We start from the raw sequence: 64,593 nt of genomic DNA on the forward strand, positions 1-64,593 counted from the left end.
TCGATGATGGGAGGCAATCATAACATGCTAGATAATTTTACTTGAGGGTTCTTTTTTTTTTAGTCTCATCATTAGTTATTCCTTTTCTTTTTCTAGTATGCATATTATAATAACTATCATATAGTTTTTCCTTTTAAACGGCTTGTTTAAACATGCATACTAGTCGATGAATGATCGCGTTTACTATAAGCATGCATACTAGTCGCAAATTCAAACAATTCAAATTTTAAAATTCAAATTTCAAATTTCAAATTTTAATTTCCAAAATAAACGGAATTCACAATTCCGAATAACAACTTTAAACCTTTGAAACTTAAAATTTAAATTTTAAGTTATTTTGAAAATTCGAATTTCTATAATATTCACACATGCATGCATAATTTGAAAAATCATAAATTTGAAATTTAAACGCAAGTGGATGATCATGGTGTCTTTCCGTTTTTCAATCCAAAGTATCTTCAATCCTCGGATTATCTTCTTTGGTCGAAACATCTTTGTGCTCCATGGAGTTACATCTTCATCGATTTAAAATTTACATCCAAAAATTATATAAAATTTAAAAAATGCAGAATTTTAAATCGGGACAGAACAATCCCTTTTAACCAAAAGAATTAAAAATATATAAACAAACATTCAAAGCACCATGACCATCAAATTATCAAAGTACCTACAAGAAGGTTAGAGGCATACAAAATATTATACAATTGCAAAGCATTGTCGAATTCATCTTCAAAACACGATCAAGATTCATAAAAGCAAAATTGTGATGCGGCTGCCCACCATGTAGGCCGCGACTATGATGGTGTCATCACCATCATGGTTTTTGACAATTCTAGACCAACTAGATTTAAAACCCATCCTTAGCCCCAAGACTCTCTTGGCCGCCACTTTGTCTCCACAAAATGATGTCTCTTTCACATAATCACAAAAATTAGTACTTTCATAAAGAATAAATTTTTAAGAATCTTGTTCGAAAATTGAAGATTTCAAAAACAGTTTTTGAAAATCCGATATCAGATTTCTAACCCCATTCGTTTACAGCAACGAACTTGGCTCTGATACCACTTGCAGGTTCGAAAAACTGCACCATAATCATACATGGTGCGCATACATGGGTGGAAAAACAAAAAAAATTCGCAGCGGAAGCATAGACCATCTATACACCCCATGTATGAATGTTTTACGTTGAAACGATATAGGGTTTCAGAATTACCTTTTCACTTGTAGGCGCAAAAAGATGACGCCCTCCAACGGTGATCCACACAGTTATCTCCTTCTTGCTAGCGATAACTCTCTCTCCTTGATCCCTCCTTATCCTCGGTGGCTGGCTAGGCGCTTGCAAGGAAGAGGCTACCAAGTGTTTGGATTATTTTATCAAGACTGTAATGGTGTCTTGAGGTTAGGTGATGGTGCAACAAGAAAAGAGAAGAGGAAAGATTTGAGCTTGTTCCTTTTAGAATCACACTCCTAGGAGAGATGATCATCAGGTTTTTATTAAATCTGATCAACCACATGAGCCCCCCTTAGATTAGGCGCACAAATTAAAGTGATGAGAGAGACTTTCCTTGATTCTCTCATTCTCATCATGTTCCCTTTAATTAGGCGCACACATTAAAAAGATGAGAGAGACTTTCCTTGATTCTCTCCCTTTGATTAGGCGCCCCTCATCAGCCTCCTTTAATTAGGCGCACACATTGAATGATGAGAGGGACATTCCTTGATTCTCTCCCTTTAATTATGCGCCCATTTAATTCCTTTCCTTTCCTCAGAAATTTTGTTGCAACGGTATTCATTTAAATTCTGAATTCAAATGAAAGAGTAGTTGAGAGAATCTTCATCCAATCTCTATTGGATTATTCCTTTAAATAATTTTAAATTATTCTCAACAACCTAAGCTCATAGAATTTCAAATTCAAATTCAAATTTCAAATTCCAATTTGAAATTTAAACTCAAATATAAATTCAATCTTATCCCAGTTCGTAATTCGAATTCGAAATTCAAATTCAAATTTCAAATTTGCCCAAACCTTATTTTGGTCAAGTCAACTCTTTGACTTACTAGGATTCATGCCCCGAGGCCTCTTTGGCCTACCATCATATTTGGGCCCATTAGTGGAGAAAACTCTCTCACCACTAATGCCCAAAAAGGGCGCATGGATCAAGTGGGCTTAGAGTCCCTACTCCAACCCAACTTGACTCATAGTCTTGACAAAGCCCAATAACTCACTATTGGTCCAAACTTGCTATAACTTGCAATAGAGAATAACCTTTGTGTGTGACCCATTAGGCCCAATTAGTTACTGACATAAATAAACTTGAATCAGTTAAACTTCCTTTAAAAGGCCCAATCCATTTAATGACTACATGATACACTAGCAATGCTCTGTAGCCCCAGAACTAATTGAGTTGATCAAGTGATCTACCTTTCTGATTTGGATACCGTGCCAGCATTATCCCTCATATCGTCATTCACATTTAGTCGAGAGCAAGGATAGAGTATCATCTCTCTTTATTGACTAAATATAGTATTTCACATGAACTAAGAATCTTCTTCTATTGACTCTAAGACAGATCATGACTCTTCATGATCTCTTACTATGCATAGATTCCCGAGTCAACTAGAAGTCATCTCAGCCCTACCGGTCTTTGTGAACGACTAATCCCTTATAGGGGATTGTGAGTCCTTTCGGCATGTTCATCTATACTTATGTATTCGAGTTATACCCAAGAGTACACTGTTCTCCCCATTTTTCAGGCGGATAGAGTTGTACAGTCAAAGTATAACTCTAGGATATAGTATTCGATGACATCCTTAAGTCTAGGACGATCCGCACTACCAAATGTTCAGAGACTTTACAAATCCAATGATCTCCATAATGAATCCTTGTGGAGTCGCTAAGCGGGTCAGTTCAGTGCTATCTGTTCTCCAACAGATCCACCCACGACATCAGCTAAGGCATCACCATGTCTGCATTCCATGAGGTCCCTACCTTGTATCTCCATACAAGTAGATGATGTTGTACTAGTCTTATTGAGATCACCAATACCCTTTCTTGGTGATTCTAGACCAGGAACAGATTTTAGGTAATAGACATTCAGTGTCCTCGAGTCCTGATGATCATGATCCCTATCATAGATCCCCGAGTGAACACCTGTTCTATTCCTAGGGTCTTTATCTTTAAACACATATTAACAATAAAATATTGGTGAGACATAAATATGATAAAGATAAAGTTTGCTCATATTTATTAATCATGAAATACTAAATAGAAAAAGGTGTTCATCTGATAAAACAGATTGTTTCTAGGACACCTATATACTAACATGTTCTATATTATGCTGTTTAGATATACATTGAATTTATGAATATTTATGGAATTACTAGTGTTGTTGATTGTTTTTTCTGTTTGGATAAATTTTTGTTGTCTTATTTTTTGCTAACAGGCCTAAATCAGGCTTTTTTTTGTAAATAAGGCAGGTCACAGGCCAATAATTATATTCGTAACAGGTAACAGGCTTGGTAAGGCCGATACATTTAAATACAGGCTTAGCCTTTTAAGACCAAAGCTCGGCTCGGCTCGGCCCGTTAACACCCCTAGTTGTGTGGTGGTTGGAAAGTGGAAGAATCAATGAGAAAAATGCAGATACCGATTTCGCTTCACAGTATAAATGTGTACCGGTTAAGTATCCCGAAAAATTATAATAAAAATATAAATAATCCTAGAAAAATATCTAGGTGTAAGATATCAAGTTTGGAGTAATGATAATGAGAGGAGATGTCCGAACTAATACCGGCTATGTATAAAACACGTATCGGTAAAGTGTTGCAAAAATTTATAAGAAAATATGATAATTCCTAGAAAAATGGCTAGGTTCAGAATATTAAGTTTGGCAGAAAAACAATTAATGTAGCTATTAGAACTAATACTGTTGATTAATGGGCACACCAATATAAATAGAGTGGCACACTAATCTATGTCAGAATTTTACACATCCCACGTAGCTTGGCTGCTGCCACCTTCTTCTCCTTTTGAAAGTTTGAGTCTTTCTCCACTTACACACCTAAGACTCCACCTTTTCTTCTTGAATGTCTTCCTCCATCATCGTGTAGACTTGTTAGCAAGCATTGGGGGAGTGAGGAGAGTGTTCTTATGAGTTTGGGATTCTGTTTTGGGGGCATTGAAGGGCTGCCTCCATTGTTGTGGAAGTGGAAGCTTGTCTCACCTCCATTGAAACTTCAAGGACCAAGCTTTGGGAGGAAAGAACCTACCATGGTGTGGGGATTTTCGTGCACCACCAAGTCAGTGGCTTGGAGCACCTCCTTGGTCCTCAAAGCTTCCCTATTTTCTGAGTTCAAAGGTCCATAGGTAACCTCAAGTCTTTTTCTTTGTAAATTCTTGAAAATGAGCTATTTTATGAAGTAAAATGTGGAAATATTAATGATCCATGTAAAATATGTTAGAATGATGTTTAAGCATATCAGTTGGACTTCTGTTTTGATAAAAATCAGACCTTGGACCCTTGGAAGCCATTGAAACCACGGATTATGCAGAAAATTCTGCAGATTTCGTGTTTTGTCCGCATGGTAATCGATTACCCTGTGCATGGTAATCGGTTACGTAATCAGTTACTATATTGAGTAATCGGTTACCCTGTTTTTGGTAGTCAGTTACCATGTTGAGTAATCGGTTACCCTGTTTTTGGTAATCGATTACCATGTGGAGTAATTGATTACCCCCTGTTTGGTAATTTATTACCCCCTGTCAGAAAGACCAGAAACCTGTTCTAATGCGTGGAAAAGTCCCAATTTGGGTATGATACCCTAGGGAGTTAGTGTTACTGCTGAGAAATATTAATATCAATAATAGTGGAGGTTAATATGCGATAATTACGAATTAGAAGGATGTAAACGAAAAGAAAACATTGCCCAATAGATATGAAATTTGGAATTTCTGAATATTAATTTGTGTTCATCCAAAACAGATTTCAATTGTCGGATTGTGTGACTGTTGGCGTGCCTGTGTATATCGAGCCTTTGGATAAGGATTTTAACACTACAGGTAAGCTTCTGGTCCTCGGATTGATCTGTTGTTTATTCCACCAACCTCCATGGGAGGGTGGTTTATGTGCATGGTATACTTTATGAAAATAATATACGCATTGATATATGCCTGAGATATGTGGATATGCCTGTTGATGTAATGTATGGATGTTATGTTGAGTACTTACACGATCAGGCTGCGACCATGGTGTGTAAGGCATAATGTTGCGACCTATATGTTTAGATAGGTCGCAGATGTGTGTAAATCCTATCTTGTTTCCTGGCCAGTTGAACCACACTTGCATACATCACATGAGATATGAACTGTGGTACATGACTTTTGGAGTATTTGGATATATTGTCATCATTATACTGCTTCAACATGATCATGCATTGTACTTAGCTTTTTGAACTTATTATATACTTGTAAGTGAGCTTGAGGCGGAAGAGTCCTTGAGGACCCCTTGTCTTACTGAAATTTCTTTTTAGAAATCTCACTCGTGTGGGGCACATTTTCAGGTATAGGTATTTCTGAGGTTGAGACCTCTGGCGGCAGGAGGCCGGAGTTGAGCTAATGATATGTTGCATGCTTTGACTGTTATGTTAGGATATGATATGCGCTGTTATTATATGGCTATTGTAATTGAGACATGATGATTATGTTGTTTTATTTGGTGAGCATGAGTTCTCCATGCCACATTGGTATAAGCTATGTGTATTCAGACTTGAGTTGTATTATTGTATCATGACATGTCTGGTCTACGTGTTGTAGCTCTGTGACTTGATACATTATTTATGATATGAGGTTATTCAGTGTAGTTATTTATTGCAATTTGCATATAGGCGACTTTTGAAAAAGAATTAAGTAAATTCACTTGGTTAAATTGGTAATGTTCATAATTGAAAAAATTTAGCTTTCGCATTTATTTAGTTGCGCTTATTACCATTAGATGTTTAATACACCGGGTGCACACGGAGTGTTACACCTTGTATTTTAAAAAGCAAGCCAAACTAATATTTTAGCTTGTATCAAGTTAAGAGGCTGGACCAGAAAATATTTTACATATGCCTAGTTTTATTAGGCTAAAACTTGACTTGGGTTGTTCCATTTACTTGTGGATATTGTTATAAAAAGTGAAGGGGACACATAAATAATTATTTTAAGTGAAGGAGAATATTAAATTAAGATTATGCTTTTCCCTAACTAAATTTTTATTTTATTTTTTAATTTATAAGTAAAGAAAGTTGTGATTTACTTTTTTAAATATTTCATTTAATGCATGAATATTTTAAATTCAAATAAAATTTGAAATTTGAAATTTGAAATTTGAAATTTAAACGAACAAATATTTAAAAGAATCAGAATTATAAAACTATGCACGATTAATTCGAGTAGAATCTAAAAACTATAAATTAAAAGAAACAATATTTAAGATCATAAATAATAAATGAGTAATTAATAAGGAATGGAACGACAAAAGGAGCGGCCGTGAAACTGAGTGATTGAAGAAAAATTATACATTAAAATATTATCCCACTCATTCTATCTTAGCATTAAAATTTATCATGTTTTATGAAAATAATATTTTTACCTACATATACAACAAAAAAGTGAGTCCCATTGTAAAAAAAGAATTTTTTTTAAGAACATCCACATATTTGTTGTGTGTATAGAAGAATAAATTTTTCTCATATAATATGAGAAGTCTTTAACCCTTCTATTTTATTATATAAAAATAGATAACTCACCCATTATATTTTAAGGGATATGTTATTTTGTCTACTTTTAATATCGTTTGATAACAATCTCATCCAACGACAGATATTTGCGGAATAAAATAAACCCTTTCTTCTCCTTTCTCTCCTCACTTCCTCCCACACCCTTTCTCTATCCTCTCCTTTCTCTCTTCCTCAGCGACCAAGACCGAAAATACCGGTAACAAAAATCACTTCCTCCAAAACGAAAAACGCATTCTCGATCAAAAAAGAACGAAGGAACAAAAAGCACATACCATCGACAACCATCAATTAAAAAACCTCACTTCCTCCAAAACTTAATTTCACATCTAATTAAGTACTGTTATTCGCAGCCTTCCATCGGAGTTACCACCTCTGCATCCGTCTACATTTTTATCTACATATTTATGGTAAAAAAAAAATCGCAACAAGTAATTACTTGTTTTCGGAATCAATGGGACATCACAACAGGTAATACTTTTATTATATTGTTAATATCATTTTTTTCTTTGCAATTGCTTTATTTAAATTGTTCATAGAGTATAGCGCAACTAACAAGATGTTCATAGAATTCTATGAACATTTAAAATAAAGCAATTGCAAAGAAAATTGATATTAACAATATAATAAAAGTATTACCTGTTGTGATGTCCTATAGATTCTAAAAATGTAACGCCCCAATTTGATAATCAGATTGTTAACTTACATATTGGTTACAAAACTCGACATAAATAATTTCTTTAGCGAAAGACTTACTTAAAATATCATCGTTACATCGTGCAACAGAGTGAGTTAATTTCTTTTATAGCCTAATCTATACAGTCTCATACCTGCATAGAAGCCTTACCTAATAAACCTGTGACCATATCTAATGATCAAATCACTATCTGAATATGATAACAGATACCATTTCGAATAGAGTCTTTACGGACAGCATAACAGTTGTAAATTGGACTAATCCTGGGATCAAATTCCACCATCTTACATAACACTTGATAAACAGAAAAGTTCAATCCATATATATATATATATATATATATATATATATATATATATATACATACATACCAGAATATGGCTCTGTGCCATTACTGATTTCAACCTAATTAATAATAACATACACGCTTATACATAATTCTGTCATAGGTATACAATTATTCATAGGCTACATACATTTCTCAAAATGGAAATCCATACTATACATATGCATGAACACAACATGTCATGCTCAAAAAAATATTCATATATAGTGATGCTTCAAAATGCTACACTAGTTATCTGCTCCATCTAATATTTCTAGCCATCCTGAACTAGTTTTTTGCCTTGTAAGGGCTGCTCAGCTGCTACCAAGTACCTGAAATGTAAGTCCCCAAACGGGGTGAGATTAACCATCTCAGTAAACTCAGGGTTTATGGAGTAATCTCCACTCATGAGTTCACTTCCTGCAAAAAGGTCAGATAACATAGCATAGAAGAACTCATATAGTGCAACATAAACATATAAATTCTAGGGCTATACTCTAGGGGCTGTGTCCCACAAAGAGAGCCAACATATCCGCGACTATACTCCAGGGGCTATATCCCGCAAAGAGATTTAACGTATACAGGACTATACTCCAGGGCCTATATCCCGCAAAGAGAGTCACTGTCCATCTATTACATCATATCATACCACTACCTATCATATAATCATATATCATATATCATATCATAATTATCACATCCCAACACATCAGATCATATTATAGCTACATGAATGCAACTATACTACATATTTACATTCATCACAGCATATACCGTGTGAGCCAGGATCCTATTGGACCATGGTGGAACAACATACCGGAGAAAACTCCGAAACCAAGAGATTACATGGAACTAGCTTTCCTGCAAACCCTGCTTGTACGTCACTAAAGCTATCCGTACATTCGTAACTGTTAAGATCACCTATTCAAACATGACCTTTATGTAAATACATAATTTACTAACACTTGAAAAAATCCTCTTATGTACATACATATTTCAAAATTCTTCTTCAAGTTAATTTACATAATCCTTAATATATTCTTAAAACCTTACACATTGACACTTTCAACATATTAAACATACACTTGAATTTACTTGACTTAAATAACCAAACATCTCTTTGAATTCAATTTCATTCCTAGTTCAACTATCCACTTGGTGGCCGAATTATACCTCTTAGGCACACTAGGAATTTAACATGATTTCTTATCTAATTAACTTTATCAATTTATTGTTAGGTTATTAAAAAACTTATATGTACTTATTACATAACTTTATATCATCAATCCTAATTTGAACCTAACTTACACATATAATACCATTTGAACTTCATACTTTTCCTTTTGCTTCTAACAACATTATTTCATCATAATTAATACTAGAATACTATAATTCATCTAAAACAAATCAAGACCAACACCTAGTTCATTTAACTAATGATGTCCGATTCATACTTCTAGGTTCATAGATTTCCTTTCAAAGTTCAACTCTTGATTCCTTACACAACTACCTTTAATTAATGTTCTAATTAGGGTTGGCAAAACGGGGCAACCCGACTCAACTCGACCCAACCTGCGTTTAACTCGAAAAAAACGAGCCGAGTTAGGGTTGGCTCAAAAAATAAACGAGTCAGAAAACTCAACCGAACCCGACCCGAGCCGGGTTAGAGTTGGCTCGCGGGTTGGCTCAAAAAATGGGAAAAAAAAATTTCATTGATGCTGTAACTTCTAAATTCTTTTCTTAAATTATTAATTCATTCAATACAAAGACATTATACATATAAACCATAAAAAATTTCTTTTGTATTTGGACTTGGACTTATTGGCGGTTGGCACCACATTCACACTGTCACACATACTATAAAAAAGGTCCTTAATGCACGGTTTGGACTTATTAGCAGCTGCAGGGTATTTTCGTTTGGGTCTTTGGAATTGAGATTTTACGTTTTAGCTTTCCACTTTACCTTCATTAATTTTTATACTTTTATATTAAAAAAAAATCATAACCCGCGAGCCAACCCGTTTGACCCGTGAGTTGGCTCAATTTTTTTCGAGATGAAACAAGTCGAGCTGACTCGAGTTACTAACTCATTTTCCCTAACCCAACCCGGCTTATTTTAGCCGGGTTACGAGCCAACCTGACGGGTTGGCTCATTTTTGCCCAACCTAGTTCTAATCATATTTTTAGATACAAGCATAATTAAAGATATCATATCACCATACTTTGTTAACATAACCGATTTGTACCTACATATTTTAAATAACCACTTTAAATAACCTTATAATCATAGTTTCATAGGTACATATATTTAAATATATCATGTTCATATTTTACCCCCTATAGCCGAGACATACTAAACACCTATACACTAGGTTTTCATGTTTTTATCTCACGAATTACTAGTTCATTCATTTTCAAATCAATAAGCAAATCAACCAACAATATATATACTTAATAAACCCATGAACACCCCATTAAGTTCAGGCTTGAAACAGAAAAAAAAAACATAAAGAAACCTTAGGAAATAACCATAGTAATCCAAACTTCTTACCTCTAAAAGCCTTTCCAACAGATAGAAGTTAAACCCCAAAGATCAAACCACCAAAACAAACCTTCCAAGCTCCTTAACCAACATACAAGCCGCTGAACAAGAGGAGGAAAATCACACTCAAGATAGTCTCTCACAATGACCTAAAACCATAGTTACACTCACAAGGACAAAAACTTCAAGTTCTATGCAGAAAACTAAGTGAAACAATGGCTAGATTACAAACTCTCAAGCTCACTCTTACTCCAAGGAAGCCACAACTATACACTTGAAAAAAAAGAAAGAAGAGAAGAGGTCATATATATAAAGGAAGGAAGATGGAAAACTAACCGACTCATGTAAGACATTTTACTAAGTTTCCTAACTTTTTAATTGTTTAACCTTTCTTATCCAAAACCAATCCCATTGGTTCAAAAAAAAACAATAGCAGCGAGAATTGAAAGAAATGACAGACAAACACATACACGAAACCGACTTTGGGTGTGGAAAGATCACAAATTAATTAAGTTATTAGCTTTCCTCCTTTCTTGACTTTGTCCGTTACATCTTGATTTCTATTGGTTGATAATTGTACCTATTATGACTCCTTTTTCCATCATCAGTGCGCTGGCCAAGAGACTAATTTGGATAAGATAGACCAACTTAGGCTTAAAAATATCAAGGAGGAGTTACTTAATAACTAAATAACCAACCAATTACATTTCCTTGATCTATAACCATTCTAATTGGTTGTCAATTAACATAACTTTGACTTAATTAATTAGATTATTCTAATCATAATTAGAACAAACTAAGATCATTTTAAACCTATGAAATTCTTTAAAGAATTTAATTAAACCTTCTAAATCAAGTTTAGACCTAATTTTGTTTATTAGCAAAATAGACCCTAAACTTTCATGTATTTATACTTTGACCCCTATACTTTTCTAATATTATTATAAGGTCCTAATTGATTTCCTGGCATGAATTGTATCTCTATAATTTATTTCATGTCAATCAGATGATTAATATATCAATTCTAGCTTTCGTAATATATTTATCGTAAAATTATATAACTTAACTATATAATTCCATAATTTCCTATACTTATGTAATTATATCCATAATAACTATACATAATCAATTCTTAAAAATTTGAGTTGTTATAGAAAACAAGTAATTACTTATGCGAATTTTTTTTTTTACCACAAATGTGTAGACAAAAATGTGGACGGATGCAGAGGTGGTAACTCCAATGGAAGATAATATTAATAGGTATAGGCTATGAAGCACCAACATTTCAAAAACTCTGACATGTCATGTCCAACACTCTCCGACACTCCAACACTCTAACACGTGTTGTAGAGACTTAAAAAGAGGTTCAAATGGTGCATTGCATTGCGTTTTTAATTCCAACTATTAGATTCGTTGGATTACAATTATCATTTTATTGAGTTTAATATAAATATTTAGGATATCTTATATTTCTTTGCAAAATTGATGGCTATTATAAGTTTAGCTTCATTTTTTTGTTAAATTATTGAATATTACATATAATATACGCTACATAAATTAAAATATTATTTAATATCATAACGTGTTCTTGTAACAGCCCGTTGTACACCGGTATTGTTAACATTAATTATGATATTAAGCGCAGTTACAATCACAACAATTCATTTATAAAAATGCGAATAAACTTTTTCCGATTATTACGCGAGCATTTAAAACAATAAAAAGCGTAATAATTAAAAGTTGTGATCATAACTGTAAACTCTTGCGGAATACTTATTTTAACTATTTTTACATATTACTTTACTTATTATAAGTCACTAAGGGGTCCCCATAAACCCACTTAGTCAATTTCTCGATCTTACTTTTTTACCTATTCGGACATGGTTCACAAATTATTTTTCTGCGAACACACCGTATCAAAACAGACCTTTCTCTCTAGTTATCTTTTTTTCTTACTTAATTACCTTTCCAGGAAGCTATCACACGCTCAATTCCGAGCTCATTTGCTCCGGTTATCACCATTTGAAATTGGACAAGCAAAACTGCCAACTAACTCCAAAACAGCTCTAAACATCCCTCACACCATTAATTTCTGCAGAAATTACACTCATCCAATTGCTCTCAAATTTTTACACCACAAACAAGACACCTTAAACTTTAATTTGATATATCATAAGCTTAATTTGACTGAGAAACGAAGCGGGAATAAAATTGCCAGAAACAGCCCCTGCATAAGAGGGTTCTGGACAGTCAGTGTTCACTGGCTCCTACAGGGCTGCGTGCAAACCAGAATATTGTAATATTTTGACACATTGTAGGGGACATCTCAAGCTTCAAAATGGCGTATGTCACGTCCCTATCGTACCTCTGTGGAGGGAGATATGCTCTCCCAAAATTTGTCTAAAATCTGCCAATTCTACAAAAAATTCGCCAGAGTTTCCTTTGTTTTTCCTAAAATCTCCAAATTTGCATAAGCTCACTAGTACCTCAAATGTACCTAATAATCCAATGGGTGGCACACACAAGGACCAACAATGCCTTGGGGCACTTACAACCCAACTCAGTTTATATTTATTACATAATATAGCTCACTTTATAATCTTTACCTTGTTTCAATCACCAAGTTCATTTTCATGCAAATTCTCAACATACAAGTAATCATAAACATAAAATAGGCCTAAGGCCCTTCCATCATAATACATCATGCATCCAAGGTACAATTACATTATTTAACTTACATGTTACAACTTACAACTTCAACTTTACATTACAACTTACAAATATTACAACTTTAATTACAAATCGAAACATAAGCTTAAATGACATAGCTACTAGACTTAGGCAAAACAACATGAACAAATATGCCAATGAAACTCATCCTACATACATATGAGATGTTCATGCCCTAAGTCTAGCCTAGGCCACATGGCCAACAAAATGCAAAATAAAGAGAGTGCTCCAACTAATCACCCTACGGGCTTCTTGCCCGCCGCTCCAACGCCACTGCTACCTCCTGAAATAAAGGCCCCAAGACGGGGTGAGATATACGAATATATCTCAGTAACCCAGAGGTTCTGGAGAAAACTCTGCCCGATGGTTCACTTCGATGCATATAAATAATATAAAACAACCACTTTCAAAACGAGATATAGCAAGGAATTTAGAGAAACTGGGGAATATAGGGATATGAAATACGACAAAGCTGGAATGGTAGCTACCAATACCAAGCAACGTCCTCGGCATATAAGCCTACGGGTCTCATCCAAGGCGTGTTCCAAGAACCACAACCAAGGTACCCCTTCCATCCATATACACCCGAGACTTCCTAGTGTGCTCCTATACGGATCACACACCACGACCCTAGGTCAACTGGAACTCCCTCTCAGAGACCTATCTAGTGGAAGTCCGAAACTGCCCGAAGGCTACACTGTCTACTGGCCAGAGACTCGGTACCTAAGTACCCTTATACATACTACATGCATGCTCATGCTGTTCTACACTACTCATATACATTTTCGACCAATACCATCAACTGGCATGGTGGAACACACAAGGGGAACAAGCCCCAGTACCAAGAGGTTACCTCAATATGTTTCTCCACTTAGCTCCGTAGCAGCTTATTTTACATACTCGTTATTCAACAGAATGCCTACACAGAGGACATTCCCAATTACTCAAAAACTCATACAACACATGCCAATTTACAATTATACATGCATTGATCTAACCACTTACCTCAATCCACTTGGTCCAGGACCAAAGGCAATCCACTGACTCACGGTTCGGGGTTCAAGTCGACGTACGACAACCTACAATATCCATGTATGAACCGTCAGTACACGGCAAATCCATCAAAACGCGAAAACGTCAAATTTTCACTTCTACACTAGGTAGGTTCGGCCTTCTTAGGCATTTTTCTAAATTTATTTTTCTGAATTTTCTTTCTAATTTTATTATACACCCTTAGGTTGTCCGAAGGCTATACCAAGTGTCGTTTTTCCATTTTACGTCTTTTAAACGTTGTTTTGCTCAATAATTCACTCTAGGACCCTTTGTGACCCTTAACACTATTTATTATTTTTCATTGATTCTTCCACTTTCCAACCACCACACAACCCATCTAAATATCGTTAAACACTTGAAACATCATCCAAGCAAGACTAACAACATCAAATCCCTACACTTCCCTAAAGGGCCAAATTGGTACTTATGGAATTCCAAGAGATTTCATTCAATTTTCAACCTTTCCACACTTCACACAATACCATTATATCAACATATAATCATCCAACAACTCACCAATAACATTTTAACACATTTTCCAAAATCCAAGTCATGACACCTCAAAAATATTCCAAGTTAAAAATTCATATTTTTCACCTAAAATTTTCATGGCATTTATATATAGCTAATACACATTATTCTAAGACACTTTCTTGTAAAAACTTTTCCCAATTGAGCTCTCTAACATCACACATCAAAATTTCAAGGTTTAGGGTCCATAAATATAAATCATCAAATCAAACCATGAGAGGTGTTGGAACTTACCCACAATTACGTCACAAGACTCCTCCTAGAACTCCACAAGCAATGGCTTAAGAAATCAACCCCAAAATCACAAATTCTCCAAGAAATTCGTGGCTGTATATGGCTCTTTTCTCACCATAGAGAGGGTTTCAAGGGAAACTAATCAGTGGAACGGGTTCGGATGGTGATTTCCATCGAATTTCAAGACAAAAATCGTCTGATTTGGTTAAGAATTGATGAAGTTATGAAGAAATCAAACAAAACTGATGAATCCTTAGTTCATCATGGTTTTTAGCAGGAATTAGGATCAAATTGTGTGATTAAATGATGAAAAACAAGGTTAATGTCCTAAGATGTCCTCAATTACAAGTTCAAGAGCTTTATTGGAAATTTGTATGATTCTTGTAGGAAAAGCAAGCTTGAAAGACAACTGGAGAAGGAAGAAGATTCTGGAGCTCAAGAGGAGAAAAATTGCCTAAGTGTTGAGCGCTAAAACGTCCACACTGAGCGTTTTAGCGCCCTGTTACAGGAAGAGGCCAAAACTTGCTGGTGATGAGCGCTAAAACGTCCACACAGAGCGTTTTAGCGCGCTGCTACACTAAGAAGATGGAAAATTGCTGGTCTTGGACGCTAAAACGGCCTGCAATATGCGTTTTAGCGCCCTAAAGTGGAAAAAGATTCTGGTCTTCACCGCTAAAACGTCCAAATCAAACGTTTTAGCGTTGGAGTCAGTTAAAGTTAGTTGAGCATTCACCAAGTTTGGACGCTAAAACGGTCATTCCTTAACGTTTTAGCGTTGAAATCAGTTAAAAGCAGTTGAGCATACGTAAAGCATGGACGCTAAAACGGCCACTTATGGACGTTTTAGCGCCCACATCAGTTTTCTGTTTTTAATTGTAACACTATATAAGGCAAAGCCTTGACACTTAGAGGAGAATCTTGGGGGATCTGAACTCTCTCTCTCTCTCTTAAACTTAGTCTGACTTCTCTCTAAATTCTTTTAGTTTTTGTATTAGGATTTCCTTGTAATAGTTTGGAGATTGAAGACTTTCAACATGGAAATGAAGTTTGCTTCTTCTTCTCTTATTTATTCCTTAGTCATGTCTGAGTAGAGTCTTTGTAGTCTGAATGCAATGGAACTCCATGATAATATTATGTTGATTTGATTAATATGATGAAGTATTTTTCATGTGCTGATTTGAGATTTTCTGAGTTAATTATTTCTATCAATGAAGTAGTATAGAACAGGGATGTTTATATGACTTCTGTATTTGATAATCTCAACATCAGAATTCTAGTACTCAAGGGATTGATGCTAGAGTTCTGATGTAATCTTAAAACCTTAGTATTTCATGCATGTATTAAGAAAGAAATCACCAAGGGATTGGGGTTTCTGATTAATGTTTCTATCAGGGTAGTAAGGGATTACATCTTGATGATAAGTAAAAGGTTGATTAACACCACATGGAAAGGAATTCATCATATGATCAATTCTTATATGGTTTATCATGGAGGAAAGTTGTTTTCTGACTACTTGTTGTTTTTATTAATTCCTAATCCATATTTACTTGTGTCAATTTACTCAAAATCAATTTTCTGGTGACAAATTATTCATGATTTTTACAAACTCTTATTTGATTCAAATTAGTTTTCTATGGTATATTGGTGTTTGAACACAATTCCTCGTGGGAACGATCTTTACTCATCATTTTATTACTTGTACGACTAGTGCACTTGCTAGATCCGCAACAAGTTTTTGGCGCCGTTGCCGGGGAATTTGTTTTTCAACACTAACTGATACTATAGAATTCTGAGATTGAATCCTTTTATTTTCAGTATTTTAGTTTATGTTAAATTTCTGGTCAATTTTGATTCTGGTACATGCGAGGTACACTTGATCCAAATTTGTTGTTATATGATCCAGAATTAGAAAGGACATTGAGGAAGCACAAAAGGGCAGCCAGGCAAAGGAGACAGTTGCAAGAAATTGGTGAATCAAGTACGGTTAATCAGGAAGATATAATGGCAGAGAATCACAGACCACCACCACCACAGAGGACACTGGGAGAGTACATGACTCCTGCAGTGGTTCCTCCAATTGGGAGTGTTGTGCGCCCAACAGTGGAGCCCAACAACTTTGAATTGAAGCCTGCTTTGATACATTTGGTGCAGAAGGATCAGTTTGCTGGAACCAGTGCGGAGGACCCTTACTTGCACATAGAGAACTTCCTATTGTTGAGTGATACTGTGAAGATAAACGGTGTCACAAGAGATGCAATTCTGTTGAGACTATTCACTCATTCACTGACGGATGATGCAAGGAGATGGCTGCAATCATTGCCACAAGGAAGTATAACAACTTGGGATGATTTGCAAACCAAGTTCTTGCAAAGGTTTTTCTCAGCATCCAAGAGGGCCAAGTTGAAGGATGAAATTACAAGCTTTAAGCAGAAAGAGTCAGAATCTATTTATGAGGCTTGGGAGAGATTCAAGACTTTGTTGAGGAAATGTCCACAGCATGGAATTGAGGCATGGCAACAAGCAGCAATCTTCCTGCAAGGAATGACCACTAACACTAGAACCTTGGTGCATGCCACTGCTGGTGGATCATTGACTACCAAGACCCCTCAAGAAGCCTTAGATATCTTTGAGTCATTAGCATCTCAAGAATTTGATAATGCTCCAGTGGCTGACAGAAGGACAGGAATTATCAGGTTGGATGGGTATGATGCTTTGTTGGCAAGGAATGATCAACTGATGCAGACACAGAGACAACAGCAGCAACAATTAGATACCCTTATTAAGCAACTCTCTTCACAAAAGGTAGCTTCTGTGGAAACAAAGAGTGTATGTGCTATCTGTGGTAAGGGCCATGTGACAGAGGAGTGTGATTATGGGGGATCATCAGAACAAGCAGAGGTGAATGGAGTGTGGTATGATCAGAATAATCAAAGGAACTACAACAATCAGGGAAAGAATGTTTATATGCCACCATGGAAAAACAAGAATCAACACCCAGGATTCAGCTATAGTTCCAACCACCAATTGAATCCACCATTACATCCTCCACCACCACATATGAAGGAGCAGTCAAGTGATCCTGCTGCATGGGAGAAAGCGTTTGCTCAGTTATCTAAGACAACTCAGGATTATATTCAGGGTTCTACTTCATTCAGGGAAGAGACAACTGCATTCATGCAGGAGACCAGAACTTCTTTCAGAAATCAGGAAGCATCAATCAGAAATTTGGAGACCCAGATTGGTCAATTATCAAGACAGATATCAGAGAGACCACAAGGGAAATTTCCAAGTGATACACTGGTGAATCCTAAGGAGCACTGTAAAGCAATTATGACAAGAAGTGGGTTGGTACTTCAACCAGGGAAAAAGAAGGTGGAAAATAAAAAGAATGAAGAAGAGGTTGTGGTTGAAGATGTAGTCTCTGATGATGAAGGAGAGAAAATGAGAAATGAGAAAAGTGAGAAGGAGTTGTTAGAGATGTTATAGTTGGAGTTGACAAAGAAGAGGAAGGGAAGGACAATAAGAATGAAGGAGAGGTAGAAGTTGGTAAAAATGCTTCCCCACAAAAGATGATGAAGTGGGAAAAGAAGAAGATGGCTGACAAGAAAGAACAGCCAGTTAGTTTATCTCCCTATGCTAAAGTTCCCTACCCTCAGAGGTTGAAGAAAGAGATTCAGAAGCAGCACTATGCAAGATTTCTGGATATCTTCAAAAATTTACAAATTAACATACCATTTTCTGAAGCACTGGAAAATATGCCTCACTATGCAAAATTCATGAAGGATCTTCTTACTAAGAAGAGGAAATTAACTGATGGTGAGACAGTGGCCCTAACAGCAGAGTGTAGTGCCCTAATCCAGAAGAAGCTTCCTACAAAAATGAAAGATCCAGGAAGCTTCAGTATCTCTATTGCTATAGGAGATGTGGAGGTGGGAAAGGCATTGTGTGATTTGGGAGCCAGTATAAACTTGATGCCGTTGACAGTATGTAGAGCTTTGGGAATTAACACTTTAAAGGAGACCAATCTTATTCTGCATCTTGCAGATAGATCTATCAAGAGGCCTGAAGGTGTGGTTGAAGATGTCTTGGTCAAGGTAGACAAGTTTATTTTTCCAGTGGATTTTGTGATTCTTGACATGGAGGAAGAGGATACAGAAAGTCCTTTATTGTTAGGAAGACCCTTTTTAGCAACTGCAAGATCTTTGATAGATGTTGAACAAGGAAAGTTGTTGCTAAGGGTGGATGAGGAAACAGTTACAATTGATGTATTCGAAACCATCAAGCATCCTGTTGATGTGGAGGATTGTTTTAGATTGGATGTGATACAGGAGGTTGTGGAAGAAGTGAATAAAAAAGAAGAATTCCCAGTTGAGGAACAAAGATCAGAAGAAGAGATAGGTACAGAGGATTACCAAGAAGAGCCAGAAGTGGAAGAGCTTGAGAAGAAGATTGATGACATTCCAAAAGGAGCACCTAAGGTAGAACTTAAGGAATTACCTTCACATTTGAAGTATGTGTTCCTTGGGGATGATCAAACATATCCAGCAATCATTAATGCAATGTTGTCTGATGAGGAAGAAGGGAAGTTGATTAATGTACTCAAGAAGAATAAAATGGCTATTGGATGGCAGTTTTCAGATCTCAAGGGTATTAATCCTTCCTTTTGCACTCACAAAATATTGATGGAAGAAGAGGTCAAACCAGTAAGGCAACCACAGAGGAGACTCAACCCCACTATGAAGGAAGTAGTGAGGAAGGAGGTGGTGAAGTTGCTTGATGCTGGGATGATTTACCCAATTTCAGACAGTGCTTGGGTGAGTCCTGTGCAGACCGTGCCCAAGAAAGGGGGGATGACTGTGGTGAAAAATGAGAACAATGAGTTGATTCCCACAAGGACAATCACTGGCTGGAGAATGTGCATTGATTACCGGAGGCTGAATAAGGCAACCAGGAAGGATCATTTTTCCACTTCCTTTCTTGGATCAGATGCTAGAGAGGTTGGCAGGACATGCTTTCTATTGCTTCTTGGACGGTTATTCAGGGTACAATCAGATAGCTGTGGCACCAGAGGATCAGGAGAAGACTGCTTTTACATGTCCATATGGAATATTTGCATACCGGAGGATGCCTTTCGGTTTATGCAATGCTCCTGCCACATTTCAAAGGTGCATGCTTTCCATTTTTTCAGATATGATAGAAGAATGCATTGAAATTTTTATGGATGATTTTTCTGTATTTGGTTCTGATTTTGATGTATGTCTAGGGAATTTAGATTCTGTGTTGAAAAGATGTCAAGACTGTAATTTGGTTTTGAACTGGGAGAAGTGCCACTTTATGGTGACAGAAGGTATAGTTCTTGGACACAAGGTGTCTAGGAATGGAATTGAGGTGGACAGGGCAAAAATTTCTGTGATAGAGAAACTTCCTCCACCTGTAAATGTTAAGGGTGTGAGGAGTTTTCTTGGTCATGCAGGATTTTACAGGCGGTTTATAAAAGATTTTTCAAAAATTGCTAAGCCCTTATGCAAGTTATTAGTTAAGGATCAAGAATTTCTGTTTGATGATGAATGTTTGCATGCATTTCATGTTTTAAAAGAAAAGTTGACCACTGCACCTATCATGATGGCACCTGATTTTTCATTACCATTTGAATTAATGTGTGATGCCAGTGACTATGCCGTAGGAGTGGTATTGGGCCAAAGAGTGAATAAATTGTTGCATGTCATTTACTATGCCAGTAAGATCTTAAATGATGCACAAAAGAATTATGCTACTACAGAAAAAGAATTACTGGCTATTGTGTATGCATTTGACAAATTCAGGCCATATCTGTTAGGATCAAAAGTTATTGTTTACACTGACCATGCAGCTTTAAAGTATTTGTTGAGTAAGCAGGATGCTAAACCCAGATTGCTCCGCTGGTTGTTACTATTGCAAGAGTTTGAGGTAGAAATCAAGGACAAAAGGGGAGTTGAAAATTTGGTGGCTGATCACTTATCCAGGATTACAGAAAAAGAGCTTCAAGAAGGGCCGGAAGTAGTGATCAGAGAAGAGTTTCCTGATGAACATGTTTTGGCAATATGTGCTGTAACAGAGATGGTTGGGGATAAAGTCTTATCTATCAGTACACCACCATGGTTTGCTGATTTTGCCAACAATAAAGCTGCTGGATTGATGCCTAAGGATTTAACATGGCAACAGAGGAAGAAATTTCTGCATGATGTTAAGAGGTATATTTGGGATGAGCCATATCTTTTCTATAGATGTTCAGATAGTGTGATCCGACGGTGTATTCCAGAGGAAGAACAGAAGGATGTGTTGTGGCATTGTCATGGTTCTGCGTATGGTGGACATTTTGCAGGTGAGAGAACTGCAGCAAAAGTTTTGATGAGTGGCTTCTACTGGCCCACTTTGTACAAGGATGCAAAGAAGTTTGTGGAGGCATGTGACAACTGTCAGAGAACTGGGAATATTTCTAGGCGACATGAAATGCCGTTGAACAATATCCAGGAAGTGGAGATCTTTGATGTTTGGGGTATGGATTTTATGGGACCTTTCCCTTCTTCCTACTCTAACAAGTATATATTGGTGGCAGTTGATTATGTTTCCAAATGGGTTGAGGCTATAGCTACACCAACCAATGATTCCAGGGTGGTGATTGCTTTTCTGAGAAAGAATATATTTTCAAGATTTGGAGTCCCTAGAGCTATCATTAGTGATGGGGGCACTCATTTTGATAATAGGATGGTGGAGTATGCTTTGGCTAAGTATGGAGTGAGGCACAAAATAAGCACTCCATATCACCCACAGACTTGTGGTCAGGTTGAGATTTCCAACAGGGAATTGAAGAGAATATTGGAGAAGACTGATGGGAATGCTAGGACCCAGTGGTCCAAGAAACTTGATGACACCTTATGGGCATACAGGACCGCTTTCAAAACTCCTATTGGGATGTCTCCATTTCAGTTGCTGTTTGGAAAAGCATGCCATTTGCCAGTTGGATTGGAGCACAAGGCTTTGTGGGCTGTGAGATATCTGAATTTTGATTCCAAAGCAGCGGGACAGAAAAGATTATTACAACTGGATGAATTGGATGAGTTTCGTTTGTCTGCTTATGAAAGTGCCAGTTTGTATAAGGAGAAGACAAAGCTATGGCATGATAGGAAGATCACACCTAGAGACTTCAAGGTGGGGGATCAAGTACTTCTGTTCAATTCCAGGTTGAAGCTGTTCCCAGGGAAGTTAAAGTCTAGATGGTCTGGACCGTTTGTGGTAAAGGATATGAAACCATATGGGGCTGTAGAAATCAGTTCTTTGGATTCGGACAGAAGTTTTACAGTCAATGGTCAACGATTGAAGTTATATGTTGGAAGTGCTGCTGTTGATAGGCAACTACTGACAGTTGCTCTATTAGAGGTAAAATAGATCATAACCGTCAGGCTCGTGACGTTAAACAAGCGCTGAGTGGGAGGCAACCCACTGTACTAGGTATGTAATTCCATGTTCATACCATATCCATAAGAGGAAGAAGAAAAGGAAATTTTTTTTTGAAAAATCAAAGAGAAATTTTTTGCTATGTGCTGGGCGCTAAAACGTCAACCATGACCGTTTTAGCGTCCCCAGAGTTCCATCATTATGAAACTCTCTGGTTGTGCGCGCTAAGACGTTCATTATGAGCGTTTTAGCGTTCACTGACAACACCAATCCATGCACTCTGGCCAACAGCGCTAAAACGCTAAGTCTTACCGTTTTAGCGCTGTGCTGCACAAAGTGTGTATTTTTCTCTGGACAAGGACGCTAAAACGCTGGTAAGCCAACGTTTTAGCGCCCTGTCACTAATTCGATATAACAGAGTTCCTCTTCTCTTTTCCTCTTCCATTCTTATACTCTGCCTCTGTTTTCCATAACGCATCCCTTATCTCCCATTGTGTATCATCCATCTTCGTAGCTTCTTCCATATCTTCTCATCAACATCAAGGTATGTAACTCATCTCAATTCCCTCCATCACTTATCATATCTGAAGCATGCAATTTTTGGGCATTTTCTAGGGCATTCACATGTTGATGCCTATATCATTCGTAGGATTGCATGTTGATTTAGTTTTATTGGTATTATTCTCCTGAACTTTTGCTTTTGACTGGTATTTTGGGAATGAGACAACAAATCCAGTGAGTGTTGGTTCTCAGTTGTTTTCAAACAACAACCCAGCATACACACACACAAGGTGTTCGTGGAAATGCCTGACCCAAAAATTGGCCTGGCGCTAAAACGCTCAGTGTGACCGTTTTAGCGCCCGTCCATTTTTACACACATTAAGGTCTAGCGCTAAAACGCTCAGTGTGACCGTTTTAGCGCCCGTCCAGTTTTTACACACGTTTAAGGCCAGGACGCTAAAACGCTCAGTGCGACCGTTTTAGCGCCCAGGCCCTGTTTCATACAAAATTGAGGGTCTACATTATGGCATTGTGGGGTTGTAATTCATACATGTTTTGATCAAAATTCCCCACTACAAGAGTTCTAAATCTGGAATTGTGGAATTGGATTCATGATATGTAATTGTTTGACATTTGGACTGATTTTCTCTTGTTGTGTAGGCACAATGTCTTCTCCTTCTCAACCAGCTCCTGCTACAAAAGGAAAAAGAGATATAAGAAGCGAGCACGAGTGAATCAAGGAGGAGATACTGAAGCTGAGTTTACCCCACAGTTTGATGCTCACTTTTGGAAAAGTGAGGAACATGAGAAAAGGTATACTGACAAGACTTCCAAGAGGCCATTTGTTAGAGAAAGAAAATTTGTTCTAGAACAGGATGAATATCCCCAGTTTCAGTCTCAGCTGAAGACCAGGGATTGGGCAACTTTTGGAAGAATACTGGGTGCTAGCAGTCCTAACATAGCAAGGGAATTCTTTGCTAATGCATTTAATGGAGATCAAGGAGGCCAGAGGACCTTCACTAGCTGGGTGAGGGGAAAGAAAGTGAAGTATGATGCTCACACTATCCAAAAGCTGCTGAAGATAAGGTTCTGTGACTATATCCACAATGCCAGTTGTGAGTTCAGGAGAAACTGGCAGAATATTGAAATTCCACCAAGGAGGAGTGACCCAAACTTTGACACCTGGACCAAGATGGGGGCAGCTGAGCCTATTTTGCAGACTATAGCCAAACCTGGTGAAACTTGGGAGTTAACCAAGGATAAGGTTGCTCCTAAGTTGATTTGGTTGAGGCATTTAAATGGTGAGGCTAGAGTCTGGTTTCACTTTGTAATCTCAAATGTCATGCCCTCTTCCAACCAGGCAGAGGTTATCCTGAAGAGAGCTGTCCTGATTCACACTATCATGACAAGGGCGAAGGTGGAACTTCCTATTCTCCTTCAGGACAGCATTTATGATATGGCTCACTCTGACAGTGACTCTGCTGCTTTGGGTCACTGTTCCTTGATTCAGTTGCTTTGTCAGAAAGCTGGTGTAGATGTTACTGATAATGGGGCACCAACTAAATTGCACCCTACAATTGATGCCGCCATGATTACAAAGCAATTGAAGATAGGAGGAGGGGAGGTCACAGGATTGACTCCTGGTAGGAAATCTACAACTCAGAGTGATGATGAATTTGAAGAGAGGCTAAGGACAGGGGAGCAATGGACGGTGAACACTGACTTCCGAATGAGACATTTGCGCAGGCGTCTCCGGTTTATGCAGTCCAGCCAGCACTCATTTCAGATATACATGGTGACGATGTTGAAATCTATATGTGAGGCTCAGGGCTTAGATGTTATTGATTATCAGCCTGCTGTATACCCTCATTCTGATGAGGAGGAAGCCTTTGAGGCAATGGCCCGGACTCACTATGCTGATCATGTGGATGGAGCTGCGCCTACTGATGGTGCTACATCTTCTCATGCTGCACCCACTCCAGAGAGACAGCCTGGTGTTGATGCTACTACCACAGAGACCACTGCTGCTGCTGCTGCTGCTGATACTGGTGCTATGGATGAGGACAGGGGTGTTGATCCTGAGTACAACCCCTTGCCTACTGCTGATCCAGGCTCATATTTGGTGTTTAGTGATGATGACGAGTCTACTGATTAGACTTCTTATTTTGTTTTTATACATTTTCTGTTTTATGGTTTTATTTTGGATATTTTTAGTTGATTGTGGTATTATTTTCATTTTGTATATTTGTTAGTACATTGAGATTCTCTGTTTGAATGATGCACTTTTAAATAGTACTGATGCTATTTGTTGATATGTGAATGTGTTTCAGAAATTGTCAACTGCTTTTTAGATTTAAATTAGTTGCTGGGGACAGCAACGTTTAAATCTGGGAATGGGGTGTGAATGAATGACATGATTATGGTGGAATCACACAGTTGATGATGACACACAGTTGATGAGCCACAAACAGGGAAACATCTCAATCCTTTCTTTTAAAATTCTTGTGAATATAGTTTTAGGTAGTTTAGGAAGTGTTTTATATGTACAAAGGTTGGATTTAGAGTTGAGATGATGTGAATTTTATGAGGATAGGATGATCAAAGTTTTACATGATGGATTAAACATTTGTTGATGCAATTTGAAATCCCTGCATATGTGCTAAATGATATGTTTGCATGACTCATGTTATGTGAGGAGTAGAGAGATCAGGTTGATGTATATAGAGGAATTCAAGCATGCACTCTGAACTGTGAGACATTGAGCCTATACAGAAATTTTTTTGTTCAGAGAGCACTTCACTGTATGAGTAACTCTAGAACTTGCCCTGTTTCTAACTTGAAATAGTTCATGGTTTGTAAAGTAGAGCTCATTGAGGCATTTTTCTTTTGAACCAAATTTTCTTATTGCATGGAAGCCTTAAGCCAGAATTTTTGTGATAATAAGAGCCCTGCACTTATTCCAGATCCTAAATTTTCAGATTATGTGTTCAGATAAGGGGTAAGGAGGAAGGCTCTGTAGGAAAGGTGTTTCTGCAATGAACAAAAATATTAAGTGTTAAGTGTTGGAAATTTGGAGAAAAAGAAGAATGCAATAAAAAAAAAAGGGAAATGAGGAAGTAAAGGCACAAAGTGCTTGGTTTGGAAAAGGAAAAGAAAAAGGAAATGAGGAAAAAGGGAAATCAAAACAACACAAAGTGTTGAAAGTTGGAAGAAAAGGAGGAAGGAAGTTCAAGAAAAAGAAAAGTTGTAGAAAAGGTGGTGAAAAGAGCAAATGAAAAGGAAGAAGAGAATGAGAAGGATTAAGGAGTACATAGATAAATTCACTAGTGATCCTCCTCTTATCTGAATCTGATCCATTTATCTAACCTTCTGCAACATCAAATCCTACCTTTAGCCAACTACATGTCAAGCCATTTTTCCTTCTTCTATACAGAATCCTATTCTTAGTCAAGTCATACTACCAAAGCCTCTTTTGCTCTGCTTATGAATCACTGTAACTATGGGAAGTGAGAAGATGGGCAAGCTTATAGTAGTTTGAGTGCAGTGGAGATTGAGTGATGAGTACACCCTTAGACACTAGAGTGCAAGAGAGTTTATTCTCACAATTTTTGAGAAGTTCCAAGTGAGGGGGTGTTTTGTGTTGAAGGTCTCTGCATTTCATCTTACTGATCTGTTGAAAGTCATTGTAATGAGGTTAAGCAAGTCATAGTAAAAGATAGATTGCTGGGTTGTTAGATTGTATCTTGGAAAGTTGATCTGTCATATTTCAATCCAACCTCATAAATTTCATGTGTAAAGAATCTCAAGTCTTTCTCTGTCTTTAAAGTTATTGCTGAGGACAGCAATATTCAAATCTGGGAATTGTGATGAACCCTTAGTTCATCATGGTTTTTAGCAGGAATTAGGATCAAATTGTGTGATTAAATGATGAAAAACAAGGTTAATGTCCTAAGATGTCCTCAATTACAAGTTCAAGAGCTTTATTGGAAATTTGTATGATTCTTGTAGGAAAAGCAAGCTTGAAAGACAACTGGAGAAGGAAGAAGATTCTGGAGCTCAAGAGGAGAAAAATTGCCTAAGTGTTGAGCGCTAAAACGTCCACACTGAGCGTTTTAGCGCCCTGTTACAGGAAGAGGCCAAAACTTGCTGGTGATGAGCGCTAAAACGTCCACACAGAGCGTTTTAGCGCGCTGCTACACTAAGAAGATGGAAAATTGCTGGTCTTGGACGCTAAAACGGCCTGCAATATGCGTTTTAGCGCCCTAAAGTGGAAAAAGATTCTGGTCTTCACCGCTAAAACGTCCAAATCAAACGTTTTAGCGTTGGAGTCAGTTAAAGTTAGTTGAGCATTCACCAAGTTTGGACGCTAAAACGGTCATTCCTTAACGTTTTAGCGTTGAAATCAGTTAAAAGCAGTTGAGCATACGTAAAGCATGGACGCTAAAACGGCCACTTATGGACGTTTTAGCGCCCACATCAGTTTTCTGTTTTTAATTGTAACACTATATAAGGCAAAGCCTTGACACTTAGAGGAGAATCTTGGGGGATCTGACTCTCTCTCTCTCTCTCTCTTAAACTTAGTCTGACTTCTCTCTAAATTCTTTTAGTTTTTGTATTAGGATTTCCTTGTAATAGTTTGGAGATTGAAGACTTTCAACATGGAAATGAAGTTTGCTTCTTCTTCTCTTATTTATTCCTTAGTCATGTCTGAGTAGAGTCTTTGTAGTCTGAATGCAATGGAACTCCATGATAATATTATGTTGATTTGATTAATATGATGAAGTATTTTTCATGTGCTGATTTGAGATTTTCTGAGTTAATTATTTCTATCAATGAAGTAGTATAGAACAGGGATGTTTATATGACTTCTGTATTTGATAATCTCAACATCAGAATTCTAGTACTCAAGGGATTGATGCTAGAGTTCTGATGTAATCTTAAAACCTTAGTATTTCATGCATGTATTAAGAAAGAAATCACCAAGGGATTGGGGTTTCTGATTAATGTTTCTATCAGGGTAGTAAGGGATTACATCTTGATGATAAGTAAAAGGTTGATTAACACCACATGGAAAGGAATTCATCATATGATCAATTCTTATATGGTTTATCATGGAGGAAAGTTGTTTTCTGACTACTTGTTGTTTTTATTAATTCCTAATCCATATTTACTTGTGTCAATTTACTCAAAATCAATTTTCTGGTGACAAATTATTCATGATTTTTACAAACTCTTATTTGATTCAAATTAGTTTTCTATGGTATATTGGTGTTTGAACACAACACAATTCCTCGACTAGTGCACTTGAACGTGGATGCTAACAACTTCGAGCTCAAACCCGCATTGGTACAGTTGGTTCAGAAAGAACGATTTTCTAGAGGGAGCACAGAAGATCCTTATTTGCATCTGGAGAACTTCGTGCTTTTATGCGATACTCTTAAGATGAACGGAGTTACTCGGGATGCTATCTTGCTCAGACTTTTTACACACTCTCTGAAGGATGATGCTAGAAGATGACTACAGTCACTACCCCAAGGAAGCATCACCAACATGGATGATCTGCAAGTAAAATTCTTAGCCCGGTTCTTTTCATCTTCAAAATGGGCTAAATTTAAGGAAGACATATCGACATTCAAACAAAAAGAGATAGAATCTCTTTATAAGGCTTTGGAGAGATTCAAGGGATTGCTCAGAAAGTGCCCACAACATGGTTTCTTCCAAGGGATGACGCCTAACAATAGAACTCTAGTCAATGTTGTAGCTGAAGGTTCTTTGAAGACGAAAACTCCTGAGGAGGCATTGAAATTACTTGAATCTCTTGCTTCTCAGGAGTTTTACAATGCTCCAGTGCAAGATAGAATAGTTGGAATAATGAAGCTGGAAGGTTATGATGCATTATTGGCACAGAATGAGTAGATATTGAAAATGATCAAGATGCAACAACAACAATTGGATGCCCTCACAAAGCAGTTCACAAACTTCCAAGTCTCTTTTGTCAATACTCCTCTAGTTAGTTATGGAATTTGTGCAAGTGCTCATGCTACAGAAGAATTTTAAATTACATTCAAGGTGCAAATGCCTTCAAGGAGGACACCTCTCCCTTTATGAACGAGACAAGGACTTCATTCCAGAATCAAGAATCTGCTATCCGAAATCAAGAAGCTTCCATCAAAAATCAAGAAACTCAGATTGGCCAATTGCCAAGACAGATTGCTGAGAGAGCTCAGGTTACTTTCTGAAGTGACACTGTCACTAACCCCAGAGAACATTGCAAGGCCATTTCAACAAGAAGCAGAATTGTTACTCAGCCTATAGAGAAGCCTTCTGTTGAAAAAAAAAAGATGGAGAGTTTGGGGTTGAAAAAGAAAAGCTAGAGGAAAAGAAGAGTGTTGTTAAAGCTGAGATGAGCACTCCAGAAAAGAAGCAGTTCAAATGGGAGAAGAAAGCTCTTGAAAGGCAAGAAAAGCCTTGGGCTTTTTTTTAATCATTATCACAAGCTCAAAATACCTTCCTTTTAACAAATATGTCAGTAGATATTACACAATCAATCACATCAAAGCAATTTTTTTCTTGATTTAGTTAAATAAACTGTTTTGCCAATAGAAAAACACTTTTAACTTCTGTAAAATAAAAATTAAATGTTGTTCTATTTGATTAATAAGGTTGATCACTTAGAAATTAAAAAAGAAAATACATTCTAATTTATTAAAGATGAGGGCCAAATCTGAAAATTTAAAATTTCACTCTTAGAATAATGATGGTGTGCTGCCACTACACAAACCCAATACCCCGTCTTAATTTTTGGTGACGAGTGTAGTCACATTTTGTGATGAGATTGGCATGTGGCGTCACCTAATTTGATGCAAGTAGTGCCGTTAACTTAGGTGACAAGACTCAAGCAACTCATGCACACTTTGCTGACGTGGACAACAGTCGCGTCAATATTGTTGTCGAGACTCAACTCGTCATGTCAGGTGATGCGTTTGGCTACTCTAGTATGGAAAAACTTCCTAAATGTGCTTTGAACTAGACAAATTTTTGCATAATCTTCGTAGTACGGTGCTTTTGCCGGTTCATTGAGATCATTTCGTTTCTTATTACTATCATATGCTCTTTTTTTCCTTCTCTTTGCATGTTTGTATGTGTGAGTTCATGATTTTTCGAGTTTGAGACCGGGATATGATGCATCTGGTGCAGAAAATATAATAACACCGGAAATATCATCGGCGGGGTACTTGTCGTTGGTGGGCAACCTTGACATACGAGTTGATTTGGACAAGAGCATTAAACCGGAGGATTCCAGGTACAAAAGGTTGCTGTCTATGATGTGTTCCAAATTATCTTAAGGGGGCGTTTGGTTAAGGAGAAATATTATGAATAATAGGGAAATGTTATGTATAGGGAAATGGGTGGAAAATGAGATGGGTAGGAAAATGTAAGAAAAAGTTGTTTGGTTAGAAAAAATTTTACAGGGAAAATTAGATAATTTTTGTAAAGTCTATGTTTGGCTGTAGGTAACATATAGATGGGAAAATGCAGTGGGTATTACAAAAATAACCCTGACTTTACAGATGGAAAAACGGTTCAACAATAGAGGGAAAAACCGTTCAAGAAGGCCTGTGGAAGTTTTGAAACCAACAACAATAGCAACAAACACACAAACATGTAATGGATGAGCATGCTTTCTTCACAGAGCCTTCTGCTATTATGAAAAGCTTCTCTGCTTCATCTCTGCATGAGAGCCTTCATGGCAACTCACATCACTGACTATGAAGGTACGCTGGTAAGAGGAGGGTACTCTGGTCATCTGCCTCTTGTCCACTCTGATATTTACATAGATAACATGCAATACCACATTGCAAATGGGAAAATTTTGCTGGGTATTTGGATCAGATACACATGCAAATTGTTAAGATGGGGTAATGATTTAGGTGGGCATTTCTTCAAAAAGCTTCAACCAAACATGGGCACTCACTAATCCTAGCTCTCAAATGTCTATGCATCTTCTTAAAATCCTCCAACCAAACACCCCCTAAGAAAATGAACAATTCATTAGTAACGCAGGTAGAAATCATTGGGATGTAAGTTCGGTACATAATTTTTATATATGCATTGGTTGGTTTGTGATTTTAAACTACAGAAGTTGTCCTTTTAATTTTTAACACTATGTATTAATGGGTAATACATAATTATAATATGAAAATTCATTTTATTTTTCTCTTTCTTCATTCACTTCAGCTGACTTGAAGAGAGAAAAAAATAAACTTTTCATATTATAACTATATACAATTCGTAATATATAATGTAAAAAATTAAAAAAAATAACTTATGTCCTCTAAAAGATACACACTTAACTCATATTTTAATAAGAGACAATAGCAACTTCTCTTATTTTGGTTAATTATTTGGATAACCAATTCGGTTTTACAGTTTTTTTTCTCCCTGTTATAATAGGACTGCAGATGGATTTCTTAGGGCTAATACGACACCTTCTTGAATGGTAAGCAATGCGTGCTTTTTATATCTTTATTAGAAGACACAAAATATATAGATCGGTAAATCATCTATTAGTCTAACACTAGAAATAATTTTTGCTAAAGTGCATCAATCATATGAAGAACAGGAAGCAAATGCATGTGTCGCAGAAATTACTATATATTGGCATATTGATTTCTCTTATAAAGTGAAACTATATATGATCCTTTATAGTGAAATTAAGAACCTATATAGTGGACTAAGATTCGCTGCAATTTTTTTCTTAAACTGTATAACATCTGATCCCTTAAAATAGTTTATTTTTATACTAAAATATTAAGTAAATTAGTTGAGAAATTTTTATGTATACAAAAATAGTGTAATCATATAAAAACTCTAGAGAATTTGTTATCCTACATGGTGTAATTACATTAGAAGTGAACAAATATAAAATTGCCAAAGTTTAAATTCTGATCAATTGTTTATACTATTATCTAATTATGTGTTCCCATAACATTTAAAATTTTGATTATCGGACAACGCATATTTAATGATACAGTAAAAAGTTGTATTAACAATTAAGTGCCTGTTTTGATGTGATGTACAAAGTCTGATAGTGCAAGTTTATACTATATGTTACGATATTTTTAGTTGTTTGGTGTGACCATCGTATAATATAAGTTTATACAGCAGGATTCCTTTATATATTAAAATGATGTATAACTTATAATCAGGCCTAAGAGAGGAGGATTAGACATGATAAGAGGTTGATGTATTAACCAATGCAATTATCAAGAATTAGTATATTATTTTAATATTAGTATATTAAAATAAAAAAAATTATTAATATATAATTTTTTAAAATTGGAGATTTTTATTTTATAAAATTAATATTTTTTTTGGACACACTGATCAACATATTTCTATAAAAAATAATATCATCTGATATATTTGGAAGAATTATGTAAATTCATTATTAAAAGGTATTTTTGACAAAAATATTTATTTTTAACCTATATAGTATTATACAATGTATTACTAAATATTTGATGATATTATCTTATACAATATATTTAATATCTTATACAATATATTATCTTATACAATATCATGCCAAACGTTAAATAATATTAAAATTTAATCAAGTCTTATATAATTATACCTGATACTATCACTTCTTATACTATTAAGCTTTATCATATATATATATATATATATATATATATATATATATATATATATATACCAAATATGCCTTAAGATTTTTTTTTTGGCATGAAAGATAAAATTAAATAATAAAAAGATAAAGCAGAAAGAGAAAATTGATTAACATTGCTTTGTTAAATCCGCCCTCATCGATTGGTCACATTTTGATTCCCTCATCCTTTGATTTGACACAGCAGCCTCTTAAACTTACACGTGTTTCTTTTTTCTTCCATATTTTGTCTATCACTGCTTAAAGTTAAAACTTCTTCTCTCATCCATGCAAATAAGAGAAACCGTTTGGCTAGGAAATTTATTTCAAAGTCATATTTATGAATTATGATCAACATGACTCCAGCATGAAAATGTTTGACTTCAATTAATTTCCCTGATTGATACTTAGCAAAGAATTCCATTTGCTAATAATTTAATAAAAGAAAAGGGAGTGAGAAAGAAATTGAAGAGCGAAATAATTTGGAAGGTTCCCCAAGTTAATTTTGTGATAACTTATTACAAATTTATTTTGTATATTTTGTCATCCGAATCTAAAATGTGGGAACAACTTGCTCTTTTAAAAATTAAAATTAGACTGGTTCGGTAAAATAATTTTCACACAGATACTCCTAAGTAATGAAAATAAAACAAGGAAAAACATTTGAATTAGGGTTTTTATGCTCCTTTAAATTAAAAAATAGTCCTTTCATTCATTCAATTTTTATTTGTATAATTCATTCATTTATTTCTTTATATTTTTAAAGTTAATATTTTTATAAGTTTTCTTCTATACTTTTTATTTTATGTATGCGCGTGTGCGTGTGCGTGCGCGTGCGAATTGTGACTCCCTTTCCCATGGTAAAATAACTCCATTTTAAAGGGAATATGAACAATGGCATGAGAATGGAAAATGAGTGTAGGTTGTTGGTGTGAGGGTGAAAGAGACCAATCCACATCCAACGACAGATACAGAGGTTGATGATGATAGAACAACGATAGTGTACAAGGTGGAAATGTTGCGTTATCTGCCAAGATGAAGAGGTGTGTTTCTCTTTCCCATAATGCAGCAAGGTGGATGGGAACGTTCCTATCTAATTAAATTGGCTTTGTCACCTACAATATACGGTGGGGCCAAAGTTGTTGGCAATCAGAGCAAGTATACATGTGATGTGATTAGAATTTGGAGTCATGAGGATCCCATATTCATACGTACATATTTTGTTGTCGCTTATTCTTTTTTCCCTTTTAATTTTAGTTTTATAAAAAACAAGCTCTTTATTTATCTATAGGTAACCGACAGTTACAAACATCAAACTTAGCGTTAGCATACAACTTATAATTAGACGTAGTTCTGCAAGTATGGGCAGTCTGAAATTTGAATTTTATCCATTTATTAAAATAAAGCCACAAGAAGTTGTATATTATCCCCTGACCTCTGGCTCAGGGGCACAACTTTTGTGCAGAATATTTTATTTATGAATTAAACTTCATCGGCAATGCAAACAAGTGATAACATTGGAGAGGAAATAAACAATTAGATAAGCAACTCCCTATTTCTCATAAAAATGATTAAAGATATATGTATACATGAATGCCTTATATAAAAAATTGCAAAAAAATAAAATAAAATAAAATAAAAATAAAGTAAAAAAGATGAAATGCTCAACCCAAACCCAGTCTCTTATTTTTCCTTTTTTTTTTAAAGAGTGTGCAACCATCAAATCAAGGAGTGCCATAATTAATAACTAGGCATCTAGTTTATGAGTGACAACCGAAACCAAATGTTGCCGGGATTTTAGAATGCTAAAAAGTATGCACAACACGAACATTCTCACCCCTTTATGTCACATGTAGATAAGAGGTTTTTATTGGGGAAACATAATTAATGGGAAAAAAAAGTAGAAAAAAAAGTTTGATGAAAAAGTTTAAAAAATGATGTTTGGTTCACCGAAATATTATCGGAGAAATTTATGTAAATTTACAAAGTCTATGTTTGATTGAATATAAAATAGTGATGAAAAAATTGGTTGAATTGAACAATTATCAATATTTTTTAAACAAACCACTACCTAAAAATGAGAGTCCAACATCAATAACTTGATTTTCTTAAATATCACTTCCCCACCTATCCTAAAATACCACATCCAAAGTGGTATTTGTGAATAGTTAGTTTGAGCAAAAACAACAACACAAATCTAATTGCCTAGGCTTCCTGTTTAGCTAGTCTTTTTTTTTTTCAAAACTTGAATCAAACATGGTCTTTTTCAATACCACCCATATTTTCCCATTAAACTCAAATGAAAACCTATACCAAACACACCCAAGGGTTGTTTGGTATGAAGATTTTGATAGAATCCTTGTAAAAGTGGGGTGGGGAAAAAATGTTTATCATGTTTGATATGAGATAAGATAAAAAATATGACATAGGCCGACCTGTAGGCTTATAAGCCATATATGTACAAAAAAAGCCTATGACCTATTTTTTAAATAGGTATTTTTTAAAGCCTAGGCCTATTCTATTTTACTATTTATAATAGGCCAAGTCTGGCCTAATATAGGCTAGGCCGTAGGCCCCTGTAGGCAGTCTAGCCCATTTATACCCCTAATTGCAGTACTTCGATGTACGAAAATTGCAAAACCATTACAGTATCAAAACCATTTCAGTATGTTGATGATTGCAGCAGAGGATAGAAACGGAAGGAGAGAAAAAGGGTGAGGGGAGTGGGAGAGAAAATGGTGTAAAAGGGTTGATTTTATACCATTAATCATTACTATTGGATGATATTATAATCTAACGGTGTTGAGAGAGGTAGACGAAATGAGAGTGGGCAGAGTAACCTATCCCTGTAAAATAATAAAAAAAAATCTGGCTCTTCGATCAGCTATAACACAATTCGCTAGAGTTAGTGGAATAAAACCTAAAAAAATACTCTATTGTAAAGAGGACTCAGGGAATTAAGGCCTTTAAAGTTGGCCCATAAATTATAACTCATTTTGACACTTCGATGAGCGAGATGATCAAATAATGAACGTTATGAATACCATAAATCTGAACTCCAGTCCCTTTTGTTGCAATATAAGGTTCTGTGTGACACAATAATTCAAACAAATAATCTTCTTGCTTATTCCCTTTGCAAAGCCATATCGTGAAGCTATGGTTTCCGAACAACCATTCGGTTGGAATTACATGTTGCTGAAGCCAGAAGAGGCGAGTCTTGTGGATCTAGGGCGCCTTTTGTTTACGTCTAACTTAAACAGCATAAGATTCATTGAGTGCCCAGAAGGACTCGAGGTAAAAGAATTTTGGCAAAGAGAGCTCTTCTTCATCTCTGTTGTTCTGCAGAAGGTTCTCCTTACCTCAGGAAACTCAATGAAAAGGGTAGGGGACATGTTGGAGTTGTGGCTCAATCGTCTATCATGTAATGGAGGGTTAATTGGGCTCTTTCTGAACATTCTAAGAGGTTCATTTAGATCATTTCTTTTCTCATTATTATCATTTGCTCTCTTTTTTCCTTCTCTTTTTTTTTTTATTTTTATTTTATAATATCATAACTAACATTTGATAAAGTCTTTGCATGTTTGTATGTGTGAATTCATGATTTTTCGAGTTTGAGACCGGGATGTGATGCATCTGGTGCAGAAAATATGATAACACCGGAAAGATCATCGGCGGCGTACTTGTCGTTGGTGGGCAACCTTGATATACGAGTTGATTTGGACAGGAGCATTAAACCGGAGGATGCCAGGTACAAAGGGATGCTGTCTATGATGTGTTCCAAATTATCGTACGAGAATGAACAATTCATTAGTAACGCAGTCAGAAGTCATTGGGATGTAAGTTCTGTACGTAGTTTTTGTATATGCATTGGTTGCCTCCATTAATGTACTTGCTAAATAGAAGAACTAATATTTTAAGAGACACAGGTTTGTGCTTTTTGGAGCGTTTTGATATAAGATATATTTTTTTATCGGAAAAAAAAGATTTTTGGAAATAAAACGAGAAACATTTTTGTCCGGCCAAAAAAATTGGATTGACTTTACTGATATTATATTTAGTTGGTATTAAAATATTGATGGAATTATGAAATAAAATGACAAAATTATCCTTTCTTTTTGTGAACTTTTGCCTTAAATTTATTACACCCAAAATAATGAACAACATTGTTATCAAAAAATAATAATAATAAGAGTAAACACCCTTTTTAGTCCCTGGCAATATCTACGAAGTCCTCTTCAGTCCCTGGCAATAAAAAAGGACCAAATTGGTCCCTGAAAGTACAAGAAAAGGGCCATTCTACATATTTGGGAGTTGACATAAGGACTAACATGACCCTTTTTTTGTAATTTCAGGGACCAATTTGGTCCTTTTTTATTGCCAGGGACTAAAAAGGACTTCGTAGATATTGACAGGGACTAAAAAGGATGTTTACTCTAATAATAATGAACAACATTGAGGTATTGTACTATTATAATTATTTCTTTTTATTTTATTCATTAATATCACAAAATTTTTAGTCTCATACATTAGTAATTAAACAACTAACTTCGCAAAACATAAAATAAAAATATGACTCAACTGGTTACAATATATTATTGTGATTGTACTATTCCTTAATATGCATTGAATCTGAGTACATGGAAAAAAAAACCATGAGTGGGATTGTATTGTATTGAGTTTAAGGAATGTGTAGTTAAAAAAAAAAAAAAGATGGAGAAAAATGTTTGCTGGGATTATTTCCCTTTTACCCGTACCAAACATGGGAAAAACATTTTCCCCCACCCAGTTTCCCAGCATTTCAATCAAATAAATACCAAACACTTCCTAATAAATCACCATCGTGTCATTTTTATTTTTAATATTACGTAGTGTGGGTAGTAAATAGTTATAATATGAAAAGTTGATTTTTTCTTTCTTTCTTTAGTCACTTCAGCTAATGTGGAGAGAGAAAAAAAGCAACTTAATTTTCACAATATAATTACATATTACATGTAGTATATAATTTAAAAAATTTTAAAAACACAACTTATATCCTTTAGAAGGACACACACTTAACCCATATTTTAATAAGAGACAATAGAAACTTCTCTTATTTTGGTTAATTATTTGTATGACAAATTCAGTTTTACAGTGTTTTTTGTTTCCTTCTTTCTTTTTTCCTGTTATAATATGATTGCAGATGGATTTCTTAGGGCGATACGACACCTTCTGGAACGGTAAGCAATGCATCCTTTTTATATCTTTCTTAGAAGACACAAAATATATAGATCGCTAACACTAGAAATATTTTTTTGCTAAGTTGATTTTTCTGAAATTAAACTAGCATTGTGAAAGTGCATCAATCATATGAAGAACAGGAAGCAAATGCATGTGTAGCATAAATTACTGTATATTGGCGTATTGATTTCTCTATTATAAAGTGAAACTATGATCCTTTATATTGAAATTAAGAACCTATATAGTGGACTAAGATTCGCTCCAATTTCTGTATAGAATCTGATCTCTTAAAATAGTTTATTTTTGAGAAAAGTGTTTGTCATTTTAAATGACATAAAGTTATGTCACTTTAAGAAAGAGATAGACATAATAAAATATTTTTTATTTAAAATTTAAATTAAAAAAAAACTACTCACTTTCTCTCCCATGATTTTCATTCCTTGTATCTATCTCTCTTAAAATTATATAACTTATGTCATTTAAAATGACAAACACCAAACCTTTTATTTTTATACTAAAATATTATGTAAATTAGTTGAGAAATTTTTATGTATAAAAAAATAGTGTTCTAGAGAATTTCAACTGCAAATATTTAAAAAGGACTAAAAAGTTCTTTTAAAAAAAGTAACTCATAAAAAGTCATTTTATCAAAAGCTCATCCATAAAAATAAAAAGTTTAGGGTGAAAATAATAATTACAAATATGCATTCTATGTAGAGAATTTCATCTCTCTTATTTAAGGAGGCGATTGGTAGAAGATAATTTTTTTTTTTACCCGAGAATCACACGTGATTCTCGAAATATAATGGAAAAGTTAATTTTCCAGGAATGTTACTAAAAAGCTGTTTGGTAAGCCAAAATATTACTGGAAATATCAATTCAAGTTTCCCAATTCATGTTTGTTTAATTGTCAAATATTCCTACAAATATGGGATAATTTTACGAAACTAACCTCCACTTTTCGACTTTTCAGTCATGATTCAAAATAAAAATACAGAGCTCAGAGAAAACAAGCATAAATATAGATCTTCCAAACTTCTTCAAACACAAGAGAGACAAGGTCGATAAGAAACATTACCTCAAAGTTCAACTCTATCGAATCCCATCATTCTTATGAACTGAAAATTCTCATTATTAAAAAGGTCATTACAACAATAAGGAATTACTCCTTATATACAAATACAAGAAAGGAAAGCTTGCGTAAAGGATCTAACTAACTAACTAACTAACTGATATGTGATTAAATAACTAAACTCAGCCAACTAATCAAAATAACAGATTAACAAGAGTTAGTTGGAGAGATTGTGTCCACGTGGTCATGAGCTGGTTGATCTTCTGAAATGGATGTCAACATCCCCCCGCAAGTGGGACTGTAGATGTTCTGAAGTCCTAACTTGGAAAGGTTGAGACGAAATGGATTGGCAAAGAGTGTCTTAGTGAACATATCGGCCAGCTGATCAGAAGAGGAAACCGGAAGAAGGTGGATGAGCTTGGTAACAATTTTCTCACGAACATGTGGCAATCAATCTCCACATGCTTCGTGCGCTCATGAAAGATGGGTTGTGTGCAAGATAAATAGCAGAAGCATTGTCACAGTAAACGGAAGCTGGTTGGGCTGGAGGAAGATGCAAGGCATGCAGTAAATAAGTGACCCATTGTAGTTCACATGTAAGGCTGGCTAAGGCCCTGTATTCTGCTTCACAAGAAGAACGAGATACAATAGTTTGTTTTTTTTTCCACGAGATCAAAGCATTACCAAGGAAAACACAATGACCCGTGACAGAACGCCTGGTGTCAAGGCAGCATGCCCAATCCGAATCAGAGTAACCAGTAAGTTTCAGGTTGTTTGAAGCTGGGAAGAACAAACCTAGACCTGGAGAACCTTTAATGTAACGAAGGATACGATGTGCTGCAGGTTGATGAACATCCGTTAGGGAAGATACAAACTGGCTTAATTGCTGCACTGAAAAACATAAGTCAGGTCTCGTGGTAGTGAGATAAAGAAGGCGACCAACAAGGCGACGAAAGGAAGAAGCATCTTCCAATAATGAACCTGAAGTACGACTAAGCTTGATGAGAGGATCCAATGGAGTTGTGGAAGGGTTAGCAGCAAGCATGCCACTATCAGAAAGAAGCTCAAGAGCATACTTGCGTTGATTGAGAATGATGCCATTTATGGAACGTGAAATCTCCAGTCCAAGAAAGAACCGTAAGTCTCCGAGGTCTTTGATTCGGAATTGTTGATCAAGGAAAGATTTAACACGCTTAATCTCTTTGATGTCATTACCAGTGAGCACGATATCATCCACATAAATTAACAGTGCTGTAAAAAATGTGCCTCGATGAATTGTAAAGAGAGAATGGTCAGCAGTTGATTGAATGTATCCCAAAGAACATAAAGCGGAAGTGAGTTTAGAGTGCCACTGTCGGCTGGCTTGCTTAAGGCCATAGAGAGATTTCGTTAATCGACAAACCTGATTGGGATGTTTATTGGTGACCCCAGGAGGTAGCTTCATGTACACCTCTTCATGTAAATCGCCATGCAAGAAGACGTTATTAACATCTAACTGCTCGAGGAACCAGTTCCATGCAGCAGCAATGGATAAAAGAACACGTATAGTTGTGAGTTTGGCAACTGGGGAAAACGTGTTGAAGTAATCTATTCTGTCAATCTGAGTGTAGCCCTTGGCTACCAGCCTTGCCTTATGGCGTTCAATGGAGCCGTCAGCATTGAATTTGGTTTTATAAACCCATTTGTAGCCAATAGGTGTTTTTCCCGAACGTAAATCAACAAGGTGCCAAGTATGATTTAGTTCGAGTGCATCAAGTTCTGCCTTCATGGCCTGTTGCCAGCAGATCTGTTTCATAGCTTGGTTATAAGTTTTGGGTTCTACCTGAGTGGATATATTGAGACAAAATTTCCGGAGTTTGGGAGAGCAAAGTTTATAAGAGTGGACATTATCTAAAGGAAACCTGACAGATGGTTTGGTTATGGTGAGATGGCAATGATAGTCATGGAGATAAGAAGGTGGATTTTGAGGTCGAGTGGATCTACGGGTTATGGGTAGTGGGTTATTAGGAGAGGGTATGGACATTGTATGCTGTGAGGTGTCATTAGGAGAGGGTATGGAAAGTGCATGCTGTGAGGTGTCAACAACTGGAATGGGAGCTGGATGTACATGTTGTGAGGTGTCAACAACTGGAACAGGAGCTGGATTAGGTGGCATGGGCGTTGGGTTAAGAACTGTGCTGTAATCAGGATAGGATGGAAATTGATGTGAGGTGTCAGCATGAGAGGATGGTTGTGTAGTAGGTTTATAGGAAAAGGGAAATGTGAATTCATAGAAAATGGTTTTTCTGGAAATAAAGATTTGCATGGAAGATAGATCATACAAGATATGTCCTTTGGTTCCAATGGGGTTGCCAAGATATAAAAATTTTCTGGCACGGGACGAAAGCTTGTATCTTGTGGAAGGCAAGGTGGAGGCATATGTGAGGCAACCAAAGGTACGAAAGTTCATGAGGGTGGGAGTTTTCTGGTAGAGAATTTCATATGGGCATTTATGTTGAAGTAATGAGGTGGGCAATCTATTTATCAGAAAGAGTGAGTGTAGAATGGCATAAGGCCCTAGTGACATTCAAGATATGCTGGTGCTTACGCTCCACTAAACCGTTTTGCTGTGGAGTTTCAACACAACAGGTTTGATGAGCTATTCCTTTTTGGTCATAAAAGTCAGTCATCATAAACTCCTTTCCATTGTCAGTGCAAATGGATTTTGGTGAAGTGCCAAATTGATTTTCAATGAAGAAAATAAAATGCTGAAGAAATTTTCTGGTTTCACTTTTGTTAGCCATGAGCTTAACCCATGTATATCGGGAAAAGTCATCTACAATAGTGAGGAAGTATTTATGTCCATGAATTGAAGAAGTAGAAAATGAACCCCAGATGTCAATGTGAAACAATTCAAAGCATTTAGCTGTCTGTGAGGTACTCAAGGGAAAAAGAAGCCTTTTATGTCTAGCAAAGTGACATATGTCACATGGCTTTACAGGAATTTTGGAAATAAAAGGAAAACGTGATGAAAGCTGCTGCAAAGATGTTTATGAAATGTGGCATAAACGTAGGTGCCACAACAATGAGTCAAAAACTTTATTACAATTCAAAGTAAAGCACTTTTGCAATGTGAATTTTGAAGCATAGAAGAGTCCATTGTGTATAAGCCATTCTTCTGTTTAGCTGTACCAATCATCTTCAATGAATGGTTCTGCTTAATCAAACAATGTGAGGCCTGAAATATTAGAAAGCAATCTATATCTGCCATTAGCTTTGTGACAGAAATCAAGTTAACTTTGAAATCTGGTATATATAAGACATTCTTCAAGGTAATGTCAGATGTAATATGAATAATACCGGAAAATGAAGTAATCACTCGAGCACCATTTGGAAGATTAACAAGAATTGGAGGAATCTTGTTAATTTGAGAAAAAAGGGAAGAAACATGAGTTATGTGATCTATTGCTCCTGAATCTAGGAGCCATTGAACAGAAGTCATACCTGTCATGGACTGAGGTATTGCTTCTTTCATTGAGGCCTCTGCCATATTGGTTGAATGGGCAGGCTGTGAGTGTTGCAAGAAAGCCAAGAAATTGTTATACTGATCCTTTGAAATTGAGACTGCCTCATGAGCTAGATTTGCTGCTGTGTCATTGTCATCAGCAGAATGAAGTATGTTATTTGCATTGTGCTGCTGCTGGAAATTCTGAGATCGATATCCTTGAGGGAATCCATGCTTGAAATAGCATGTATCGATTGTATGGTTTGTTTTCTTGCAGTGAGTACAATATTTGGTTCCTGTACTTTGTTCTCTACCAGGATTCGTGCGCTCTTTGCCTTTGTTGGAGAAGTTGCGATCACGATTAAATCCTCCTGAAGAGCTTGCATAGATCTTGGTTTCATTAGCATTATCATCATGAGATGGAGATCTAAATTGACGTTCTTGCTGCACAACTAAAGAAAAGGATCTGTTAATATCTGGGAGAGGATTCATCAACATAATTTGGGAGCGGACACGAGAGAACTCATCATTAAGGCCTTTCAAGAAACTGATAACATAGTCAGCGTCTCTGTATGCTCGCATCTGAGCTAGTGTGCCACATGTGCAAGGAGGGAGTGGCTTGAGGTTGTTCAACTCATCTCATAAAGTCTTCAGATTTGTGAAATACTCGGTTATAGGTCTATCTCCTTGATGCATTTTGGAAATTTCCTCCTGCAAATCTGATATTCTAAACATGTCAGATTGTGAAAAGCGATCTCGTAAATCACTCCAAACCTCATTGGCTTTGTCGATCCAGAGGATGGACTGAACAATCATTTCTGAAATTGAATGGTGGAGCCAAGCTAACACCATAGTGTTGCATCTGTCCCACGCTGGGTACATTGGATCTTCTTCCGGTGGGGAAAGAATGGTGCCATTAACAAAAGGTAATTTGTTCTTCGATCTCAGAGCTACTGTCATAGCACGCGACCATGTGTGGTAATTTCTTCCATTGAACAGTGGAGAAACAAGAACCAAAGAAAGAGATTCATTTGGATGGAGGAAAAAAGGATCAGAAAGTTGATTTTGAACAGGGTTCGGGTTTGCCATTATTGAAAGAAAGAGAGAAAGAATGGATCAGGGTTTGTAATCTGATACCATCTTACGAACTGAAAATTCTCATTATTAAAAAGGTCATTACAACAATAAGGAATTACTCCTTATATACAAATACAAGAAAGGAAAGCTTACGTAAAGGATCTAACTAACTAACTAATTGATATGTGATTAAATAACTAAACTCAGCCAACTAATCAAAATAACAGATTAACAAGAGTTAGTTGGAGAGATTGTGTCCACGTGGTCATGAGCTGGATGATCTTCTGAAATGGATGTCAACAATCATGAAGGCATAGTTCTTTTGCTTTCTTCTTCTTAGCGTGGTTATGTTCAAGCATGGCTGGGTGCTGAGACCAACTTGAAAATATTTTCATGAAAACAAAAAACAAAAACAAACTTGAAAGTACAATAAAATTTGTGAGATAAATTGTGTTATTTGGTTCCCACAAGCACAAATCAGTAACTGAACATATTCATCAGTAAAGCAAAATTATAAAATTCACAACAAAAAGAAGAAAGAATAGAGAGAAGCTGAGGAAGCAACAGCCGTGAGGGTATTTTTGTCACAAAAATGTTGAAAAATATTCCCACCAGGTGGGAATTCGAAAATATCACTCTATGGGTAGTATTTTTTCGTGGTATTCTAATAAGAGATTTACACGCAAAATTGAATCCAAAGAAAATCATTCTCCCAAGATTATTTTCTCAAATGTGTTATCAAACGTGATTTTATTAGAGTTCTACCAATCATTTTTCTGGGTATCTCAAAATAATCCTTCCACCAAACACCCCTGAAGGTAGTTCCGACCCAGATTTATCCTACCTCCAATACTTTTGGTACAACTTTCTTTTATATTTCTGGCTCTTTGCTTTGCAATACATGTTCACCATTGACATTAGTAAAGAGGCGAAAAATGGCTTGTTATTTAAGTTCAATGAATGTCATTTATTTCGCTTTTTTTTTCATTTCTTAAATAAAATTGTGTCTAGCTTATTAAAGTATTTATAACAGAAGGAGATAATTCTCCCTTAACTCAATAATCACTGGTTTTTTCTTTTCTTTTCCTATTCTCTATCTTTTTTTTATATGCCAGAAAGTTATACTTGCTTAATTAGGATAACCACAACTTATGTAAAACTTCTTTCAAATTAAGTTATTGGAATATTATTGATTGGTTACATTGAATTGCATAAATATGTCTGGCTTTTTCTTTCTTTTATTTAATACTTATATACATGTCATATATTTAATATACGGGAAATATAAATATTATATTATAGGAATGTGATTTTTGTTTTGCAACCCATTTATAACTATGTACTTTCTGAAATACATAATTGTAAATGGATTTCATGACAAAAAGGATGTCACATCCAACAGACCCTTAATATATTGTGGATAAACAAAGAAATTTGCAATCACAAATATCGTTTTGTCATTTAATTTTTGTATTTTATTTATCCCCTCTATTGGGACAAGTACTTGGATAACATCTTTTGCTGCAATAGGATTTGCTACATTTTTGAAAATCCCAGTGATCCAATGCAGATTACCAACATATCTGGTCCACACGGGCTATTATAGTGCGAGATACCAAGTCTGAACCCAACTTGATTGTGGTTGCATTTATGGGTACACAGCCGTTTGATGCGGATTCATGTAAAATAGATGTGGATATCTCATGGTATGAGGTGCCCAACATGGGTAAGATACATGGCGGGTTCATGAAAGCATTAGGTATGCAGAAGAATAGTGGATGGCCGACAACGATCGAGCAAAGCACCCAGCATCATTATGCTTATTATACAATCAGAGAGAAGTTGAAAGAAATATTGTTGGAGGCAAAAGAGGATACAAAATTCATATTGGCAGGGCACAGCTTCGGAGGATCCTTGGCCATTCTGGTTGTTGCATTGCTAGCATTTCACAAGGAGGAATGGCTATTGGATAGGTTAGAAGGGGTTTATACATTTGGGCAGTCAAAAGTAGGGGACCATCAATTTGGGGAGTTCATGAAAGCCATGTTGAGAAAGTATGACGTAAGATATATGAGGTATGTTTACAGCAATGACATGGTGCCTAGGATTCCTTATGATGGCAAAGGCATCTTCTTTAAGCACTTTGGTCCTTGTCTCTACTTCAACAGCTTGTACCGTGGGCAGGTATAAAATGTGAATAATGAATATGATTTCTCTTTCTCCAAAGTAGATGTTCAAATGTTGTGTTTCCTTTTTTCTTTACTACTTGAGCTGATATAGTCCAATTAAATAATTTTTTATATATTGAATTCCAGGTTCTAGGCGAGGCACCAGACAAGAATTATTTCTCTTTGTTATGCGTCACACCCAAGATCTTAAATGCATTTTGGGAGTTTATTAGAGGTTTCCTTCTCCCACTGGTTAAAGGCAAAGAATATAAATCAAGTTGGTTCATGGTGATGTTCAGGCTCTGTGGATTGATATTTCCAGGAGTACCAGCTCATCTTGTTACTGATTACATCAATGTTACCCGATTGGGATCCTTACACGAACTTCGGGAACTTGAAAGTCCACAACAATCCAAAGTTGACTGATACCAACGCTTGCGTGTGACCAGCAACTTATTCTACACATTTCGTTTCCTTGTTTTCCTTTTTCATTTTCGACGTTGAAATGTTCAATTATCATTTACTTTTAAGATAACTTTTGCCTAACTGTGGTGATGTGGAAAGAATTTAAGATATCCTGATACAAATAACATGTGGCATGCACCCATTCCCTAGATCCAGTGATTGTTGTCATATTCTAGTGTAAGTGGCATATCTACACAAAATTTTATGAGGCAAAATTAGAAAGAGATAGGAAACAAGAAAATTGTCGAAATCAAACTAGGAACAAACAACAAATTGAAGCATGGGTAGTTTTGAGAAGAAAAGAGTAAATTGCAGAGATTGTTGATCAATTTATTGTTGAATCCGAACTCGCAAGGGTGAGGAGGGTACCAGGGGCTTAGATTTGTCGAAAGTGCTGACATTGCAAAACCACTACTAGAAAAACATTCAATTAACCACATTTATAAAAATATCGCTAAAATTAAAATAAAAAAAACCCAAAACTGTTACGAAAGAGTCGTAGCAAATTGTTACCTTTCTTTAATTAATTTTCTTAATCAGAAAATTCCTTCTTTTTTTTCTTTTTTTTCCTGGATAATGCCTTCACTAACAAAAACACTAATATTTTCCCCCAATCCATCTTCTTTTCTTACTTTTTCTGTTCTTTTCTTTGCAATCATGGGTTAGGGCTTCCAATAGAGACTTTGCTTATCAATTACACAGAGCAGATTCTCTCTCTATTTTTTTTATGCTTGATCTCCTATCATCTCGTTGCTTTATTTGCAAATAATTGGAGCTAAGTGGCTTCAATTGAAGAAGTAATCATTCTCTCTCTCCTGTCTCAAGAATAGAGTAATTTTATTTTTGAATACTTTGTCCCGATTTGAGGTACACGTTAAAGTTTAAACCATTAATTTATGCATCAAATGCATCAATTGGTCTCATCTTCTTAGTGGCTTCAATTAAAGAAGTAATCATTCTCTCTCTCCTGTCTCAAGAATAGAGTAATTTTATTTTCGAATACTTTGTCCCGATTTGAGGTACACGTTAAAGTTTAAACCATTAATTTATGCATCAAATGCATTAATTGATCTCCTCTTCTTCCTTTTGATGACTTTCTCACTAGCGCTCGCATACTCTCTCCTTTATCGAGGTACGAATGTCGTGTCTTACTAATTTTTAGGTTCTAGAGTTTTGAAATTTTAGGGATTGCTGAGGATTCAATTTTATTGTCATCATAATGTGTGCGTGTGTGTGTGTGTGTGTGTAGGAAATGGTTGCAGTTGTTATTCAAGATGATTTTAAGGCTGGTTCACTATCTATTTGAAGTGGTAATGTTAATATGTTGGGGTCATCCTTTACAGTGATTATCTGTTCAAGCTCTTCTTTATTGGAGACTCTAGTGTTGATAAATTATGTCTTCTTCTGAGGTTTATGCTAAGCTTCTTCCTGCCTTTTAATACATAAAACCATAATATAAGTTTATCATTTTTTAATACATGCTATAATTTTCAAGAAAACATTATACACTTCTACTAGATTTTTAATTTAATTCAACTATGATTATGTGAATTCAATGAGTTCCTTGATTTATAGGATTACGGGAGCATATCCTTGGTGTGCATAATGCATTAGAGAATGCAATGAGTCATGGTTTTCCAGTTAGCATTACTTTACCATATTTATGGCATTGTGTTTAAGGATGTTTTCTTTCTTTGTAAAAGTTAGGTCTGCAGAATTACTTTAATTTCTGAATCTAATTGTACTATTTGTGTACTAGCAAAACTTTTTAGGTCTATCATAATTTAATTATTCAGTAATTTAATACCTTTTAGTCCACACAGAAAGATTGGCCATATATAAAGTTAAAATTTTAACTTTACCCTAAATAAAATAAAATAATTTTTTCTCCTAAACTTTGAATCAAAGAACTTCAATCTTTATGACATGCATGTTATAGATGGGGGGAAGGATTGGTTAGAACTGGTCTTCGCTTCCGGAATTGACAGGAAGTAGGGATAATGTTCCTTAGCTAGGTTGTCCTTTTTTTCTTTTTGGTAGAAATTATCTTTCCTTTTTTAAGCTCACTCTTCCTCTTCTCCTTATTTTTTCCCCTTAAAATCTTTTATTGGTGGAAGATGGTTTGGAAACCAAATTCCAATGTAAAACTACTTGGAATAAAAATTCTAAAACCACTTTACTTTATGTAATTTTACTACAACAACATCAAGATTACTAGTTCTTTAAGTACTTAAAATTATACAGTATAATTGTTATTGCCACGACCACAACCACCATCACTATCACAACTTTTGTCTTGTATAACTAAGGGTGCTTCTACTGTTATTATGCTGACAATGGTTATAATTAATATTTTCAATTTCTTGCTTTTCAGGAGTTGATTGCTGCTCTTCTTAGTTGCTATTGATTCTGATGCTTATGTGTGATGTTGTATTAATAAAAATTAGTAATTTGTTCTAGTAAGTAAGGAATGTTATCGTGGATCAAATTAAAGATGTTCTCCCTGAAGATTTTAAGGAAACAACAGAGCAAACTTATGACATATATCTTTTAACACCTTGTGAAGTTCTAGAAACTTGCCAATCAAATTTACAGATGCGAAATAAGGATAGAAAATATAGTCTCACGTTTGAGGTTTGTTTTCTTGTTATATTTTATATCTGAAGCAACATGGTTGTCCATTCAATATGTGAAAACATCATTTTTTTGTTACAACTAAATTGGAATTATAAGCGCAATTCTGGGTTCAAATCTAGTAGTATAAAATAGCTATTTGGTTTAGATATTAAATTTATAGTCTTTATTTGTAACTCTTTGGACTTAGCTCAACATCTTTTGATGGAATAGATTGTGTTAAAAAAGTGACTAAATAAGAGTAACAAATTTTTTTGAAGACAGGTGTCAGAACCCGCACCGTTAAATTAGGAATTTAAATAATTAATTATGAGTTTAAGAAATAATTTCATAATTGACCTTAAATAAATATGGTACGGTTAGAATAATTACTATAAGGGCATAATAACGCTAAAAGTCTCTTTCTCGACGAAAAAATGCGAATACCGATTCTGCTTCTCGGTATAAATGCGTACCGGTGAAGTATCCCGAAAAATTATAATAAGAGTATGAATATCCCTAAAATAATATATAGGACTGGTATATCAAGTTTGGAGTCGAAATAGTGAGAACTGACGTCAGAACTTATACCGGCTATGTATAAAACGCGTGCCGGCAAAGTGCTGCGAAAATTATAATAGAATTATGATAAATCCTAGAAAAATGGCTACGATCAGAATTTGAAGTTTGAGATTTAAAATGATTAGCGGAGCTATTAGCGCTAATACCGACGGATTAGTTTAATGGACCTATAAATATTATATGGGCCCAAAGCCCTAGGTCGGATTCTAATTTTTCCTACGTGAGTTTCTGGTGCTATTTGGCTGCTGCCACCTTCCCTTCACCATTCCATTGCCTTCCTCTCCATGGGAAATCACCAAGTTACCACCTTTCTCATTGGTTCTTCTCCCTCAACCTGGCAAACACTTAGTATTAGGTCTTATGAGAGTGAAAGGCTCTTGTTTGTTAAGTGTTTAGCTGCTGTGAGTTGTGGTTAGTGACTGTGTTCTTCAGTTCTTGTTGAGGAAGCCTTTTACTTGTCACTTGATGCTCCAAGAAGCTACCTTTGGAGAGAAAGGATCAAGCTTTATAGGAATTTTCGTGGCCTAGTGAAGTCAGATCATTGGAGCTGCATAGAGAGCTCAAGAGCACCTTTTGTTTATGTTTTAAGCCTTTGGGTAAGCATCACCAGCTTTGCTCATGATTTTCTTTGGAAATAATGAACCTTGATGCATGTAACTAGTTAAAGTTAATAACTTAAGGGTGGGTAAGGTATAACACACCTAAAAATGCATGCTTGAAGGTCTGGAATCGTGAAAAGAGGAACCTTAGATGGATATATTCGCTAAAATGCAGAAACTGCATTCTGTCACAAAATATCTGGATATGATACCCGAATATTGATATCCGGATACGGGGTTTGTGATATCCAGATATGATATCCGGATATGGCCCCGTGAAATATCCGGATATTCTGAGAAATTTCGTGAATAGACTTGTTCTGTCCAAACAGAAGCGTGGGTTTGGTTTAAAGACCCTATGTTGGATAATATGAGCCTCTGTAATAATTTAACTGAGTCAGAATCACTTATATTAAAGGCTTATGGCTTTGGGAGAAGTCTAAGAGCATGAAACGAAAAAGAAAACGTTGTCATAATATAAAAAATTTCTAGATTATGTATGTTGATAAGATTTTTGGTCTAAACAGATTATGATTGTGTTGTTTAGTGACCTTGAGCCGGTTGGGACTCTTGTTGGGATTGATTGCTTAAGAGGTAAGCTTCTGTGTCCTCGATTTTGCCATTGTTGGTTCCACCATACCTCATGGAGGGATGGTTTATATGCATGATGTATTTTTATGAAATTATGTGATGACTACTGAAATGTTATTTTTTTATGAAATTATGTGATGACTACTGAAATGTAATTGAGCTATTTTATTGAGTGCAAGTGCCATATGATATGTATGCGGTGTACCACCTAGACGGTAATCCTGAGTATATGGAGACATATAAGATGGCAACTTCGTGGGTGAGGTACAAGTGGTGTTCCTAGTACTGTAGGTTGTAAACGTATATATTCCCTACATTCTTATTCTCTGGTCAGTAGGATGCATACACACATAACATGGATATATGCTGCATTGCACGAGTTTTGGAAATTATATTGTTATAATGTTTTGGAACTTATATTGCACATATAAGTGAGCTTGGGGTGGAGAGATCCTTGAGGACCCCTTGTCTTACTGAGATTTCTTTTTAGAGATCTCACCCGTGTTGGGGCATATTTCAGGTACAGGTACCTCGGGGATAGATACCTCTAGCGCAGGAGGCCAGAGTTGAGCTGACTATGCATGCTGTTGTGCTGATATGTTGGATATTGTTTTGCTTTTATATCAGTATATGGTTATTTGATTTGAGACATTGATTGGGCTATGTTGCCTTATTTGGTGAGCATGGGGGTTGTCCATGCCACATTGACTTTTGTTATTTTGGTTTAGTCCGAGTTGAATAATGTATCAGGATATTATCCGGTCCACGAGTTGTAGTTTCGTGACTAGATACACACTTAATTATACTATGAGGTTATTCAGTTAGTCTTTTATTGTAATTTGCATACAGGCGATATTTTGAAAATGAATAAGTAATCCACTTGGTTAATTAGTCCATAATTGGAAAGGAAAAGTTAGCTTTCGCATTTAATTAGCTGCGCTATTACCATTGTATGTTTAATACACCGGGTGCACACGCGGTGTTACAACAAGAATAAATTATTCGGGCATGTTATTGGTGCTGAAGGTGATAACATAAGGAACTATATGAAGCCAAACAATTTTAAAGTTTGTAATCTGCTTTTCCTTCCAAAATATCTCAATTTTCTTTGCTGATTAGTGCTTCACTCACTTGCATATGAAGTTAATTTTTTAAAAGTAAAATATAGTTAATTTAAATCTGAAAACGTTAAGATTGCTTAAGTTGGAAGATGAGATATACTCCCCCAATATTGAAATATTAGATGGAAAATACATGTTGGGACCCCTTTAAAGCTACATTTTGATCTCTCCAATAAGGCAAAATATAATTATTTTTTAAAAAAGTGATTGTACATATATAGAAAATTGTTCATGAAAGTGTACCAGAAATAATTGTGAACCAAAAGGTGCGCCTGATTACTGTGCACAGAACACACAGCCATAAATGGGGACTTTTAATAGAAAAATGGTTTTTCATTTTTTATAATTTAGAATATAAAAGCTATAGTTTCTTTGTTAGTGACTTCCTCTTTTAATTTTTCTTTTGGACCATAGTAGTATATTTCATTAGCTTGGCATGCTATTAAAACCTCTTTTTGTATTTTACATGTGAACTTTTATTTTTCTCCATACTTAATTGATCTATTTTTACACGGTGTCAACTAATTGATGGTTTAAAACTTTTTACGAATGTGTGACAGACAATCCTTTTGTCATATCACCAAGAATTACCTTTAAGGTCAGTGTGCGTCTCTTTGGACTGATGACAAGGGAATTAATTGTGAAAATAATGATGAAGCAACATTATTGGAGAATACCAAATGTTGGTGACATGGTGATTAATTATGAAAGTAATGATAATGAGGCAATATCTTTGAAAAATATTAAGAGGATTAATTGTGAAAGCAATAGTAAGTAATAAATGTCCAAAGGTGATGGAGAAAAATAATAAGAAACAACGTGACTAAAAATGGCTTGGACCGACTGGTTCAAACCAGAATCCGATGAACCAATCATGCATTTGATCCGAGTGATTTATTAGATCGGCCAAGTATATGAATCACTATAAACTACTTTGGCTCAGACGATTACTACTTAAATAGGATAACTATAGGCTATTAAATTAAGTTTCATTAATGCGAGTCTCGATCATAGTGAAACACATAAGCAACCAAATGTTTAGTCACACAATATATAAATTTTCATCCATATTTTGTTCAGTGTGGGTCTTGTATGAGATGGGAATCTTAGTTGCCCAACAAGAAGGAAAGTCATTCTTTGGACTGAAGTGACCTGCGTGATGGTAATCACGGCGGTGGAAGATTTGAAGCAGCCAATTCTTGCCTACCTAGAAAGAAGAGTGCTGCGAGATGACTTAGTTGAAGCCAAAAAATTAGTTCGGAACACGGCCTGATACACTATAGTGAAAGGGTAGCTATATAGGAAATGATTATATTCTCCCATGTTGAAGTGTTTAAACCTGCTGGAAGCCGAGTACGTTTTAGTCGAAGTCTATGAAGGAATCAACGATCAGCATATGGGAGCCAAAATGCTAGCCCAAAAAGCACTTTGAGTTGGATATTACTGGCCGATAATGGAAGAGGACGCAAAGGAGCACGTTAAACGATGTGACAAATGTTAGAAATATGTGAAGCTCTTCTTGAAGAGCTGAACTCTACCACGGCCATATGGTCGTTCTACAAATGGGGAATGGACTTGTCGGGGTCATTTGTAAGAACTCACACCGTTAATTTAAAAATTTAATTAATTAATTATCAGATTAATGAGATAATTCCATAATTGACCGTAATAATTATGAGAAGGCTTAAATAATTATGGTAAGTAATTAATAATGTCGAAAGTCGTTTTTCTGACGAAAAGTGCAGATACCGGTTCTGCCTCACAGTATAAATGCGTATTGATGAAGTATCCTGGAAAATTATAATAAGCATGAGAATATTCCTAGAATAATATATAGGACTGGTAAAACAAGTTTCAAGTCGAAATAATGAGATTTGGTGTCAGAACTGATACTGGCTAAGCAAAAGCGCATATCGAAATGGTACTGCGAAAAACAAAATAAAAATATGACAAATCATAGAAAAATGAGTAGGTTCAAAATCCTAAATTTGGGATTAAAATGATAAGCATAGCTATTAGTGCTAATACAATATGGTTAGAGTTAATAAGACTATAAATATGCATTTTTGGCCCAAAACCCTAGGCCATACACTAATCCTACGTGAGACTTTGGTGGATGAGCAGTCTCGACACTTTTTCATTTCCTTCTCCCCCTTTCTTTGGGAGCAAAGAGGCCATTTTCTTCTTGGAACCTTCATCAAAGCACCTTAAGAGGGAGTGTAGTGGCATCGTGAATGAGTGATGTAAGAACCCGCACGGTTAAATAAGGAAGTTAATTAATTAATTATAAGAAATTAAGAAAAAATTCCATAATTGACCCTAATAATTATGAGAAGGCTTAAATAATTATAGAAAGTAATTAATAATGTTGAAATTTGCTTTTCTGATGCCAATTAAGTACCAATTAAGTATCCCAGAAAATTATAATAAGTGCATGAATATTCCTAGAATAATATGTAGGACTTTGATTTCAAGTTTCAAGTCAAAATAATGAGAACTGGTGCCAGAACCAGAACTGATACTGGCTATGTAAAAGCGCGTACGAGAAAGGTACTGCGGAAAATAAAATAAATATATGATAAATCCTAGAAAAATGGCTAGGTTCAGAATCTAAAGTTTGAGATTAAAATGCTAAGCGTAGCTATTATTGTTAATACTGTATGTTTAAATTTAAGTGAGCTATAAATACTCACTTTGGCCCAAAACCCTAGGCCATATTCTAATCCTACGTGAGTCTCTTGCTGAAGCTCTCAATCAGCCACCCTCTCCTCCCTTCAACTTGATCTTTTCTCCATAGAAACTCCTCAAGGCCTCACCTTTTCTTTGACTCTTTCTCTTTGAAGTTGTAAACATTATTTTGTTGTGCATTGTAAGGGAGTGTGGTGTAGCCTTCTGTGTGTGTGAGTTGCTGCCTTTGGGATGTTTTGTGGGCTCAGTTGGTGTTCCTTCTTGGTGTGAGCCATTTCCTTGTCTTTGGAGGCTTCAAGGAACCACCTTTGAGTAGAAAGGACCAAGCTTTGATGTATTTTCATATCCTGTTAAAGTCAGAACCTTGGTGTGTAGTTAGAGTCTTCTATTCTGCCTCATTTTCTGAGTTTTGAGCATTAGAGGTGAGCCATGACCACCTCTTTGTCATTTGAATATTTTTAACTTGTTTAATCTATTAAAAAGTAAAACTTGGACCATTTGAGTAAAGGAATGTGTTTCTGAGTTCATAACATGTTAATGAATATCTGTTTAGAGAGTCATTGGACTCTTAATCGCATTTGAACCCTTAAAATTAGACTTATGCAGAAGAATGCTCGAGTTTCTGCATTCTGTTTGATAAGTATTCGAATACTTTTCGTGTAGTATTCGAATACTTATCCCTCGGTAGTCGAATACTTCTTGCAGGAGTATTGGGATACTTTTCTGGGAAGAAAATATTCGAATACCTTTGAACTTGTGTTCGAATACTGGATAGTATTCGAATACAGTGAGTTTTGGTATTCGGATACTGTGTTATTCAGATATTGAGGGGTAAAGTATTTGGATACTGTGTGGTATTCGAATACTTAAGTGAAAGTATTCGGATACTTTCTGGAGACAAGGAGTATTGGAATACTCATCGAGGAGTATTCGAATACTCATCAAGGAGTATTCGAATATCTCCTGCAGAAACAACATGAAATTACTTTAAATGAGCTAGAAAGAGTTAATCACTTAATGTAATATGAACTATGATTATTGATGATTAATTATGGTATGCACAGATTGTGATTGTGTTGTTTGTGGGCCTTGAACTTGTGTGGACTCTTGGCTTGGATAGTTAGCTTGCGAGGTAAGCTTTCGTGTATTCGGTTTAGCCATTGTGTGGTTCCACCATACCCCATGGGGGAATAGTTTATATGCATAATGTGTTTACATGCTTTGATAATTGAAAATGTTGTTGAGCTTATGTGCAATTGCTTATAATATGTATGTGTTGTTCCACTTAGACGGTAAGCCTGAGTATGTGGCGTCATACAATACGGTGACACTGTGGGTGGTGCAAGTGGCGTCTTGCACTAATGTAGGTAATAGACGTATATAAATCTTGCATTTCTCTCACCAGTAGAATAGTATTGACACACATAACATGATTATCTGTTGCATTGCACTGATTTTAGAACTTATATTGTTGAACTGTTTTAGAACTTATATTGCACATGTAAGTGAGCTTGGGGTGGAAGATCCTTGAGGACCCCTTGCCTTACTGAGATTTCTGTTTAGAGATCTCACCACACGTTTAGGGTGCTTATTTCAGGTTCAGGTAACCCAGGGGTTGAGACCTCTAGCGGTAGGAGACCGAAGCTTAGCTGATATTTCTGCTTATGCTGGATTATGTTTGGATGCTGGATTATGTTTTTTTTTTTTTATGCCATTAGCTTCCTTTTATGGAGTATTATGATGTTATTGTTGAGACTCTGTTGATTATGTTGTCTATTTGGGGAGTATGGGGATTGTCCATGCCACATTGACTTGACTTTATGCTTTTTGTTTTGAGTTTTATTAATGTATCAGGATATTGTCCGAACTACGTGTTGTAGATCCGTGACTTAGATACTCACTTATTTATATAATGAGGTATTTCAGTTAGCTGTCTTTTTGCAATTTACATACAAGCGATGTTTTTGGAAATAGAACTTAATAATCAACTTGGTTAATGATAATGACGTCATAATTGAAAAGAAAAAGATATTCCGCAATTATTAATTAAGTGTGGCTTAATACGATGACATGTTAACAAACCGGGTATACACGGGGTGTTACAAGTGAGATACACGGGGTGTTACAAGTGAGACTCTCCATTTCTGAACTTACAGCTTCTGTGAGTGAGAGTTTGTGGCTTCCTTCTTTGATGGTGGAATGGGAGCCTTTGTATTGGTTGTAGAAGCTCCAAGGAGTGACCTTTGAAGAGAAAAGACCATCCTTGATCACCATTTTCGTGACTTTCTGAAGTCAGATTTTGAGAGCTTCATAGTGAGGTCCAAGAGCACCTCTTTGCTCTGTTTTAAGCTTTGGTAAACCTCACCACCTTTGTTCTTGAGTTTTCTTAGTTAAAAATAAAACCTTGGCATGTTTAATAAGATGAACAAGTAACCAACGTGATAACTGGTTTATAAGGACTTAAAGATGCATGCTTTAACGTTTAGAAGTCTTAAAAACAGAACTTTTGGAGTGATATTTCACGAAATGAAGAAAATGCATTCTGTCGCGAAATATCCAGATATGACATTCGGATATTAATATCCGGATATGGGGTCTTGTGATATCCGGATATGGCCCGACATATATCCGGATATTCCGAGAAGTTCGAGACAATACTGGTACTGTTCTTACAGAATGCTATTTTGGGTTTGTGGACCCATGATGGGTTATGTGGACTTCTGTAATAATTAATCTAAGTCAGAATCAAAGTAATTAAGGGCTTATAGCTTGGGAAGAAGCCTAAAGACTTGAAACGTAAAAAGAAAGCGTTGTCTTTACGTCTTATGCTTGTAGAGTATGAATATTGATATGATCATTGGTCCCAAACAGATTGTGATTGTGCTGTGTGTGGACTTCGAGCGGGTGTGGACCTTGGATTGGATTGATTGCTTGGAGGTAAGCTTTCATGTCCTCGGTTTAGCCATTGTTGGTTCCACCATACCCCATGGGGGAATGGTTTTATGCATGATGTGTTTTCATGTTTTGATGATCGAAATGCTTTTGAGCTGTTAAGTTCAAGGGCCTTATAATATGCATGTGTTGTTCCATCTAGACGGTAAGCCTGAGTATGTGGCGTCATACAATACGACGATTCTGTGGGTGGGTGCAAGTGGCGTCTTGCACTAAATGTGGGTAATAGACGTATTTAGAACTAAATGTGCAAGTGTCGATTCTCTGGCCAACAGAATATCTTGACACACATGACATGATTATCTGTTGCATTGCACTGATTTTGAAACTGATATTGTATATTGTTTTTAGAACTTATATTGCACATGTAAGTGAGCTTGGGGTGGAGAAATCCTTGAGGATCCCTTGCCTTACTGAGATTTCTGTTTAGAGATCTCACCCCACGTTTGGGGCACTCATTTAAGGTTCAGGTAACTCAGGGGTTGAGACCTCTAGCGGCAGGAGGCCGGAGCTTAGTTGATTAATATGCTTGCTGATTATGCTGATGTCTCTGTATTTAGTCATTATACCTTATTCATTATCATGTTGTTCGTTTTGAGACTTGATGAATATGTTGTTTATTTGGTGAGCATGGAGATTGTCCATGCCACATTGATTTGACTATGTTTAAGTTTAATTGAGTTGTATAAACTATCAGGATCTGTCCGGTCTACATGTTGTAGCTCCGTGACTAGAGACACATTCAATTATTTATTTATTGAGGTATTTCAGTTAGATGTTTAATTGCAATTTACATACAGACAATGTTTTATGAAAAAAGATTAAGTAATCAACTTGGTAATACTAATGACGTCATAATTGAAAAGAAAAAGTTATTCCGCATTTTAAATTAAGCGTGGCTTAATACGATGATATGTTAACAATCCGGGTATACACGGGGTGTTACACCATTCACTGCTGCGAAAGGACAACTGTGATGGCTGATAATAGCTTTCGACTATTTAACAAAGTGGAGTATAACACCTCACAATTTTAAATCAATTAATTAAAATATTAAATGAGCAATCAAGTGATGAATTAGTGAAAATCCTAAAGATTAGGCCAAAATACAAAGAAATGGCAAAACGGTAATTAGCCAACACGCAACCCTAGGAAGATAAAAATTGAGTAGAAGGTCTCAGATGGTAAAAATAACCCTGGAAATGGGTTCAGAACGAAAAATTGAGTGGATAGGCAAGTTTCAGAAAAATCAGTGAATAGTGTTTTTCGCGGGTAAAAATACCGCGTTACGATTGCACCGTAAAACGTGCCAGTTGAATTTTGAGCTCTAGGTTTCAAATATGAGTTAAAAAATGGTCTAATGAGTTAGGAAATATGATTTCTTATAATATTCGATGAAATTAAGACAGTTTGGGGAAGCGTGCCAATGGCGCGCATAATAGCTTAAAACAGTGTTTTCTCCGAACGAATGGAGGACTCTTAATTCATCTGATCAAGCCTAATTAAAGGGGAATAGTTAATGTTAAAAATTTGAGTTTCTAAATAGGTTGTGAATTTACGGACGTTTAGTGGAATCGGAGGAAAATTCGGATTAGTTTTAAATCGCGTGAAGTGGCGGTGGGACCCACCCCACTTAAGTGACTTAAGCCACATGTGCTTGGCACTATTCATGCATCACTTTCCTCCCTCTTCTTGCTCAAACCCGCAGCCACCATAGCCCTTCCCCTCCAAGATTTCATTTCACCATAACTTAGCCATTTCTTCACCAAATCCATTGATTCTTGTCTTGAAATTTGATGGAAATGGCCTTCTAAATCCATTGGTGGTACTCCCAAGCCTTGAAAGCCACTAGATTTTGAGAAAAACCCTCCCCAAAGCTGCGGCCCTTTCCTTTAGATTTGTGAAAATGGTGTTGATTGATGCTCCAATGGTGGAGTATGTTTAGGAGGAGCCTTGTGCCAAGCTTTTGGGTGAGTTTCCTTGTGTTCCAATGGTTTAATTTTGTGCTTGAATTTATGAACCCTAAAGAGGGCTTGTTGGATTGATGTGTTTAGAGAGCTCAATTGGAAAATGTTTGTACATGAATGTGTCTTAGAATGATGTGTAGTAGCCATAAATGCAATAAAAATTATTGATGAAAAATGTAAATTTTTAACTTAGAAAATTTTGAGGTTGTCATGACTTTGAGTTTTGAAAATGTGTTAGGATTGGATTGATGAGTTGTTGTATGATTGTATGTTGATATAATAGGATTGTATGAGGTGTGGAATGATTAAAGTTGTATGGAAATTCCTTGAATGCCATAGGGTAAAATTCGATTCTTTGAGGAAAGATTGAGGAATTGATGTTGAAAAATGATTTGGATGATGATTTGTGTAGTTATATGGTGCTTAGATGGGTTGTGTTGTGCTTGGAGAGTGTTTGAATCAATGGAAAAAAATGAATTGTGTTAGAGACCTAAATGAGCCCAGAATGAAATATTTCGCAAAACGATGCGTAAATGTCGGAAAACGGAAAAACGACGATTGAACTAGCCTCTAAACAACCTAAGGGAGTGTTATAAAATGAGAAAGAAAATTTAGAAAAATAAATCTCACATTTACACTACAATGGCCGAACCATCAAGGGAGGATGGGGAGGATTTTTGTGTTTTTGCGTTTTGATACTATTTGACGAGTACTGATGGATGTACATTATTGTATAGGTTGTCGTACGTCGACCTGAATCCCGAATCTTGAATCAGTGAATTGCCCTTGGTCCGGGACCAAGTGGATTGAGGTAAGAAATTGGTTCATTGCATGTGTAATTATAAATTAACATGTATGGGTTGAACTGAGAGTGATTGGGAATGTCCTCTGTGTAGGCATTCCGCTGTGTACCGAGTTGAGGGATAAGCTGCTGCGGAGCTTGTGGAAACACGATTTAAGGTAACCTCTTGGTACTGGGGCTTGTTCCCCTTTTCTGTTCCACCTTGCCAGTTGATGGCAACGGTAGGAAGTGTGTATGAATAGTATAGAACACATGAGCATGCATGCATTATTGCTATGGGTACTTAGGTACCGAGTCTCTGGCCAGTAGACAGTTTTATTAGCCTTCGGGCATTTTCGGACTTCCGCTGGATAGGTCAGGAGGGAGTTCCAGTTGACTGCGGTCATGGTGTGTGATCCGGGTAGGAGCACACTAGGAATGTCTTTGGCGTTTTGGTTGGTTTGGGCATCATGGTTGTGGTTTCTGTGAACACACCTTGGATGATACCCATAGGCTTATATATGCCGAGGGCGTACGTGGAATTGGGGTTACCATCCCGTATCGTCGTATTTTGTTTTCTTTATATTCCCCATTCTCTAAACCCCTTGCTATATCCCGTTTTCAAAGTGGTTGTTGTATTCTATTGATATGCATCGAAGTGAACCATTGGGTGGAGTTTTCTCCAGAACCTCTTGGTTACTGAGATATATTCGTATATCTCACCCCGTCTCGGGGCATTTATTTCAGGAGGTAGCAGTGGAGCAGGAGCCTCGGGCAAGAGGCCCGCAGAGTGAGCGATGGAGCGTTTCTTATTTTGCATTTTGTTGGCCGTGTGGCCTAGGCTAGACTTAGGGCATGAACATGTCATTTGTATTTATTAGTAGCTTCATTAGCATCTTGTTCATGCCATTTTGCCTAAGTCTAGTAGTGATGTATTTGGTTATGTTGTCTTTTAAATTAAGTTGAAATTTTAGAAGAATGTAATTTGAAGTTTTAGTTTCAAGTTGTAATTTGTAAAGCCATATTGTAATAGTATTGATGCATGTCTAATTATGATGGAAGGGCCTTAGGCCTATTTTAGGTTATGATAATATGTATGATGGAAATATGCATGAAAAAGGTGTTAGTGATTGCAACTACTTAAGAATGATTAATATGGACTCTATGTTTAATAACTATAAACTGGATTGGGTTGTAAGTGCCCCAAGGCGTTGTTGGTCCTTGTGTGTGCCACCCATTGGATTATTACTGTATTATCATGTGTTTATTAGGTACATTTGAGGTTTAAATGATCTTTTACAAATTTGGGATTATTGGAAAAACAAAGGAAACTCTGGCGAATTTTCTGTAGAATTGGCAGATTTTAGGCAAACTTCGGGAGAGTATATCTCCCTCCATAGAGGTCCCCTAGGGACGTGCCATACGCAATTTTGAAGGTTGAGATGTCCTCTACCTTGTGTCAAAATTTGAGGAAATTCTGGGTTGATATTCGGCCTGAAAAAAATAGAGAAACGCGGACTGCTCATGTGCCCCTGCACCTGAGGCAGATTCTAGACCGGATTTGGGAAATTAATTCCCGCTTCGTTTCTCAGTCAAATTGAGCGTGTGATATATCAAAATGAAGTTTGAGATGTCTAGTTTGTAGGATAAAAATTTGAGAGCAAATGGTTGAGTGGATTGAGTGCAGTAATTCGAGAAATGTGAGTGGTTTGGAGCTGTTTTTGGGGTTGTTTGGGCTAATTGCTTATCCAACTTCAAACGGCGATAACCGGAGCAAATGAGCTCCGAATTGAGCGTATGTTAGCTTGTTAAAAAGGGAATTAAGTAACACAAAGATATAATCTGAGAAGAAGGGTTGGTTGCGATCGGTTTGGTCGCAGAAAAACTTAGAGTGAAACATGTTCGAATTGGTAAAAAAACGTAAAGTTGGAAATTGGCTAAGTGAGTTTATGGGAACTCCTTAGTAACTTATAATAAGTAACGTAAGTGATAAAAATAGTTTAAATAAGTCTTCCGCAAGAGTTTACGGTTACGGTCACAGCTTTTAATTATTACGCCTTTTTATGTTTTAAATGCTCGCGTAATAATCGGAAAAAAATTTATTCGCGTTTTTTAAATGAACTGATGTGATTGTAACTGCGCTTAATATCATAATTAATGTTAACAATACCGGTACGTAACGGGCTGTTACATTTTATGGTATCAGAGCAGTTTTGTTAGGGAACTCTGATAATGTATATATAGTTGTGTTGTGTGTTGCATAGTTGTATGTAGATTCTTATCGATTACTGCATATGTGATTCCTTAGTGTGGGTCTGATCAACCCATTCCTTTGTGTTACATGCGTAGTCATCGTAAGAAGCCTACGTGGCAACTGTGGAGCACCAAATGTAAGTCTTTAGCCTGATGTTGTGGATGCAGTGTTGACTGCTTCATGGACAAGAGATGGCAGTAAGTAAAATATGAATATTATAGGACTTCAGGGAAACATACTTAAATGTTTTGTCTGACCTTGTAGATGAAATTTATAAAGCTGGATTGTAAGTGAAAGTTGTAAACAAATCTATGATATGTACGGTATTGCATGGATGAACCTTGTAGTACCATGAATAATAAAGATATATAATTGAGATGAGTCCATAGTATGGAAAAGGTATTGGTGAAGCTTCCAAGTATATGTGTTGTATAGTAAAAACAATTATGTCCAGGTGGACGTGGTGGAGGGACTTCATCAAGGTGGAAGATTAGAACCTGTTGGGTTATTGAAAATGATGAACAGATATGCTTAGGCATGAGTTTGAATATTTTATGTTGACTAGAAGTTATAAGTCCCTAATGGATGATGTACACTTAAACAAATTGAGATGGTTCATGCAGAGAAATAAATAGAATAATTGATGATTAATCCTATGGGATTTGACCACTTGAAATTATAATGCTGGTCAATTGTTAAATTGAGATATATTGAAATATGGGATTTAAACCCATAAGGAGGTAGAGTTCTATAAACATAGGCGAGATGAATTAATTATGTATTATATGTATAAGGAAGAAGTTGAGAGAATCGCCATGGATGGCATTGAACAAGGTTCATTGAGAGTATGATTGTCCGTAACGGAATAATGGTTTAGCTTGACCGATATGCCATGAAGGAAACAAATATGACTATATGTGTGCGTTAATGTGTGGAATTCTCCTTGGAAATGGCTACTATGTAGAGATTCAGGTGTTACGAAGCATAAGAGGATTGATCCATGATGGAGGTCTCTTGGAAATCTCAGAGAATGAATATCGTAATTTAAATGGCCTAATTACTTGTGGATGTTGTAATGCATTGTGAATAATACCTAATGGCCTGATGGCCAGCATACCTATTCTGATGAATAAACTGATGATAATCCAGTGATGGCCTAAGTGCCAGTATACATATATATGTATGTACACCTTGTGACGGCCTGAGCGCCTAATTATCCGTGTTGAGGTAAATTATTAAATTTTTTTGTAAAAGGACAATGAGGCCGAATGAAATCCCCGATGATGGGAAGTATCTGAAGAGATTGTATGATTAGAGAATGAGCTAATGTACAACCTGATGGGAAATCATGTGATTAGTGTATGAACTAAGTTACAATAAAGTGTGGAATTATGTGTTTAGCAAAAGAGCTAATGTGTAATGTCAAAACAAAAATGATAAGATTAGTTAATGAGTTGAGGTATAAGTGTTAGTGCAAGGATTGATATAACTTTCCAGTGCACGGATTGAGATGAAATTAGTCTTTTGTGATAGGACGAATATGTTTAGAAGATCCCTGTGTGATGGGAAGTATATGTGAGATGTGTACAGAACTTTGAGAAAATTCTTGATTCACGGAATAGAGATTATGTTATGAACTATGCCAAGTGAATAGTCAAAGTAAAAGAGAAAACAATCTGTGAGAAGAATAAGCAAGGAAGAGATAATGGACTATGGATTTGAACAATAACATGACAGAAGGAACTATTGAGAGTTAAGAAATGTGTATGAAATTACGAAGAGAATGTGAATTATTATAATAGTGACTTACATGTAAACTATCAGTGAGAAGAATGAAATGAGAGAGTAAAATGAATTGACTTATATATATAACAGGTGTATATTATACCATTATTACTATGGTTATGGGGATAGCCCCATGTGAATATACCAAAGATATTTTGCTGTTATATACAGAGTGATACAGACACCAAATGGACTGGGTCCATGTGTGATATTACTGCATGGATTATATGGGTGGATTCTCTGATCGGTGGGTCATTACATCTGGGGCCCTGAGGACAGCAAGAGCTCGAGCGGTTAAAACCTGTGAATGTTGTTACCCACTGTATTGAGAGAGTTCTTCCATGTGATTAACGCAAAAATGAGGTCAGATATTTGTAAATGGACAATAGTATGTCAGAATTGGAGACAAGAGGTGAGGTATAGTGTGTAAATTTTTTTTTTTGAAGTGTGATAGTGAAACACTATTGTGGGTGTAAAGTAAGTTTGATGAAATAATTTCGGCTCCAAGTGAGGTAGTAAATTTGTTGGAATTCTCGTCTTATGATGAAAGAGATAATAACGAGATTGATGTTGACAGATTGAGTGAGTGTCCTTCTAAGAAGGCTGGTGATGATCAAGAATTCAGGTTAAAACAGTGAATTATAAGCCCTTATAAAAGGTAAATTGTATTGTAATTGGTTAC

At 36.0% G+C, this 64,593-nt stretch overlaps 1 protein-coding gene and 2 non-coding genes across 3 annotated transcripts; 1 reads left to right on the top strand and 2 right to left on the bottom strand.

Annotated features, from left to right (window-relative positions):
* Window positions 1-17,287: 17,287 nt before the first annotated feature.
* On the bottom strand, window positions 17,288-17,394 carry LOC133285331 (small nucleolar RNA R71). The gene has a single exon (XR_009747993.1). It is a non-coding gene; the product is annotated as a small nucleolar RNA R71 (small nucleolar RNA).
* Window positions 17,395-28,432: 11,038 nt separating this feature from the next.
* LOC133285330 (small nucleolar RNA R71) lies at window positions 28,433-28,539 on the bottom strand. Its single transcript, XR_009747992.1, has one exon. It is a non-coding gene; the product is annotated as a small nucleolar RNA R71 (small nucleolar RNA).
* Window positions 28,540-35,545: 7,006 nt separating this feature from the next.
* LOC133285328 (triacylglycerol lipase OBL1-like) lies at window positions 35,546-46,006 on the top strand. The gene is made up of 5 exons (XM_061482539.1): window positions 35,546-35,958; window positions 36,138-36,331; window positions 37,675-37,711; window positions 44,916-45,529; window positions 45,661-46,006. The coding sequence occupies exons 1-5, from the start codon at window positions 35,652-35,654 to the stop codon at window positions 45,937-45,939; spliced, it is 1,431 nt and encodes a 476-aa protein (XP_061338523.1). The 5' UTR covers window positions 35,546-35,651; the 3' UTR covers window positions 45,940-46,006.
* The last annotated feature ends 18,587 nt before the right edge of the window (window positions 46,007-64,593 follow it).

The sequence above is a fragment of the Gastrolobium bilobum genome, unplaced genomic scaffold, assembly GCF_033153095.1.
Source record: "Gastrolobium bilobum isolate Gb01-03AN ecotype WA unplaced genomic scaffold, APGP_CSIRO_Gbil_v1 utg11420, whole genome shotgun sequence".
NCBI lineage: Eukaryota > Viridiplantae > Streptophyta > Magnoliopsida > Fabales > Fabaceae > Gastrolobium > Gastrolobium bilobum.

Bases quoted from the DNA above. Each gene is read 5' to 3' on its own strand.
- LOC133285328 (XM_061482539.1), top strand. From the start codon at position 35,652: ATGGTTTCCGAACAACCATTCGGTTGGAATTACATGTTGCTGAAGCCA. The intron at 36,332-37,674 runs GTAAGTTCTGTA...ATATGATTGCAG, and splicing joins CAGTCAGAAGTCATTGGGAT to ATGGATTTCTTAGGGCGATA. The intron at 45,530-45,660 runs GTATAAAATGTG...ATTGAATTCCAG, and splicing joins ACAGCTTGTACCGTGGGCAG to GTTCTAGGCGAGGCACCAGA.